The 72,089-nt window shown below is 41.3% G+C and overlaps 1 protein-coding gene and 1 long non-coding RNA gene across 12 annotated transcripts; one reads left to right on the top strand and one right to left on the bottom strand.

Moving 5' to 3' along the window:
• Positions 1 to 20,768: 20,768 nt before the first annotated feature.
• On the bottom strand, positions 20,769 to 26,225 carry LOC139075236 (uncharacterized). The gene is made up of 5 exons (XR_011525403.1): positions 26,085 to 26,225; positions 25,248 to 25,470; positions 23,241 to 23,431; positions 22,499 to 22,775; positions 20,769 to 22,382 (listed from the first exon to the last, which is right to left on the bottom strand). It is a non-coding gene; the product is annotated as an uncharacterized lncRNA (long non-coding RNA).
• Positions 26,226 to 26,242: 17 nt separating this feature from the next.
• On the top strand, positions 26,243 to 71,502 carry LOC103540164 (zinc finger protein 879). 11 transcript variants are annotated; one of them, XM_008506682.2, is made up of 6 exons: positions 26,507 to 26,628; positions 27,493 to 27,560; positions 29,723 to 29,849; positions 30,307 to 30,402; positions 35,004 to 36,449; positions 67,631 to 71,387. In XM_008506682.2, exons 1-6 carry the CDS (start codon positions 26,613 to 26,615, stop codon positions 68,629 to 68,631), a joined length of 2,754 nt encoding a protein of 917 aa, XP_008504904.2. In that variant the 5' UTR covers positions 26,507 to 26,612; the 3' UTR covers positions 68,632 to 71,387. The 11 variants fall into 11 exon arrangements, with proteins under 11 accessions (XP_008504905.1, XP_070426196.1, XP_008504904.2 ...); XM_008506683.2 differs by lacking the exons at positions 26,507 to 26,628; positions 67,631 to 71,387 and adding an exon at positions 26,243 to 26,420 and having other exon boundaries at positions 35,004 to 37,221; XM_070570095.1 differs by lacking the exons at positions 26,507 to 26,628; positions 67,631 to 71,387 and adding an exon at positions 26,296 to 26,420 and having other exon boundaries at positions 29,740 to 29,849; positions 35,004 to 37,221.
• The last annotated feature ends 587 nt before the right edge of the window (positions 71,503 to 72,089 follow it).

The raw sequence follows: 72,089 nt of genomic DNA, 5'->3' as shown, positions 1-72,089 counted from the left end.
AGACATTTTTCCAAAGAAGATATACAGATGGCCAACAGGCACATGAAAAGATGTTCAACGTCACTCATCATCAGAGAAATGCAAATCAAAACTACACTTAGATGTCACCTTACACCTGTTAGAATGGCTATAATCACCAAAACAAAAAATAACAAATGTTGGAGAGGATGTGGAGAAAAGGGAACCCTCATACACTGCTGGTGGGAATGCACTCTGGTGCAGCCACTATGGAAAACAGAATGGAGATTTCCAAAAAATTCAAAATAGAAACATCATACGGTCCAGCTATCCCACTACTGGGTATCTATCCAAAGAATTTGAAATCAACAATTCAAAGAGACTTATGCAGCCCTATGTTCATTGCAGCACTATTCACAATAGCCAAGACCTGGAAGCAACCCAAGTGCCCATCGACTGATGATTGGATAAAGAAGATGTGGTATGTATACACAGTGGGATACTACTCAGCCATTAAAAAGACAAAATCGTCCCATTGACAACAACAGGGATGGACCTTGAGGGTATTGTGTTAAGAGAAATGAGCCAGACAGAGAAAGACAAACACCATATGATTTCAGTCATATGTGGAAGATAAACAAATACATGGACAAAGAGAACAGTTTAGTGGTTACCAACTGGAAGGGGGTGAGGGGGTGGGCACAAGCGGTGAAGGGGCACATTTATATGGTGACTGACAAGTAATAATATATAACTGAAATTTCACAACGTTATAAACTATTTTGACTTCAATAAAAAAATTAAAAAACAAATTAAAGACATGGTAAGTTATCAGATACATACACACATATGAGAGAGAGAGAACTTCACTTATTAAGAAAGGTGAAAGAATCCTGGACAAAGAGGATGCGGTGAAGGGTTGATGCCACTGAGTTGTGAAGACCACACAGAAGTGTTTCCGATTGAGCACAGGTGCCACATTGAGCTAAGAGAGAGTGGGAGACTAGAAAAGTTATCAGGAACAAGTCCTATTTTCCCCAGTGGTTCTGCTCTCAGCTGTGTTGGTTTACCTGCATTCAGGTCCTCTTACTAGCAATGTAAAATATTAATGTGCTGGGGAAAAAAATCTCATATGAACCAAGAAATTTTCCACAGGACACCAAACTATAATATAGAAGTATGAGTTGCAGCAGAACATATTTCTTCACAAAAAATTTCAGAATAGAAAAAAGAAAACGTTTTACAATGCATTTTATGAGATTAATACATGGTTAGTACAAGAAATAAAATTTACAGCCAAACTAATGAGAAAAGATACCAAAATCCTAGTCAAAACATTTGCAAACTGAAATACACAAAAACGTCACCATCAAGCCTAGTTTGACCCAGAAATGCACTTTAGCAGATTAATGACTTAGAAAATTTATTAATGTAATTCACTGCATTAACAGATTAAAGGAAGAAACATGATTATCTAAATGGATGCAGAAAAAACATTTGATAACATCCAATATTCATTCATGATTTTAAAAACTTAGCAATCTGAGGATCTTCTTTACCCTGATAAAGTTATCTACCAACAGCCTACAGAAAATATTGCACTCGGTGATGAGACATTTCAAGTATTTATTTTCTTTAAAATCAGAACAAGACAATAATTCCAATTATCACTTCCTCTAGGGAGCACGAGTCAGTGTGAGAAAATAAGCATAAGGATGGAATTAGAAATGTACAACTCAGCGCTTGCAGGTGTGATTGCCTACTGTATTACTCAGGGTTCTCCAGAGAAACAGAATGTACATATTATAAGGAATTGGCTCATGTGAGTGTGGAGGCTGAGAAGTCCCAAGACCTGCAGTTGACAGTCTGGAGACCCAGGAGAGAGAACGGTGTAGTTCCAGTCTGAGTCCGAAGGCCTGAGAACCAGGAGAACTCCTGGTGTAAGTTCCAGAATAAAAGCCAGGAGGCTCAAGATCCAAAAAGAGTCAGTGTTTGAATTTGAGTCAGAAGGCAGGAAAAGACTGATGTCCCAGCTCAAGGCAGACAGGCAGAATTTCCTGTGGCTCCTGGGAGAGTCAGCCTTCGCACTCTGTTCAGGCCTCCAGTTCGTTGGATGAGGCCCAGTCACACGATGGAAGGCAATCTGCTGTACTCACTGCCAATTCAGGTGCTAGTCTCGCCTAGAAACACCTGCACAGACACACCCAGAATAATGTTTGACCAAATATCTGTGCCCCCGTGGCCTACTCAAGCTGAAACAATTAACCATCACAAGTCCACCCTTTGTCAACTCGGCTCTCATTTGCATCTCTTTTAACCATACTTAATCTCTAAATAAAGAAAGTAACAAGGTCACACTTTCACCTAAGATGATACAACTGTCCTTCTTACGACTGAAAACTCGCTCACCTCGTCCCCAGAAGAGGGGGTAAAGTCCTTGAGTGATGTTTACTCTTCTCCTTGATGTCCTGTAACTTAAATACTATGACGTAAAGCTGACAACACTTAGAGACCATGATATAAAATCAAGACCTCTTACGTTACATAATAAGAGAATAGGAGAAGGAAGAAGACAAAAATTATAAACAAATGTGTTCATACCAAGAAAATGAATTCATGACAATTACAGTCTTCGTTTCTGTAACTGGTCGCGTGGCTGTAGCTGGTATTTATAATCACCTTCTTCTGCTACCCCTTCTGTATTCCCTTTGCCTTCAGCAAGCATCTCCGCTGGTCACAGTTCTTAACCTGGTGGGGTGACCTAAACCTTCATTCCTGAAGGGTCTTGGCCATAATTCATCCTGCCTGGGTTGGGTGGTTGTAGTTTTCCTTTGACCTTAATCACAAGGCATGGTGATACTAAGAGATGTCCCAAGGGACCTTCTGTATTCCAGACGCACTCATCCTTGACCCCACTGGGGGTAGTAATCCAATTTCTCCTTGGTAGTCAGGATCAATCACCCGAGCCAGCACAGTAACTCCTTTCTTTGCCATTGATTCAGAGTCATGAGTAATCCAAAATGGCCAGGTGGCAGTCTTAACTTCTAGTTCAATGGAATCATTGTTATGTCTCCTGGTGGCAGCATTTCTCTCTCTGGAACTAAGACCTCTAGGCCAGTAGAATGTAAGGTTGCAGGAACAGGAAGCAAAAATTTTGCTAGTGGGTCACTAGGGGTAACAGTGTGTGGTGCCACCCCCATTTCCTCCTCTTGATTTCTGGACCTATGAATCCTGGCTATAGGAAACACAGAACCATGTATTGGATGCTGCTTCAGAGCATATACAGCCTTATGGAGAAACTTGCCCCAGCCCTGCAAGGCATTGCCCCCTAGTTGGCAATGTAACTAGCTCTTCAAAAGACCTTTCCACCGTTCTATCAAGTCAGTGGCTTCAGGATGGTGGGGAACAGGGTAAGACCAGTAATTCTACAAGCATGGGCCCATTGCCACACTTCATTTGCTGTGAAGGGAGTCCTTTGATCACAAGCAGTGCTGGGGAATACCATGATGGTGGAGAAGGCATTAACCTGTCACCATGCAGCTGCTGATCACTACGGGAATGGTGCCATATGGTGGACCCAATGTTGGCCTCTGCTGCTGGCAAATTGGGCACTTAGTGGTGGCCATAACCAGATCGGCCTTGGCGAGTGGAGTCCACGCTGCTGAGCCCCTGCATAAACCCCATCTTTGCTACCACGGCAACTTTGTTCGCGAGCGCCAAGGGCGATGATGGAGGTGGCGGGGGAAAGAGGCTGACTGGTAGCCACAGAATAGGTCATCTTATTCAGTTGGTTATTAAAATCCTCCTCTGCTGAGGTCACCCTTTGGTGAGCATTCACATGGAACACAAGTATCTTCGTGTTTTTGCCCATTCGGCGAAGTCTATCCATGTACCTCTCACCCAAATTTCCTTGTCATTAATTATCTGATCACGTTCCTTCCAATTCCTTAACCATCCAGCCAAACCATGGGCCACAGCCCATGAATAGGTATATAACTGCGCATCTGGCCGTTTCTCCTTCCAAGCGAACCACCAGGCGCACTACTTGAAGTTCTGCCCACTGGGAGGAGTTCCCTTCAGACTGTCCTTCAGGGGTGTCTCAGGGAGCGCTGCAGCTGTCCACTTCGAATGGTGCCTACATTTTGTGCAGAACCATCTGCAAACCAGGCCTAAGTTTTCTTTTCCTTTGTCCACTAATTGTAGGGAACTCCCCATGAGGCCATAGGTGCAGGCTGGGAGAGAAAAGGCAGTGTAGCAGGAGTGGGGACCATGGGCATTTGGGCCACTTCTCCATGTAACTTACTTACGGCTTCAGGACCTGCTCAGGCCCAGTCACACGTGTACCACTTCCATTTGATGACAGAGTGCTGCAGTGCATGCCCAAATTTATGACTTGGTGGGTCAGATAACACCCAGTTCGTGATGGGCAGCTCAGGTCATGTGGAAATTTAGTGGCCCACGGTTAAGCATTCGATCTCTCCTAAGGCCCAGTAGCAGGCCAAGAGCTGGTTCTCTAACGGGGAGTTGTTCTCCACGGGATAGCAGGCTTTGCTCCAAACCCTTTGCCTAAACTGCAATTCACCTTTAAGAGCCTGCCAACAGCTCCAAACGGAATCCCTGTCTGCCACTGACGCTTCGGACACCGTTGGATCTGCTGGGTCATCTGCCCAAGCGGCGTGGCAGCCTGGACCTCATGCAGAGCCTTCTCTTTTCTGGGCTCTAATCAGAACTAGTAACTTCTCAGGTCATTTGGTAAATGGGCCAGAATAACACACCCAAACGAGGAATATGTTGTCTCCAAAGTCCGAAGAGGCCCATTTTTGATTGTAGGAGGGGCCAAATGCAACAACTTATCCTTCACTTTAGAAGGGATATCTTGTCACACCCCCACACCACTGGACCCCTAGAAATTTCACTGAGGTAGGAGGTCCCTGAATTTTTGTCAGATTTATTTCCCACCCTCTGCCACACAAACGTCTTACCAGTAAGTTTAGAGGAGTTGCAACTTCATGCTCACTGGATCTAGTCAGCATAATGTCATCTGTGTAATGAACCGGTGACAGTCAATCAAGATCCCTGGGAACTAAATCATGGCATAGGGCTGGAGAGTTCATATATTCTCGAGGTGGGACAGTGGAGGTATGTTACTGGCCTTGCCAGCTGAAAGCAAACTGCTTCTGGTGGGCCTTATGGACAGAGATGGAGAAAAAAGCGTTTGCCAAATCAACAGCTGCAAACTAGGTACCAGGGTATGTGTTGATATGTTCAAGCAATGAAACCACATCTGGTGCAGAGGCTGCACTTAGAGTCACCACCTGGATAAGCCTACGATACACTGTCATTCTCCAAGATCCATCTGCATTCTGCACAGGCCAAATGGATGAGTTGCACGGGAATGTGGTGGGCATCACCACCCCTGTGCCCTTCAAGTCCTTGATGGTGGCACTAATCTCTGCACTCTCTCCAGGAGTGGGGTATTTCTTTGGTTTACTGCTTTCCAAGATGAAGGCAGGCCTGGTGGCTTCCATATGGCCTTTCTCACTAAAATAGCCCTTACTCCCCCAAAGTCGGGAAACCAATGTGGAGATTCTGCCCGTTCTGAGTGTGTCTGTTTTAATTATGCATTCCGGAATTTGGGAAATAATCACAGGATGAGTTCAGGGACCCACTGGGCCCACTGTGAGATGGGCCTGAGCTAGAACTCTGTTCTCACCTGGCCTCAATAAGCTCATTCTCCGCCTCTTAGGCCACAGGGATGTTTTGAGTATCCTGGAATTAGCATCAGTTCAGAGCCAGTGTCCAGCAGTCCCCCGGATCTGATGATTTCATTTTCCTCAGTGCGCACTTCCTTGGTAAAACGCCGTAGGTTAGGAAAAAGATTAACAGCATAAATTTTTGGTATTGTATTTGGGTCCTTCCTCAAGGGGACTCAACTTCCCCTTCATTCAAGGGCTTCTGGGCCTGTAAACCGACTCAAGTCTGGAAATTGTTTGAAGAGCTGTGACTCTGTTTTTATGATTTGGGGTAGACTTTTGTTCACCTGACCTAGAATTTTTCTGCTTATACAGATTAAGTAAGAATTAATTGGCTTCCTATCTATTTCACTTCTAGGAACATCATGGTCAGCTTGCCAACACTACACGTCTGTGTAAGTCAAACTATCATCATTGCCACTTAGACTCTGCTGTCGTTACGTCAACCAGGCCCACCCTGACTTTGGTGGTTGAATGCCACCACTTGGCGCCATCAACCCAGGAGCCAATTGCTCCCATTGCATTTAGGTTTCCTAGTTCAGTTCCCACTGTGAGGTCTGGACTTCAGAGAAGAGCAGTCACAGAGCTATTTGATGACTCTGGAGCTCCTCTCACAAATTTATTTCTCGCAGTATTGGTGAAAAATATATCTTTTGGACCTTCCCAGGGTGAATGAGTAGGTCTTAACGCCAAGTCCACTAAGCCGGTCAAGCTCCCTAAGACTTCGGGTCCCTTCCTCTACATCAAGGCAGGCCTGGTGTTTCCAGCTTGCTCACTGTGGACCACCTTTTCGTCCTCGTTTCAGCCAAACAACCAAACAAGCTACTAGAGCCTTTCTAACTCTCTGAACTGTAACACTGAGTGCAGGATCTCTGCTTAGTGAACTTGTGTCAATAAATTCAGCCTGACCCAAACTTACGTTCCTTCCGCCATTAGCCCACATCCTCAATATCCATCCCACACGTGTTCTCCAGATTTCTGTCTGCACAAATTAGAAAACACCAGTAGTTCCTTTGGAATGTAGCACCCTCCATGGGTCACACTTTATACCTCACCTTTAGGGGCTGCTGGGATTGGAATCTAGTTATAGGTCTAGGAGCAAAGGTAGGTGGCAGGGGTGAATCCCGAGGAAATTCAGTATAGTCTTTCAGGGAAATGGCCTCCCCGGCAGCCACTGCAGTCTTCTCACACAATGCAAGGTTAATCCCCTCAGGCTGGGGGTGGAGAGGCTGAGACCACCAGCAAAGAAGAGTCGTCTGAATTTAGGAGCCTAATGTCCTCAGCATCAACAAAGTCTTCCCACATGTCCCCACACCAGCTTTCAGGATCCCATTGCTTCCCAATCAATGCCCTCACTTTAACAGTAAACATACTATGAGGCTAGGACTTCGACTTGCCTTGTAATTCAGCGAGTTGTAGGATTGGAGTCTGGGTTTGATTTTCAGCCATCTCAGCCCTGTAGCTATAGGAGATGAGGGCCTCCTTCAGGGTGCTCACTGAGGCTTTCAGGACATTTATGTGACACTTGAGCTAGGGTGTCAAATCCCTGAGCTCATCCTTTGCTTTCACTACTTTGTCTAGTGACATTAGGAGCAGCCAGCCAATCTCATTATATTTGCCAGTTTGCCAAAATTGTTTGAAAGTGTCACATCCAGTCACCCAGATCCTTGCTTCTTATGAATAGTTGAGTAGGAGGAGTATCCAATGGTGGTATTTTCTATACCTCTGTTTCCAGGTCATCCCATGGATTATCAATGCTCCCTCTGCTACTAAAAATAGAGTCATTAGTATCTTTACATCTAATCAGTTTAGATAGTCAATTCCAGAAACCACAGAACCAGTTTAGAAAACTCATCATTAAAATTCTGTTTCTCTAGAACCACCCTCATAACCAAAATCTGTATCGGTCAGGATTATCCAGAGAAACAGAACCCACAGATGGGGGTGTGTGTGTGTGTGTGCATAAAGAGGTTTATTGTATGAATTGGCTCACATGATTATGGAGGCTGAGAAGTCCCGAGATCTGCAGTTGGCAAGCTGGAGGCCCGGCAGAGCTGATGGCGCAGTTCCTGTCTCATCCAAAGGCCTGAGAAGCAGGGAGAGCATGGTGTAGGTTCTGAAAACAGCAGGTTCAAGACTCCAGAAGAGCCAGTGTTTCAGTTCAAGTCTGAAGGCAGGAAAAGACTGACATCCCAGCTCAAGATAGTCAGGCAGGAGTAACTCTCCCCTTTTTGTGAGGGGTCAGCCTTTTCGTTTCATTTGGGCCTTCAATTGATTAGACAAGGCCCGCTCACAGTGGGGAGGGGAGTCTGCTTTACTCAGTCTATCAATTAAAATGTTAATCTCCTCCAGAAACACCCTCACAGACACACTCAGAATAATGTTTGACCAAATGTCTGAGCACCTCATGGCCCAGTGAAATTGGAATACAAAATTAACCATGACACCTACATAGACAATAATATATAAGGGCAATTCTAAAATCACTTGCCTTTCTGTACACTAGGCACAAAAAGCTGGGATATGTAACTTTAAAAGAGATACCATTATAATAGAAACAAAAATATATAGGATAACTAGAAATTATCTAACCAAAAGTGGGCAATATCTTTAAGTAGACTATTATGACACTTTATTGAAAAGACATAAAGGGGCCAGTCCAGGAGCGTAGTGGTTAAGTTCTCATGCTCCACTTTGGTGGCCAGGGTTCATGGGTTCAGATCCCAGGCGCAGACCTACACACCACTCATCAAGCCATGCTGTGGCGGCATCCCACATACAAAATAGAGGAAGACTGGCACAGATATTAGCTCAGGACCAATCTTCCTCACCAAAGAAAAAAAGAAGAAGAAAGGAAAGACATAAAGAAGAACTAAATAAATTGGGTGACATGAAATATTCATGGATAGGGAGATTCAACAATATAAAGATTTTAGCACTCCTGAAATTGATGTACAGATTCAATGTAATCTCAAACTATACTTCAAAGGGACTGACATGGACTTTAACACATGGATTCTAAAATTTGCGTAGAAAATCAAAAGGCTAAGGATAATCACATGCCCCTTTGAAGATAAAACAGGATGATATGTCAAGATAAATAAAAAACTACAATAATTAAGGAATGGTAATGGTAGATATAGATAAATAGATGAGCTATATAGAATAGAGAGTTCTTAAAATAAGGTACACATCTATGGAAAATCCACATAAGGAAATCCATATATATTTTCATACACGTGGAAAACTGACATTGCATATCACAGGAAAAAGGATAAACTTTGTATAATGGTTTAGGAAAAATTGGGTGACAGTAATGAAAAAGAAAGGAATTGGATCCTTAACTCGTGTCATACACAATATTAATTCCAGATGGATAAGGACAAATATTAAAATAAAACTTTAAAAAATGTTTTGCATGTAATGTATAAGAACAGTTTCTTTGAATTAAGTGTGGTGAAGGATTTGTTAAATATGATTAAAACAATAAAAGGCCTGATGATTCTGATTCCCTTTCCAATCTGTGGGTTCTTTCCCCACACCAAGCAATTCTTCAATTGTCCTACAATTCAACTCAATTTGGACACTGTCTACCTGAACATAGTGTAAGATCTTACAAGTTAAGGGCTCAGTCCTACAAGACTCCCCTCCTCCGCTTCAGATGCCAATCATAAGTCCACGTTGTTACCTATGCTTCTGACCAACTGGTTATAGATTGGATGCAGCAATTTTTGCGTGTCTTTGTATGTGTTGTAGTTATATGGTATTTCCTACCTCTAGATGTTATTGCCAAAATTAATTTTTAAAGAGCTCTATTTAGTTGGCTTAAAGAAATTAAGCACTTAAATTAAGCAAAACAAGTAAATTGAATAAATGTAAATGGAATCAAAGTTTTTAGGCAAACTTTTTAAATAGGTTCTCCAAATCTTTTTGGTAACCTGACAATCTTAAAGTTTTGCTAAGTAAAATTAAATGATGGATAGTCATTGAATATCCAGATCATTTCCAAATAAGATAAAATACTGAAATGTTAATTATTGAACATAGGTTTTTCCACTTTTGTTTTCCTTTTACTAAAGATATTTGGGCCTATTAGTAAACATGTTTTGTGGCATGATGAGAAATTTACTATGAGAAATCAAATGTTTCCAAAAATTATAAAAAGTATTTATAAATTTGCCAAGCCACAGAATGCTAAAATAAAAGACAGTTCATAATCTTCTACTTCTTAATTTTTGCTAGAAATTAAGGTTTCTTAAGGGTTAAGAATTCTAATATATGTAATTAAAGCTACTAAAAATAATAAGAGAAACATCTCCATCTGCAAGGAAAATAGGATTTGTGTTTTTCATAAAGGAAGGAATGAGAATGGAGATGCATTTTTGTGGAAAGAGAAAATTATTTTATCCTAAAGTAGCTAAAGAACTTTATTTTTTTAACAGTGGAAAAGGGTGTGGAGCTTGCATGTTCTTTCTGAGTGCCATTCTCCCCAAATCTCCACGTAATCACCAACCCAGAAGCTGGAACCCCATCCTTTTGGGATTTTGTGGAGGCTTCACTACGTGGGTGTGATTAATTAAATCATTGGCCATTAGTGATCAAATTCAATCTCCAGCCCTCTCCCCTCCCCAGAGGTCAAAACGTGAGGCTGAATGTTTCAACCCTCTAATCACATGGTTTGTTCCTCTAGCAATTAGCCCCATCCTCAGATGACCTAGGGTCTTTCCAAAAACCACTCATTAGCCAAACAAAAGACAGCTTTATAGCACTCATCCCTTAGGAAACTCTGAGGGTTTTAGGAGTTCTGTGCCAGGAAAGGGAACTAAGACCAAATATATGTTTGTCATTATAAATCACAGTATCACAAGCTCTAATCCAAAAAGAAAAGAATTATTAAATTGCCTATTAATACTACAAGACTTTGTTCATCAAAATACACCATGAAGTGGTGAAAATTATTGCCACAAACTGTGAAAAAATATTTACAATGTAGGTAACTGACAAAGAATCAATATAGAATAAATATAGATATGAATTAGTAGGAAAGAGACAAACAGCAAAAGAGAAACATTGTCAGAGTCTTGAAAGGCACTTTCACACAAGATGAAACTCAAATGGCCAGTAAATGTACGAGAAGTTCAACTTCCTTAGTAATCAATGAAATTAAAATTATAGCATCGATGAGTTGTCATTTAATTTTTGCCTATCTTACCTGATTGGCAAAATTTTAAATCTCTAATCAGATTGTGAGGAAGTCATATAAAACACTGCTGTTACTGTAAATTGGCATAATGACTTAATAGTTCTCCATTATATCATACAGTTAAAGAGGCACAAACCCTAAGTCCAGCGATTCCACTTCTGCAAATATCCCCTAAAAAGTTCTCATGTGTGAACACCAAGGTTCTTATTTAAGAATGTTTATAAAATCATTGTTTGTGGAAACAACCCGTATGACCGCTGACGGAATAATGGATAAATTCATTGTGGTATAGTCACACAAAGGCATACTAGAGAACAATGAAAACTAAGAACGTCAGCTGAATATACCAAGATAGATAAATCTTCCAAAGGTGATGATGAGCAAAACAGCAAGCTACAGGAGACCACGCGGATGTTTTAGGAATACATACTTGGAATATTTATTTTTTTAAAAAAGCAATGAAATAATAAAAATGAGTCTAGGAGAGTGGTTATTACCGGTGTGTAGGGGGTAGGGAGTGAATGGGGATAACATATAATAATGATAATAATAAAATAATAATGTCTAATACTTATATAGTGTTTACTATTTGCCATTGTGCCAAGTGTTTTTTATACTTTAGCTCATTTAATCCTCAAGCCCATAGGTAGGTAATAGTACTTTTTCTGTTCTACAAAGAAGGAAACTGAGTTATAGTTCCCAAGCATTATAATCAAATACTTCCTAATTAAGAAAATAATAAGAGCCTTGGGCAGGTGGTCACAGGACATAGCCCCTATATGGTAGCCAAAATTGTTACTGCACAAAATTGAGATTCTCTTGCCTGATGGGCATTAAAAAGGCGATTATTATGGCATCAGCTTTTGGGCAAAGAAATCAGCTTTATTGCTAGATCAATCTGCAAGGAGACGGGGTGTGTGCTCTCAGATCTGTCTCTCCAATCCATAGCTTGGGGCAAAATTCATGGGATGAAGGGCAGAGCGGTCTGAAGTGTGGAGATAGGTGATTGGAGGTGAAAAGAAGTGAGATAATTGATGATCAGTGCAAGCACAGTCAAGCTTCATGCCTCTTCATAGGACGGACACATGTTCACAAAATGGCAGCGTTATCGGGATCTGAGGGTGGAGTTTTTAGCTTCTTAATGTCAAAAAAGTCACTTATTGAGCATCTGCACAGACTCAGTTGATGGGTTGGTGGTCTCAACTGGCCTGGAGTAGACAAGGCGTCTCAGTTCCTGAAAAACCACTCTTGCTCACTCTGCTGATAAGATGGAGTCAGTTTCCAATAACCAAGATATGGTAACAACCTAAATGTCCACTAATGGATAAACGGATAAACAAAATGTGGTAGATATAGACAATGGACTATTATTCAGCCATAAAAAAGAAGGAAATTTTTCCATTTGTGACAGCATGGATAGACTTGAGGACATTATGGTGAGAGAAATAACTCAGACAGAGAAAGACAAATACTGTATGATCTCTCTTATATGTGAAATCTCAAAAAAAAACCCCAAAATAAACAAACAAAAAATTCCCCAAGCTCATAGATACAGAAAACAGACTGGTGGTTACAAGAGACTGGGGATGGGGGATTGGCAGTGTGGGCGAAATGGGTGAAGGGAGTTAAGTACCAACTTTTGGGGCTAGCCCGGTGGCACAGTGGTTAAGATCGTGAGCTCTGCTTCGGTGGCTCTGGGTTTGCCAGTTCAGATCCTGGGCGTGGACCTGTGTCCTGCTTACCAAGCCATGCTGTGGTGGCCTCCCACATATAAATGGAGGAAGATGGGCACAGATGTTAGTTAGCTCAGGGCCAATCTTCCTCAGCAAAAAAAGGAGGATTGGTGGCGGATGTTAGCTCAGGACTAATATTCCTTTAAAAAAAAACCCAGTACTAACTCTCAGCTAAAGTAAATGAGTCCTGGGGGTGTAATGCACAGCGTGGTAACTATAGTTAATAATACTGTGCTGTATATTTGAAAGTTGCTAGGAGAGTAAATCTTAAAAGTTTTCATCACAAGAAAAACAATTTGTAACTATGTGAGGTAATGAATGTTAACTAGACATTGTGGTGATCATCTCTCAATAATACAAATATAAAATCATTATATTGTACACCTGAAACTAACGTTACACATCAATTGTATCTACATAAAAAAGAAAAATATGTCAATATGTTAAAATAACCTAAGACCACAGAGAAAATATTGTCAATATTTAATATCTGAAAGTAGGAAAAATAGAAACACAAGTTTGTTTTTAGCTTTTTTAAAAATTTGGAAATATAGAGGTAAATTCCAGAAGAAATAAGTGAATTTGGAAGAGGTTTCTTCTAGATGTGGAACTCCATTTGGGGGAGGAGTGGTATAGGGTCTGTTGTTTGATGATGAAACTTCCCCTACCATTTGACATGTTTACTATGTGCATGCTTTTCTTTGACAAAAACGATTTACTGAAAAATACAACTAGAATAAAAATGTGTGCGATCAAGCTAGTCCCTGAAGGGGCAAGGTCTTCTTATGTTTTCCCTAATGGCATAAATGACACAGAACATATTGCTATATTTGAGTTATAGAAGCATTTTAAATGTACACGTGAAATTTATATAATGTTATAAACCAATGTAACCTCAATAAAATAAAAAATAAATTCCTGAATATCATGAGAGATTATAAGAAAAATTAAAAGACTAGCAAAATATTTGCAATAGAATACTTCAAAAGTTGAAAGAAAACACAAAGACCTTGTTAAAGAATAATTGAAAAAAGGTAAAATCAGGGGCTGGCCCCGTGGTGCAGCGAAGTTGGCACGTTCCACTTCTCAGTGGCCTGGAGTTTGCCGGTTCGAATCCCAGGTGCGGACATGGCACCGCTTGGAATGCCATGCTGTGGTAGGCGTCCCACATATAAAGTAGAGGAAGACGGGCACGGATGTTAGCTCAGGGCCAGGCTTCCTCAGCAAAAAAGAGGAGGACTGTCAGTAGTTAGCTCAGGGCTAATCTTCCTCAAAAAAAAAAAGAAAAGAAAAAAGAAAAAAGGTAAAATCATAGCTCTCATACAAATATAGTGTGAGCACATCAAAGATTTTATTTAACTCATTAGCTAATGAGAGAACTAGTAAGATTTTAAAATCAGTTCAAAGGAAAATTCAAAGAACCACACATATAGAGGGAAATAAAGAATGCTGAAATGAATTTGCAAATAGATGCACAAAGGTTCTATTCACAGGACAATAATCAATTGCCTTCCACCAGACACAATCAATTTGCATTTCTGTAAACAAGAACAATTTGCGTTATTAACAGTTTTCTACAACTTCGAGGACTGTAGCTGAAAGACAATGAAAGGCTGAGATAACCCAGAAGGGTGGGTAACCCAGGACACCCAGCACACTTTTTCATCTACTTCAAAGTCCATTCCAACTTTTTTCCTACAGCCTCCAGAGACAAGTGGGAACAGAAAGGACTAATAATCCTTTTTTTTTTTCTTTTCACAAAAAGGAAATGTAAATGAAAATAAGCATATGAGAAAACATTTAACAAATCAAAGAAATGTTAATTGTACTATGAAAATATTTAGACACACATGTATAATGCTCATTTGCTTGAAACTCCTCTGCCGGAGTCCAGCTCCAGCTGAGTCCAGGTTCCTGAGGGAGAGACGGAGTCGGCGCAGTGAAGGAAGAGACGGTGCAATCAAGTCTATCTTTACTGTGCACAAGTGTCATTTTTATATTTTTCAGGATTAGTACAGAAATAGCTCTACAAATATTCTCAGAGAGATAAGGAGATACAAAGCGAGCACAAGAATATTTATTAGCATTCCATTCTATAGAGCTTAAGGTTAATGATCGTCTTCTCCGCAATTGACTATTATTTATTGTCTCTAAGCTAAAAGAGATAGGTACCTTGACATCTGTTGTAATTCATGGTAAAGTTAAATCAAAGAGAGAAGGTCCAGACCCCCGGACAGGACAGCATTCCGTCTGTTCACGTCCTGGGGGAGCTACCCCTGCCTCCATCAATCATCTATGTCATTAGTGTAGATGTTTAATGGGAACAAAAGGCAACTCCCGGGTGCCTTATCCCCAGGACTACGTGCGTTCTCAGCGGATAGTGAAAAATCTTTACATTCCCGCACCCCTTAGGGGGTGAAAGCATTCCTTTGTCTTTCAGGGGGTAGGGCTAATTGTCCCTTGAGCACACTGCCCGGAGAAAATATCATTTTGCTAGTAAGGTATCAGGCTGAAAAGCTAAGTTAAACTATATATCTTCAAGAATAAAAAGCAGAAACAACTATAGTCATAACCTTGATAGAAAGCATGCATACATTTCAGAAAATATCAGGGGTGTTGGCCGGCCATTCTTCACCGAGGCGTGTCCCTGCGCCCCTCAGCCCTTCTCAGCCCAGACCCTGTCAGACAGCTGTATAGGCGTTGGTAGCACGGCTCCCGGCACTCCTCACATTGAGCCAGACCTCATTTTTAAAATAAACTTTTATGTTAGAATAGTTTAGATTCATAGAAAAGTTGTAAAAATAGTAGTTACCATACAACCCACACTCATATTATGAATATCTTACATAAATATAGTGCATTTCACACAATTAATGAACCAATATTGAAAAATTACCATTAACTAAAGTTCATACTTTTTTCACATTTCTTTAGTTTTTGCCTGATATCCTTTTTTCTGTTCCAGAATCCTATCCTTGATACACTACATTTAGTGGTCATGTCCTCCTTAGGCTCCTGTTGGCTGTGACCGTTTCTCAGACTTCCCTCATTTTTGATGACTTTGACAGTTTTGAGGAGCGCTGGCTGGGCATCTGCAGAACATCCTCTGTTGTGATTTGTCTGACGTTTTCTCGTTACTGGGCTATGGTTATGGGCTTGGGCGAGGAAGACAACAGAGGTCAAGTGTCATTCTCACCACATTATATCAAGGGTCTACTATCAACATGATTCGTGACATGATGTGGCCCTGAATCACAGGCTGAGATAGTGTCTGTCCTGTGTCTCCACTGCAGGGTCACTTTTTTTGTGTGCTTTCCCATACTGTGCTTTTTGGAAGGGAGTTGCCATGCACAGACCACCTTAAGAAGTGGAGAAGTACGTTGCATCTCCTTGAGGGCAGTGTCTACATTCATTATTTGGAATTCTTTTGCATGAGAGATTTGTCTTTTTATTCTCTCCCATTTGTTTATTATTTTGTCGATATAGACTCATAGAAATTTATTTTATACATTGAGTGATAATCCAATACTTTCTTTACTTAATTGCTCAAGTCGTTCTGATGCGGGGTCGGTGAGCCGAGGAGTCGAAAGAAAGATTTCTTGGACTCTCAAGGTCTGGCAGTAGTGCTCTTTTATTTAGAGAATAGTGTGGAATAGCATGGGGACAGGACCCATGGGCAGTCAGAGCTGCAGCTGCCAACATGGGTTGAGAGTAGGGCTAAATTTAAGGCACAGGTATGTGAGTTATCTCTTTACAAGACAAAAGAAAGAATATGTAAAAAAAGTTGTTAAAATGGTATCAGGGCAGGTGGGGTCTGGTTATTGGGTGGTCCTATAACTTTTAGATAAGAATCAAACCGGATTAAGTAAATGGCAGAAGCCACCATTTAAATATTATCTTTGGCTAGAGACAAAGGAGGATGTTGGGGGGTGGGGGGCCAGTTACATGAGTTTGCCAGACAGTAAACAACTTAAGTCCTTGCCTTCCCCATTAAGAGTTTCCAGAGATAAGGCAATCCCCCCTTCCTCCTGGCACAGAGAGGGAGGCGTGGAGACTTCCTTCACAAATGCAAATGTCTCTCATCAAAGGGCAAGCAAATTCCAGTCCTCGGAGTCTGCTTCTGCTTCTCAACTGCAGTTTTAAAATTAACCAGCCTAAAATCCTCATCAGTTCTACCTTTGGTCATTGGGAGATTTTTCACTTGGCTCCTGTGTCCCTTGACAGATCCCCATCTCTGTTTAGTTTTCTTTTTCTTCCTTTCTTCCTTCCCTTCTCTCTTTGTTCCTTTCTTTCTCCCTTTCTTTCTTTCTTCCTTCCTTCCCTCCTTTCTGTCTCTCTTTCTCCCCTTTCTTTCTTTTTTGAGTACTTCCTTACTTTCTGGAACTACCAGTTGCGCTAGGCTCATCTTGTATAGTGCCTGTCCCAATCTTAAATCCTCTATTTCTCCAAAAAGCACTGGTTCTTTTTTTTTGGACAATGGTATTTGACAACAAGATCTGTGCCCTACTGGTCCTAGTAGCTCATTGCTACTAAGATATCTTTGCTTTTAGACCCTCTCAGCTGACAGAGCAAGGAAATGTATGTGTATGCTAACCTATGTATATACACATACCTATGAATATTTCTATATATAACCATCTGTATCTATATTAAGCTAAACATGAGTTCACACTGATGTTTCCAACTCTAATCCATTACCATATAGATCATTCTGGACTCTTCCTCTTGCTTATCTATAAACTCTCACTCCAATAATGAGAAACCTGCCTCCCATCATCTTCCATTCATTTACTTACTGTTCAATTTCAGTAAACATGTATAGTGGTTTCAGAATTGTTGGCCCGTAACACCATGGGAAACAACTGTCTGAACAAGAGTACAGCGGTTATGTACAATTTCTTTTGCCTTTAGTATATCTTTTGGAGCATATTTTTTAGGAACTTTACAGTTTTGGGTTTTTTTTTAACTTTTTAAAAGCTTTTGTTATTGTCTTTTAAAAGCTTTATAGTTTTACTTTTCAGAGTAGCATTATAAGTCACTTGGAATTCGTTGCATGTGTGATGTGAGGTAGTGGCTTGTGGTAAAATATATCGTTACTACAAATATTCTCAGCCCTTCCCTGCAAGCCCCTTGCAATAGGGCCCCTACCTGTGGAAGGATTCCACGCACTGTTCCACTGACATCATTTGGCCACTTGACCTGCTTTGGTTAATTCACTGTGAATGAAATAGTGTGTGCCACTTTGAGTAGAAGCTTTAAAAACCATCTCTCTTTTCTCTCTACCTCTAACCTGGCATTTCCCTGATAGGCTGCTTTTTCAGCTTTGATCCCAGGTTAAGGATACTATAGAAGAGAGTTTCAGATGATCCCAAAAGGGCAAGTACTACTATAATTGAGAAATAAGGCTTTGGGTTGTAAGCCAGTGGTCCTCAAAGCATGGTCCCTGGACCAGCAGCATCAGCATCATGTGGGAATTTGTTAGAGATGCAAATTCTTAGGCTTCCCTCATACTACTGAATCAAAAACTCTGAGGCAAAGCCAAGAAATCTGTATTTCAACAGGTCCTCCAGGTGATTCTTATGAAAGCTGAAGTTTGAAAACCACTATTGCAAGCCACTGAGATACTGAGGTTGTTAATGAGAGCGTAACTTCATCTAAACAGACTAATACAGGATCCAATTTCATTGTTTTCTTTTCCATATGGTATCCAACTTTCCAAATTCCATTTATTGAATAATTCATGCTTTCCTCACCCATTTGCCATCCTATCAGTGGCATATATTAAGTGGCCAGTTACACACAGATATGTATTTGGGCTCTCCAACCCATTTCATCGATCTGTTTATTTAATCCTGCAACAACCAGACATGTCATAACTATAACATCTCTATAACAAGGCTTGGTAGCTTAGAGAACAATTCCTCCCATCTACTTCTATCTCATTGTTGTCTTAACTATTCAACCTGTTAACTTCACCAAGACAACCTGTTGGGATTTCTCTGAATTGATAAATCTTATTGGGGTAATTGAACATCCTTACAATATTTAGGTTTCCAATTCATGAACATGGTCTATCTCTCCATTTATTTAGATTTTTTTAATGTCTGCCAATATAGTTTTATAATTTTCCTCACTGAGGCCTTGCACACTTTGTTAGATTTATCTTAGGTACCACATGTTTTTCATGCTATTATAAATGGCATCTCTTTTTCATTTCACTTTTTGACTGTTTGTGGCTGATACATGCAAATACAAATTACATTAACTTTATAGATATCAATCTCACTATACTCTCTTATTCATTCTAATAAGTATCTGTTGAATATGGTGGACTTTCTGTGTATGGGAGCATGTCATCCACAAATAATGCACATTCCTTTTATTAAATCTTTATGCTTTTAAATTATTTTTTTTTGCCTCTCTTGATTGCTTAGGATCTCTAAAAAACTTGAACAGAAGGGATGATACCAAACCGTTGTCTTATTTATGGTCTCAAAAGGAAAATTTTTTCACTCTTTAACCACTTCGAATGGCGGTACATTGAAGTATCTGATAGAAATCCAGTATCGGAGTAAAGGAGTTCCCTTCTATTACTAATTTGCTGCAAAGTTTTATTTTGAATTTATATTGAATTTCATGAAACTTTTAGGAGAAATTGTTTGACTTTTTAATTTGGGTGGTAATATTAATTGCTTTCTTTTCAGGAATGCACTCATTTTTAAAGATTCAGGTTCACAGAAGCATAATTTACTTACAGGAAAATACACCCTTTTTAGATGTACAGTTTGTTGAATCTTGGCATACTGTCATGTAACCACCAGAAAAACTGAGACATGGAACATTTACATCACTGCAAAAAGTTCCTTTGTGCCCCTCGGGAGCTGATCCCTTCTCCCTCCCTCTACCCCCTGCACCAGGGAACCACTCATTTGACTTCTGTCCCTAAGGTTTTACCTTTTCTCACATGTTATATAAAGGAATCAGATAATATGTAGGCTTTTTTTGGTCTTGCTTGTTCCACTTAGCATAATGCTTTTGAGATTCATCCACGTTATTGCAAGATCAATAGTTCGTTTCTTTTTATTGCATGAATGTACCAAAATTTGTTTATTCATTTACCAGTGTCTGGACATTTGTGTTTCCAGCTACAGACTATTATTATTATTATTATTTTTATTGAAGTAAAATTGGTGTACAGCTAGTTACTGGCTGCTATGAATAAAGCTGCTGTAAACATTTTTATACGGGGGTTTGTGTGGACACGTTTTCATTTCTCTTGAGTAGATACCTGGAAGTGATATTGCTGGGTCACATGATAAGTATTTTCAATTTTATAAGAAACTGACAAGCTGTTTTCCAAAGTATGAGTTCCAATTGGTTCATGTTTTCACCAGCATTTTGTATTATCTTTTGAAAAAATTATTATTTAAATCATTTTAGTAGGAGTATTGCTGCTGTAACAAATTCAGTGGCTTAAAACACAACCTGTTTCTTTTCTTAGGGTTCTGGAGGCCAGAAGTCCAAAAAACTAAGTTTCACTGAGTCAAAGTCAACGTAATGGCAAGACTACTTTCTGGAGGCTCTGGGCAAGATCCATTTCCTTATCTGTTCCAAATTATACTGGCCACCTGCCTTCCTTGGCTTGTGGCCTTTTTCCTCCTTCTTCAAAGTGGGCAGCATAGCATCTTTAAATCTCTGTCTCTCTGTCTGTGCTTTCATCATCACGTCACCTTCATTCTGATTCTGTCTCCTCTGGCCCTTCTGTTCTAAGGATCAGTGTCATTATGTCAGGTACCTGGATACCCAGGGTAACCTATCTCGAGATCCTTAACTTCGTCACGTCGGCATAGTCCTTTTTGCCATATAAGGTACCAGCTGCACATTTGGGGGATGAGGATGTGGATATATTTGCAGGGTCACTGTCTAGCCTCCCGCAGTGGGTATGTAATGGTATCTCCCTGTAGTTTAAATTGCATTTCCCTAATGACTAATGTGGTTACGCAACATTTTATGAGTTTTATTTGCCATTCTTATATCTCTTTTAGAGAGGTATCTGATCAAACTTTTGTCTGTTTTTAAAATTAGGGTTTTTGTTGCAATACAATAGAGTTTTGAGAGTTCTTTTTTTTTTGCCAGTTAAATACAGAGTTTTAATTTTATAGGTTAACAATTAAGGGTCATAACTGAAGTCAATATGAAGTAAAGAGAGTTCTTTTATATATTCTGGATACAAATCCTTTATCAGATATATGCTTTCCCAATATTTTCTTCCAATATGAGGCTTGCCTTTTCATTCACCTAAAAATGTCATTTGATGAGCAGAAATTTTTCATTTTGATGAAGTCCAGTTATAATTTCTCCCTTTTGTGGATTGTGTTTTTGGTGTTGAATTTAAGAACTCTTTGCTTAACCCAACATCTTGAAGATTTTCTTCCATGTTTTGTTCTGGAAGTTTTAAAGGTTTAGCTTTTACACCTAGTTCTATGGTCCATTTTGAGTTTGTTTTTTATAATGTGAGGTATAAATCAAAGGTCAAATTTTTTTGCATTCGGCTAGCCAATTATTAAAAAGGATTATCCTTTCTCCACTGAATTGCCTTTACCTCTCTATCTAACATAAGTTGTTCATACATGTGTGGGTCTATTTTTGGATTCTTGATTCTTTTCCATTTATCTATTTCTCTTTCCTAATGCCAATACCACACTGTCTTGATTACTATAGATTTATAATAAGCCTTGAAATCAGGTAATGTTAGTTCTCCAACTTTGTTCTTTTTCAAAGAAATTTTGGCTATTCTATATCCTTTAAACTTTCATATGAATTTGAGACTGAGCTTGTCAAATTGCAAAAACAAGGCCAACCATGAAATTCATTTAGGGAGGATTAACATCTTAATAATATTGATTCTTAACATTTACCCATGAACAAGGTATGTATCTTCATTTATCTAGAGCTTTTAGAAGGTCTCTCAGCAATGTTTTGTAGTCTGTGGTGAACAAATCTTGCACATTTTTGTCATATTTATCCTTAAATATTAATATTTTTGACACTGTTGTAAATGGATTAGCTTTTTAAATTTTGATTTATGATTGTTCATTGCTAGTGATAAGAACAATTGATTTCTGAATATTAATCTTGCATCCTGAAACCTTGCTAAGCTTACTTTCTAGTTCTAGGAGCCTTTTTGTAGATTCCATCAGATTTTCCTATATAGAAGATTGTGTTTGTTGCAAATAAAGGTAGTTTTACTTTTGTCTTACCAATCTAGATGCCTTTTCTTTCTTTGTCTTGCCTATTGCACTGGCTAGAACTTCTGTTAAAATGATGAACAGAAGTGATGAGAGCTGACACCCCTGCATCTTCCTGATCTTATGGGGAAAGCCTTTCGTCTCTCATCATTGAGAATGATGTTGGCTGCAAAACCTACGGCTAACACTGCAGATGAGGAAGTGCCTTTCTCTTTCTACTTTGATGAGAGTTTTTAATCAGGAATGGATGTTGAATTTTGCAAGTGCTTTTCTGTGCCATGACCTGAAAACTCAGTCAGGACAGTCACTGGGAAGCTGTCCTGAGTTGGCAGATTGCTCCATAACTCATTGAACTAGTCTCTTAGTCCTGAGAATAGGTCAGTTCAGTTAAAGGGTTGTGTCTCATTTCAGGAGGTGGTGATGCAGGTGAGTTGCTCCAGTTAGGCCTCTATGACGCAGGTAATCAGGTATGTAATAAGAGGCATTTCTATGGAAACAAAAGAAAAAAGCCAAAGGTTAATGATTAGGGTAGATTATAATCCCAGTTTCTGAGTTCTGAAGGCAGCCAGTCAAGAAGATTTCTAGATGTCAGGACAGAAGTACCTTCAGAAGGAGTGAGGGCAGACAGTAGCAATCTGATAGATTTTTCTGGTTTGTGGTTTGAAGTCTCTGTTGATCTTTCTGACTGGCCTGCACAGCAACAGGCACAAAGATTGTCCATACATGAGCTGTTGTGGTGATTTCTCTGAAGTTTATATGCAGTTGTCCACCTTTAGTTTGCATAGCTTCAGAAAAAGGGCAGTTTTAGTTCTCAATGATTTTAAATCACAATGGTGGGAGAAAAATTGGAAACAACAGTTTGGAGAGTTGTAGCCAGATACTGGAGGAAACAAGAAGAATTTAGTATCCACACCAGTTTACAGGTAGAAAACAAAACCTCAAAGACAATTAACGGAACTAGAACTCACAAGTGTATATTACAGTTTCTACTGGAACTTAATTTTTTTCTCTACAATCACCCCCATTTCTATCAAAGATAATAGTAAGACCAGTTTGTTTGCAAATTAAGTCTAGTTTCAATAAACTTGGCCTGATTATTTATATAAGTGCAGCAGGAATAGTGATTGACCATATAGGCTCTCTTAAGTCTGCTTTGCTGCAACATGTCATAAGGAATCTCAGAATAAACTTTCAAAAGACTCTTCTAGCTAAGAATATAAGTCAAGAACTTGACATCAGACTTCACCTGCAATACCCACAGATTTGGATGAAATCTTCTCTTCTTGAGGTCCCCCTAAAATCCTGAGGTTCCTGGGCCTGCCAGGAAGTGATCTTCATTACTCACCTGATAAGGCTCCTGGGAACCCTGTAAGCAAGGTAGCAGGCCAATTTTTCCAAGGGGCTTTATTGGCTTCATAATGTCAATCCTAGTTCTTTAAAACTGTCTGGTCATAACTGTGTCTATGCATGTTTCTCTGAAGTATGACATTCCAGTCAAAGTGTTGGTAATATAACCAACGTTTCCTTTGTGTCCTGCTACAAAGAGAACAGATTCTTATTGAACCTATGTAAATAACAATATTGCCATGAAATATAAGAATACTTACTGACAGTTTCCAAATTCTGGAGGGATCAGGTAGGAAGAAAAGGTAATTGTTTCATCTTTGTTCACAAAGCTATATTTTGCCAAATTAATGTAAGTCTTAGCTAGCTTAGAAGAAAAACTTTCCTTAAATCTGGAAGACAAAGTTTAAAGAACCAAACAAAAATAATCATCCTCATCAGTTTAGTCAGTCCCATGTAATTAATTCTTGTTGATCTTAATCTTTTGTTAGCAGTGTCGAAGCCATCAGTTTCTCTCTTAGTGTTCTGTAAATTCTTGCCTAGTTCAGTGGTATGATCTGAAAGTTATCAGAAACCTCTATTCTAGAGTACTTATCAAAGTCCTGTCCATGAATCTCCTTGAAGATGAAGAACTTTTGCAAAGTATCAGAGTAAAACAGTAACTGTCTGTAAATGACAAAAGACTTAAAAATGCCCATGGTTAAAGATCTGATTAGAGCTCATTACTATACAATTGACAAGGAAATTTGGTTATTTCTGTATCATACACTATCTTAAGATAACAACTGGAATTATGATTGATAACATTATATTACAACATATCAGATTTCCAGGAATTTCACACTGAATCTGCTGTAGTTGGAGTCTGCCCCCAGTATTTCTTGTTATGTCTTCCTTTATCATTTACTCAATTGGAGCAGTTCCATCTTCTATCACTTGTAGCAAGTAACACACACGTAATCTTTTATTTCCTTCTTACATCCTAGTTGCTTTTAGGGTTTTCTGTTTCTCTTTAGAGTTCTAAATTTTCATCCAGGATATATTTTTGTTTGCCCTTTCCCCCACCAGTCATTATGCTCAACACCTTATGTTTTATTTAGTTTGAAGACCTAGGTCTTCTTCAGCTTGAACATGTTTTCTACTATATCTCTATCCATAACTCTGTATGTAATCTATTTGTAATTATTTTCTTATCTTCATTTTCTCTGTTTTCTTCTTCTGAATCTTTCTATTAGACAGATTTTAGATCTCAGAGCATATCTGCTGTGTGCTTTCCCAGATTTTCTCTCAATTTTTGGTGTTCTGATGGTATTTTTCTAGAGCTGTGTGGGGTTTATTCCTTTGAAAATTATATATGTATGGATTTTTGTTATTTTAAGGAATACTACAAGAAAAAGGGAGATAATGGTGTGTATTCAGTCTGCCACCTTATTTTTACTTTGTAAATTAAATGTTATGTTGTTTTGCCAATAACAGTTCATAATTATTATATATTTATTTTCTTTTGTTATTATTTTTATTGTGGTAAAATACATATAACATAAAATTTACCATTTTAACCATTTTTCAGTATACAGTTCAGTAGCATTAAATACATACACACTGTTATGCTATAATCACCAATCTGTTGTCTCTAGGACTTTTTCATTATCCCAAACTGAAACTCTATACCCATTAAACAATAAATCTTCATTCCTCTCTTCCCCCAGCCCCTGGTAACCACTCTTCTACTTTCTGTCTATGAATCTGACTATTCTAGATAGCTCACATAAGTGGAATCATACAATATTTGTCCTTTCTTGAGTTTGCCTTATTTCACTTAGTGTGTCTTCAACATTCATCTATGTTGTAGTATGTAACAGAATCCACTTCCTTTTTATGGCTGAATAATATTTCATTATATGTACATGCCACATTTTGTTTATCCATTCATCCATTCATTGACACTTGGGTTTCCACATTTTGGCTATTGTGAATAATACTCCTATGAACATTGATTTACAAATACCTGTTTGAGTCCTTGCTTTCAATTTTTTGGGGAATACACCCAAAAGCGGAATTGCTGGATCATATGGTAATTCTATTTTATTGAGGAATTGCCATACTATTTTCCACAGCGGCTGCACCATTTTACATTCCCACCAGCAATGCATAGGATTCCAATTTCTCCATGTCCTCATCAACATTTGTTGTTTTCTGTATTGTTTTGTTTTGTTTTGATAGCTGCCATCCTAATGGGTGTAAAGTGATATCTCATTGTGATTTTGATTTGCATTTCCCTAATTATTGGCAATGTCTATTATCTTTTATCAATACAAAACAACTCATTTTGTTCAATTATTTTTACTTTGAAATATTCTTTGTCTTACTGCAGGACGGTGAGCCCAGATTTCTTTTTCATATTATTTTCCTGGCATATCTTAGTTCATCTCTTTATTTCCTACCTTCAAACGCTTTTTGGTTTTAGGCCTGTTTTTGTAAACTGCAATGGCGGATATTTAAAAAATCATTTATTCAACACTTATTGAGCACATATTATTTGGTATGTACAGCGCCAGGCACTGAGGCTGCAGTTTGAAGAAGGGGATGAAAGGAGCCATTTTAAAAGAAATAAGGAGCGTCATGAAAAGGGAAACACTAGCTTTATGCTTTTGTTTTCACCCAATGTGAGTGTCAGTTAAAAATATATCTTTTACAGGTCACAAAATTTAGACATAATTTTCTTTAAATTCAATAATGTGTAAAATAGATTCTAACAGTTCTCCCACCAACCAAGAATAAGCAGCAGCGAGCGGCTAGTCTCCCACATTTTTCAGTACGCACTCCCTTTCCCTCTTATCATTACCCTTATAATTACGCGTACAAAGGTGCACCACAACACTCGTGGTTAGGTCTGACGCTGAAAGACACGGCTTCAGCCTGCTCGGGCTCCTGGCTAGACCGCTTTCTGTAGTCTTCCCGCCATTGGCTCTTCTCGGACGCCGTAGAGGGGCGTGCCGCGGCGACGTCTGGGAAATATAGTTCGAAAGGGAAAGTGCCGCGGTTCAGCCGGGGGACCCGCCGGGTCTCTCGTGCGCAGGCGCAGTTGCGCTGGCGGCCTGGCGGCGGCGGCGAAAAATGTCCCTGGGCTAGGCGCTCGCTCGCTCGCCTGGAGTGCGGCCGCCGCGGGGCCCGGGGGCCGGTGAGCGCGGGTCCGGGACGGGCGGCTCTTGCGGCGGCGCGAGTCCGGCGGAGTCCCGTTTCGGGGCGTCAGGAGGCGCGGGGCCCGGGCAGCTGACGGCAGCCGCGGAGGGGGGCGTTGCCGGGGGTCGCCACCCGCGGGGCCGAAGTCCGCGCCGCCGGGCTGCCCCCGCTCGGGCCGCGTCCTGGAGAAATGGCCCCGCGGCGAGGTGCGGGGAGCCGGGTCTTGTTTCGGGGTTCGCGAACCCGGGGCGGTGTTCGGGTTTATGGTTTGTTGGGTCCCCCTCGCCTCCCAGAGTTTAAACTTAGAATTATTTTGTGTTTATCCGTTTTTGCCAGCCTTGCTTGTTTGCCATTGAGTGAATCCTAGAGTGATTTAACTGTTTTCTTTTTTGTTTAGAGTAATTTTGTCTACTTGCTAAGTTACTTCTTTTTCCCCTGATTTTAAATTCATTTCTGGGCAGTGCCGCTGTTCCTTCCGAGTCCTGTATTTTGGAGAGGCTGGCGGAGGGGCGGGGGTAGGTCATGTTTCCTTGATCATTGAAGGAGCTTTGACAGCTCTTTCTTCATAAAAGAAGCACAACTTCCAAGAGGAAGAGCAGCGAGGACTGATTTTTTGGTTGGCTGTTCCTGAAAAGGACACCAGTTCTTCACACACTATTTGAAGAATTGTTATAATCATAATTATAATTATTATAGCTCATGATATCTAAGTGCAGAGGTGTGGAACCTTTATGCGCTTTCTCACTAACTGAGCATCTCCGTGAGCCTGCCGTGACCGTCCTTCACTGGGTTCACGCGCCTTAGGTGCTTCTGGTCCCTTCCTTGATTCTCTGTTCCTGAGCCGCCGGCTGCGGGTAGCCGCTCAGTGACCGGAGGTCAGCGTGCTGCCCACTCCTGGGCCTGGGGCGGCCCAGGGCTGCTGGAACAGGAGCGCCTCGGTTGCGCCGGGTCCGCTCTGGCTTCCTTCTGCAGGGTGCTCAGTGTGTGCAGGTTTCTAACCCGGTCTGGCCTAATGAGGGCCAGAGTGCAGGCGGGATGGGGAGCCCTTACAGCTGCTTTTTCCATTTCAGGCACCTTCTCCAAGAGGGGCAGCGGGGAAGGAGAGATGGCCGCAAGGTGGTTGCCGGCCCAGGTTCAGGTGAGTGAAGGCTTCCTCCTTGAACTGCCTTCCCGGTTCAGAGCTTCATCCATTGCTGAGCTTCTATAGGCCCTGGAGGCCATGGAGGGACCCTCAGAGGGCTTGGGAGGTGAGGAACTCTGGAAGGAAGGTGTTTCTCTTGTCTCAGGGCCAGTCTCTCTGTGAATTCTCCGCTTAACAGTTAAGCACTTGTTGGCTGGGAATTCGATGGACCCCCCAGCCCCTGGTCAGTGCCACAGCCAGAGCTTTGTGAGGGATCCTGGTCGTTTTTGCCCAATGGAGGGCGGAGACCTGGGGGAGTCAAATAATTCCTTCCATAACACTAGGAATTCAAAGACGAAAGGTATGCTGTTTCCCCTCAAGGAGCTGAGGACCAGTCAGCTAGAGTAGTACTGGTAAGGGTTTGGGGGGTTTTCTAGGACGATTCAAGAAAGAAGACCTCTGGTCAGCAGGTGTGGTCAGGGGTATTCCCTAGTACTGGGCGGCTGTGGACTTCCCAGCAGGACTCGGCTCATGTAGATGGTGCAAGGAGAGGAAGCTGCAGCCTGGGCAGTGGTTTGGGGGACAGACTCAGGGAAGTGAGCCTTCCCTGAGGTGGGAGCATCTGGGCAACAGTGATTTCTTCCCGTCTTTGCCTTTTCGTGGCACTTGGGGAAATATAATTAAAAACGTGATCTCCTCCCAACCCAGGAAACCTCCTCACAAGGTAAAAGAGAAGGAAAACAGTGTTGTTATTGAATGAGCTAAGCCTGAATGTAATGTGCATCACAAGCAGTCTGCCAAAGAGATCGCAGAGATGGAAAGCTCACTCTTGCATAGTTGAGTGGATGCAATCCAATTTTGCAACTTGGAAATTTTTCAGGTGCTAAGTTAGGCCCATCTCCTCGCAGGAGACTAGGAGATTGGCACAGTCAGAGATAGTTACTGTCCTTGAGGAAGTGTTCCTGCATTGTGAGGCTGGCAAGTGACTTATTTAGCCATTAAAGAGATTTACATATATTTGGAAAGGATAGAGAAAGAATTCAGAAAGAAGACAGAGGAGGGGAGTGGGAGTCTCCTGCCTTATTTCCAAGCCTCTTATTTTTAATTTGTGTTTGCTCTGCCACGTCAGAGAATATCCCTAGTGTTGTGAGCTCCTTTCTGGGTTTGGGGTATGATAAAGAGAAAGCAAGCTGTGCCCTTCCACTCCGGGAGCGTGTCCAATGGAAATGGGCTCTGCCTGCCTTCCTGACGACGCGCCGCACTGCCCGGTCCATTGTTGTTGGAGTTACAAAAGGGGCAGCAAGCGAAATGCTCACCAGTAGATAAGTAAACTGATTCATCTATATGATGAGATACTGGGCAGCAAATAAAACATGTTGAGTAGGGTACTGTTATCTGTATAATACTTCATTTTTGTTTAAATCTAGAGCCGTGTTAGCATGTAAAAAGTCTGAAAGGACATACAGCAAGAAGTTAACAAAACTTGTTTCTGGTGGTAGAAAGTTAGATTAACATTTCTTTTTTGTTTGCTTATTGGTCTTTTCTAATTTTTTTTTTTAAAAGATTCTTATAAGAAAAGGAAGGGGCCACTAGTTTAAAAGGGGTGACTTGTGATCAGGTGAAGCAGGAGAGAGGTAGAAGAGCAAAGGCTTCTGGGAGGAGAGGGAGAGCCCCAGCTGCAGCCTTCTCACCTGGCTCTTGTTGGCAAGTTATGCACCCACCACCCTGGGCCCTCTGCTGAGAAAGCCGCACGGGGGACATTCTCTCTTACTGTGAATGTCAGTGTCCTCTCGCCCAGGACACAGAGATGGCCCACGGTGCTGACAGAATCCAAGCATACCTCTTCCTCCCTGAGTGAGTGTGCTGGAGCCTCCTTCTAAAACCTGATTCTCGTGTCTCACCTGTAACATGAGAGTTTGGTCTAGGTGATTGTACGTTTTCATGTCTGAAGTTCTGTGTCTCCGTCATCCTGATTTTCTTCAATGCCTTCAGTTGCTTACCTTGTTTGGCTGCTGCGCCTCACTCACAGGAGGTGCGTGGTAAACATGTGCTTAGCAGCCAAGAGGGGTCGGGAGGGACTCGGCTTGGAATGCTCAGGGCCCTGAGTGGTGACAGATTGCTGCTCAGATATCCTGTTGGGGGGACGGTCCTGGGTGAGCAGGAATGGGTTTGCGTTACAGGCGTCTGTGACATTCAGGGATGTGGCTGTGCTCTTCAGCCGGGACGAGTGGCTGCACCTGGACTCTGCGCAGAGAACCTTGTACCGGGAGGTGATGCTGGAGAACTACAGCACCCTGGTCTCGCTGGGTAAGGACCTTTCCTCGTGATGCAGAATCTGCTGGGGGAGCATCTTGGTGCCCTCTACAAGGGGGACGTTTGCAGGGCTTGGCCAGGTTCAGCTCACAGGTGGGCTCAGAGAGTAGTGGTTGCTGTTCCCCTTGGCTGCTGGGAAAGGGCTTGGCTTGGTAGAGTTGGTGATGGACATCCTTTCTGTGCTTTGCCTGTGTCCTACCCCCCCCAAAGTTTGTCCCCCTGGGTCTCACAGGAGGTTCCAGAGTAGAGGAGTGTGCAGCCAGAGCCCTTTCTTCCTGAGGCCACCTCCTGACTGTCCTCCAGGAGCCCAATTTTAAGCCCCTCTCAGAATAAACCTTTCTCCTTCCTTCGACTGTCCCTCTGCCTCGGAGGCCCCGGGGCTGGATCTGTGTGCCATGTTGGCCACTCGTGTTTGCCACAGGCTCATTCTCTTTTTATTGTCCTTGAACAGGGATTCTGTTTTCCAAACCAAAGGTGATCTTCCAGTTGCAGCAAGGGGAAGACCCCTGGATGGTGGAAAATGGAGTTTCTCAAGGCGCATGTCTGGGTGAGTGGCGGTAACTGGGGACGGGCAGAGCATTTCCTAACTGCCTGGGCGCTGCTGGTCAGTGAGGAGCCTGCGCTCGGGGGGCGCTGCCCAGGGCTCTCCTTGGTGTTCCCCCAGGTGGGAGGTGCTGGGGAGGGCGTATCCTCTCTCTGCCTTCTTAGGTCCTTTGTGCAGCAGGTTCAGAGGGGGAGTTGAATTCTCCTAGGATAGGGTACACTTTTGTCCTGTGTCCTTTGTTTCTTGTGATGTAACACAATATATAATGTGTACAGTTTTATGATTCATATTTTCCCCTTTTTTCTTTTACTGGATTATTTTCTTAAATTATTTTCCTTTTGTGGTTTGAACAAACCTTTTAACACTATAGTAGACGTCTCATTGTCCATCTTGGGTTTTTGCCTTGTCTTTTTTGTCTACAACTTAGTACACATGATTCAGCTAAAAAGCAAAAGCAGAGGTACGTGTATGTACACACACACGAGAGAGAAAGCAGGGGTAGCAAAATGGTAGCAAATCGAATTTGGGCAGAAGGTTTGCAGATGTTCAATGCGCCGTTCTCCTAAGTCTCTTGTGTGAAAAATTTCAAAATATGTTCCAGACCCTGGCTGCTGGGACATTTCTTCAATTTCTAAAGCTCCTGTGGGTTGCTGCCTCAGTAAGCTCTCACTTTCTTTTCTACTCTGAATTTTGCTTTTGTTTCTAGCACCAGAGAATGGCACTCTCTTTTGAGATGCTGCTTATCCAGAGTTTCCTTTTCTTGATGGCAGGAGACAGGCTTTCTGTTTCAGCTCAGTCTTGTGCTTCCATTCATGAACTCTGTCTTCAGATTTTTCCCTTTGGTTTGACTAGAATGTTTTCTTGAATAATGTTTTCAGAAAGGTTCATTTGTGCTACATTTGTGCATGTCTAAAATCGATATTTTACCTTTCCTGTGGGAATTATGTTTTGGATCTAGAATTCGAGCATCAGTTTTTTTCCCCTTAGAATTGTTCGAACCTCACTTCACTGTCTTTGGGCACTGAGTGTTCATAAAAAAATCCTCCGTTAGCTTGATTCTTGTTGTTCTGTTTTCTGTTTAGAAAACCTTTTCTTCCTCTTTTTTTTTTTTTAAAGATTTTATTTTTTCCTTTTTCTCCCCAAAGTCCCCCGGTACATAGTTGTATATTCATCGTTGTGGGTCCTTCTAGTTGTGGCATGTGGGATGCCACCTCAGCATGGTTTGATGAGCAGTGCCATGTCCACACCCAGGATTCGAACTGACGAACCACTGGGCCGCCTGCAGCGGAGTGCGTGAACTTAACCACTCGGCCATGTGGCCGGCCCCTCTCCTCCTTTTTGTCTTCTGTCTAGAATATAATAGGATATCCTCTTTATCTTTGGAATTCAGAAGATTCATTAGGTTGTATCAAGGAGAAATTTTTTTTAAATATTGTTATTTGGCGTTCGCAGGGCCCTTTGCTTTGAAGAACCAAGTGTTTTTTCATTTCAGGAATCTTTTTTGTATTCCATACTAACATAGATCCTGCCACATTCCACCACCATTTTGAGGAAGCTGACTTCAAGAATAATGGTATCATAAAACAGAAATTCGGTCAGGACCTTAGAAAATAAATGTATCTGTTGTAAGCACCCAGAATGGTAGCCATGAATGAGTTTCAAATTTGGCTCTGAGCTTTCTCGTTGGCAAAGAAATCTTTGTCCAATTGACTGAGTTCTTCTTTTGCAAGCATTTAAGAAAATTAATTATTTTTTTTTGAATGGCCCGTTTTTTTTTTTCAAGATTTTGTTTTTCCTTTTTCTCCCCGAAGCCCCCTGGTACATAGTTGTATATTTTCAGTTGTGGGTCCTTCTAGTTGTGGCATGTGGGAAGCCACCTCAGCGTGGCTTGATGAGTGGTGTCATGTCTGTGCCCAGGATCCGAACCGGTGAAACCTAGGGCCACTGAAATGGAGCATGCAAACTTAAGCACTCTGCCATGGGGCTGGCCCCGAAAATTAATTATTTTTAATTTGTACAAGATATACATGGTATTATAAAAAGGAGACAGAAGAGCAAAAAAAAAGTGGATTCATCTGAAATTTTACTGACTACGATGAACCTTTGTTAATATTTTAATATTTATTCTTTCAAACTGTGTGAATATTTGTTTGAGTATGTTTGTATATGAGAGAGACAGACACACAAAGAATCAGAAACAGAGATGATTATATGTGTTGTTCTCGAGCCTGTTTTTAATTGTGAATGTCTTTCAGTTATTCAGCCCTCATTAAATAGAGGTCTACCTCATTGAAAGAACTCTATTTATTGTTAAGCAATTATTAAACAATCTTCCTTTTGGAAATTTTACTTTCTAGTTTTTCCTTATTAATATTGCTACAGTGGCTGTGGAATACAAAGGGAAATATAAAGAGAAAAAGGTCCAAAGAGTAAATAATTACAGCACAAAGGCATGAGTATTATGATTAGAAAAGCAAGGAATGTGAATTAAAAATTCACACAGGATTTTTTGAAAAACTATTCAACGTCTTTATAATCAGTGAAGGTCAAGCTAAGGCAATGAGATACTATTTTTTCCTTATTAAATTACCACAGGTTAAGAGAGACATATGCAGTGTTTTGCTCCTGCTCTGAGTGATAAGCAGTATCTTTAGTGGGATTTTGGCCAGTACCGTCTTTCTGGAGGGTAGTCTGGTTTTATTCTAGGTTGAGAAATTTATCTTAAAGAAAATAATTCCATGATTGTGCAAACTTGCAAAGACGGTTTAAGAGAATGTTTGTTATAACATGAGGCATTACTGGGGGGAAAGAAAGCTAAATGACTCTCAGAAGGGGATTTATTGAATTGTGGTATGTTCACGCATTGGAATATTGTGTAGCCATTAAAATGATGATGTCAACCTACATTTATTGACATGGAGAGAAGCCTACAATGTTTTTTTAACTGAAGTGGGGGCAGGGGAAGCTTAGTTTCAACCTATTTTTACTTTTTAAGTGAAAGTGTTTTTTTATATTCAGAAAAATTCTGGTGAGCTAAATTCCACATATAACAGTGATTATATTACATGATGTGTTTGTGGGTGAATTATATTTTCATTTTTATAGTTCTCTGTATTTTCTTAAAATGATTAAATATTTTCTTTTAGTTAAGAAAATAAAAGCTCTTTCATAAAATACATTTATTCCTTTTGAATCAGTGATTCCATTTCTTGCACTGTATCCTAAGTGATCAAAGCAAGGACAGAAGATTATTCTCTGAAGAATAATCAGAAGAATGTACTCTTCTCCCAGCATTCCCCATATTACTGTATGGCACCAGTCTCCATCAGGCTGCCCAAGCCAAAAGCTAGGTGTCATCCTTGAGTGCTCTCACCTCCTCTGTACAGCCTATGCATAGGTGAACATACCTGTCGTTTCCACCTCCAGAATACCCAGTGTGCCTGCTTCCTCTCCATGCCAGTGCAGACCACCACCACCTTCATCCAGGAAGAAGGTGGCAGCTCCTGATTGGCTGCTTTGCATGTGCCCTTGTTCTGTTTTCCTCCACCCCTAATTGCAGTCCATTTGTCACACAACCATAGTGATCCTTTTAAAACAAAACATCTTGTCCCTCCCAACCCACAGTGATCCTTGGAAGAAATTCCAGACGCCTTCCTGTATCTTATGAGACTCCACATGATAGGGCCCCTGCCTACCTCTTTCCCTCACCTCAAAACAGTCTTCCATTGTTCCCTCCCACTTGGGCCACTGGACTTCTTTATGTTCCTTGAACACACAAATCTTACTCCTGCCTTGGGGCCTTTGTGGAAGCTGTTCTTTCTGACTGGAGTCATCTTTACAGCCACGTTTTTGCATGGCCAGCTCTTGTTTAGATCTCATCTTTAATTTGATTTTCTTATCACCCAGTTTAAATATCAGCTTTTTCACTCTTATTACACGTCACTTTTGTTTGTTTGTTTCCTTAGTTCTCATCATCCCTAGCACTTCTGTGTTTATTTGGTCACTTGCTTATTGTCAGTATCCTGCTAACAGAATGTAAACCTTGTGAAAATTGGACTCCTGTCTGGCACGTTCCCACTGATCCTGAGTCTTGACCTTTGCACGGTGCCTGGTGGGCACTCAGTAAACACTGCTGGAATGAGTGAGTGAATGTCCACCACAACATTATTGTTAGCACTCAAGCAAGTCCCCAGACAGCACCAGTTGGCATCCTGTGTTGCAGAGAGCTTTTTAGTGCTCTTCTACTTTTTATTCACAGCTTCTCTGCAGTTTTCTTGGATTTACCTTGAGTGCACTGGTGGCTGACGTGAGAGTGGAAGCTGTACTCAGAAATGCCTTGCCTGCTGACTGTGCTTTGTTACTAGATCAGGCATGGCCCCTCCTCCTGGACCAGCCCCCCTCTGAGTTTCTCCACCCACCTACACATAGGTTTCTGCAGACCCTTCCCACCCAGGCATGTCTTCTGTCCTGCTCTCTCTCACCCGTCTCTTCCCCATCAATTCCTAAGTCTCCAATGATGTATTTGTTAGTTATCCTTGTATATTTTGATGTCACTTTTCTTTATTTCCCGTGCAAAGGAAGCTTACATGTTTTGTTTATTTTAGGTTGGGAGAGCTTGTTTGAAACCACAGTTTCCAAAGAAGAAAATCAGGAAATAATGAATAAACTCATAGATGATGGTCCTTCTGACTTCAAGTTGGGAAAAACCTACATAAATGAGGACAAGCTAGAGAAGCAACAAGGTAAAAAGAACAAACCTTTCAGGAAAGTCTTAGTTACCATCCAAAAACCCTACATGAAAGAGAGGAGCTTTACAGGTATTGAACTGGGGAAAAATCTTGAACTAAAAGCATCACTTATTAGAAGACCCAGAATCCTTTCTAGAGGAAGGAAACCCCATTCACAGCAGTATACAATTCTATTTAAACAACTGGGCATCAACACAGTGCGTAAATGTTACAAATGTAACATCTGTGGGAAAATCTTCCTCCACAGTTCTTCCCTGAGTAAACATCAGAGAATCCATACTGGAGAGAAGCTCTATAAATGCAAGGAATGTAGGAAAGCTTTCAGCCAAAGCTCATCTCTAACTCAGCACCTGAGAGTTCATACTGGAGAGAAACCTTATATATGTAGTGAATGTGGAAAAGCCTTCAGTTTCACTACATCTCTCATAGGACATCAGAGAATGCATACTGGAGAGAGACCCTATAAATGTAATGAGTGTGGAAAAACATTTAAAGGTAGTTCGTCTCTTAATAATCACCAGCGAATTCACACAGGAGAAAAGCCCTATAAGTGTAATGAATGTGGGAGAGCTTTTAGCCAGTGTTCATCTCTTATTCAACATCATAGAATTCATACTGGAGAGAAACCATATGAATGCAGTCAGTGTGGGAAAGCCTTTACTTCAATATCACGGCTAAGTAGACACCATAGAATTCATACTGGAGAGAAACCCTTTCATTGTAATGAGTGTGGAAAAGTGTTCAGTTACCACTCAGCCCTTATTATACATCAGAGAATTCACACTGGCGAGAAACCTTATGCATGTAAAGAATGTGGGAAAGCCTTCAGCCAAAGCTCAGCTCTTATACAACATCAAAGAATTCATACTGGAGAAAAACCCTACAAATGTAATGAGTGTGGGAAAGCTTTCTCTTGGATTTCACGGCTTAATATACACAACAGAATTCATACTGGGGAGAAACCATATAATTGTAAAGAATGTGGAAAAGCCTTCAGTTCCCACTCAGCAGTTAATACTCATCGAAAAATTCATACTGGAGAAAAACCTTATAAATGTAATGACTGTGAAAAAGCCTTCAACCAAAGCTCAGCTCTGATTCAGCACCAGAGAATTCACACTGGGGAAAAACCATTTAATTGTAAGGTATGTGGGAAAGCCTTCAGACAAAGTTCATCCCTAATGACACACATGAGAATTCATACAGGTGAAAAGCCTTATAAATGTAAAGAATGTGGGAAAGCTTTTAGTCAGAGCTCATCCCTAACTAATCATCAGAGGACTCATACTGGAGAAAAACTATAAATCAAATGCATGAGAGAAATCTTCCAAGTGAAGTTCATTCCATACTGAATATCAAAGAATTCATCCTGGGGAGAAAGTGATAAAAAATGGTTAATTGTGGGTTAAGCTTCAGAATTTAGACCTCATCAAGCATCCAGGATTTCATGATGCAGGACAACCTTAAGAATATTAGGAATGTCTCTATAAATGTTTTTTCATATGTTTTTAAGTTATTACTGACTATAAAATAGAGAATTTGTAAGATCAAAAGGTTAGTATTCTTTTGTCTTCTTTCTGGTGATGTCTGATAGTAGCCACCAGCTTTCCTAAGCATCGCTGGGAAACGTGGATTTATGTAAAAGTGTAGCCATAAAATCCTGACTTCAGAGTAATCTAGGAATCTGTTTTTTGAAACTACATTTAAGTGTTATGCAAGCCAGTTGTCCTAAGAATGTCTTGGAGAAGAAATGTAAGCAGGTGACCTGTAGCTACCTCACTGTCACTAAAGTTTGTGTAATAGTTTAAAAGCAGATTGTGTACTCAGTGGTGAAGACTTTTGGGTTGTTTCTCCTCTGTTTTCTAAGCCATTCACCTGAAAAGAAAATTGCTCTGTAAACTATGCAGGTGTAAGTCCTGTGAGTTTTCTCCCTGGCTACTTGTTCCAGACTCTGAATCAGATCTAAAGTCACTTTATTTTAAATCACGAAGTGCATGGTATTTCACTTGTTTTTCTCATAAAGTGATTACGTTTGCCTTTTTAGGTTGAGAATTAAAGGTTATTCAGACAACTACTGCTTTTGCAAGTTTATTTACTGATAAATATTGTTGAACATTATCTCATGGTGTTGCCATAGGGAGCATGACTCTTGGCTCCTAGACCATGCCTGCTTCCTTGAGCTCTCTGGGGACCAGCCACTGGAGGGCCCAGGAACAATACGGAACTCGGGTCATCCTCCCTGGAGGTCGAGTGAACAAGGTGACTCACCCTGATGGTCTACCTTCACCTCCATCGGGTGACGCTCACTCCCTCCGCACCCTCTGAAGGCCACAAGACAAAACTTCAGGCTCTAAGTTCAGATGCTTTTTCTCCAAAAAATGGACTGTTCTATCGTTTAACAAGTCATTTAGCCTATTTCAGCATTTATTAACTGAATAATAAGTTGAGCAAGCTGAAAATAGTTATCTCAGAAGTCACACTAAAATTTTGAACTTTACAGAGGCCACCATCTTCTAGTTTTGCCCAATTTATCAGGAATAGGCAAACACTTCACGACTGAAACACCTATTTCATTTTTTAAAGTTTTAGTTTCTTTCTCTTTGCCAAGATGCTTTAAAAAAAAAAAAACCCCTCAGAAATGGTGCTATAGGGAGGGGAACTAAGCAAAACAAAAATCATTGAATTCAACTTTTCCCTCCTGGATCTAACTGAGCTCGTTTCAGACTTGTGAGGAACAGACTTTTCTAGGTAATTTAATGCTCCATCTGCAGTGCCTCTCTCCCCACAGCTATTCTTTTAAATTCTCTAATTCCTGGGGAAATTCCTAGGAAAATATAACGTACATTTGGGCTGCTGTCACAAGATGTCACGGACTGGGTGGCTTATCAACAACACACATTTCCTTCTCACAGAGCAGAAGGCTGCAAGTCCAAGATCAAGGCACCAACATGGTCATGTCTCCTCTTCCTCGTTTGTAGCTGGAGCCTCCTTGCTGTGTCCTCACATGGTGCAAGGGGTGAGGGCACTCTCTGGGGCCTCTTATAAGGGCACGAATCTCACTCCTGAGGGCTCCACCTTCATGACTTAATCAGCTCCCAAAGGCCACACCTCCAAATACCATCACACTGTGGATTGTTTCAACGTGAATTTTGGAGGCACACAAACATTTAGAGCATAGCATTCTCCAAGTATCAGTAGTCCTAAAATCATCAAAAATGTTAAGTCTGAATAAAGTCACACAAAATATTAGGCCCAATTATTATTTTTTTTATTAATGTTATGATAGATTGCAACCTTATGAGATTTCAGTTGTACATTATTGTTAGTCATGTTGTGGGTACACCTATTCCCCCTTAGTGCCCTCCCCCCGCCCCCCCTTTTCCCTGGTAACCACCGATCAGATCTCCTTGTCAATATGTTAACTTCCGCCTATGAGTGGAGTCATATAGAGTTCGTCTTTCTCTGAGTGGCTTATTTCGCTGAACATAATACCCTCGAGGTCCATCCACGTTGCTGCGAATGGGCCAATTTTGTCTTTTTTTATGGCTGAGTAGTATTCCATTGTGTATATATACCATATCTTCTTTATCCAATCATCAGTTTCTGGGCATGTAGGTTGGTTCCACGTCTTGGCTATTGTAAATAATGCTGCGATGAACATAGGGGTGCAAGGGACTCTTGGGATTTCTGATTTCAGGTTCTTAGGATAGATACCCAGTAATGGGATGGCTGTAGGCCCAATTAATTTTAATGTGATATCTATCAAACTTGTACGTAATGGATCAGTTAAGTCTTATGTAAGAAGATAATGTATAAGCATAATGATTCTAATATAACCAGTACCAAAATCAGATAAGGAAAGTACAAGAAAGGAAAACTGCCAAAATCATCTATGAACAAGAATGTAGAAGTCCTGAGCAAGGTATTAGCAAACATAATCCAAAAGTACCAACACATAGTTAACATGTCATGAGTCAGTTTTTCATAGGATGTGTGGGTTATTTAACATTAGAAAACTTACAGATGTTATGTACCATCTTGACAGATTAATGGAGAGAAATCCATATGCTTATCTCAATAAAATGCAGAAACAGCAACCAAAATACTCCTCCCCCACTCACCATACAAACTCTCAGCCAAGCAGGAAGGAACACCCTAACCTGGTAAAAGGGTATTTACCAAAAACCCACTGCAAAAATGGAAGTGTTAGAAGTATTTGTGACAGACAAGTATCGGGGAGGACTAAGCTATTCAATAATGGCTCTAAGAAATAGAAATGTGTTCCTCCACATAGAAGAAAAGTGGATGCCTGCCCTTACCATAACAAGAATTACATGAAAGACAAAACTATGACTTTTGCAAGAAATATCTAGGGAATAACTTTACGACCTCAAGATAGGGAAAGATTTTCTAAACAAGATACAAATAAGCTATATAGAATTTTTTATATTATTTGCTCACATTAAAGAATTTGTGCTCATCAAAATATACCAAAAAGAAAGGGAAAAGACACAAAATAGAAGGAAATCTTTTCACAACATTCCCAACATGTTGTTATCTGGAAAATTTAAATAATTTGTACAAATCAATTATAAAAAGACAACAATCTCAAAAAGTGTTCTGAATACATGCCTACATTTTTTACAGAAGAGGAAATACAAATTTCCAAAAACATGAAAAGATGCTCAATTTAATTAGTAGTTTAAAAATGCAAATTAGGACCACAGGTCTGATTTTACAAGAACAGATGAACAAAAACCGTGATGTGTGACAATACTGAATTTTGGAATGTATGTGGAATAACTGGCATTCATATTCTACTAGTGGGCATATAAATAGATACAGACCATTGACATCTTGTAAAGCTGAACGTGTCCATGTTATAAAACACGGAAGTTCCACTCCTACATATATACGTCTATGTGCTAGATAAATGTTTGTATGTGAGCACCAAGAGTCATGTATAAAGACATCCTTAGCAGCACTGATCATAATAGCAAATATTTGGAAGTAGTCTGAATGTCCATTAATAGGAATGGATACATTTCATAATATTAACACAGTAGAAAATCAATGAAAAGGAATGAAGCAAAGCTATATGCCAACAGATGAATTTGAAACGTATTAATGTTTTAAAAAGTCAGGAAACTACATATGGTATGATACCATTTTTTGCGAAATTAAATTTACACTAAATGATACATACATGTGGTAAAGATAATAAAAAACAGTGATTGAATGAGAAGGTATTCTAGTTATCCATTGCTGTGTAACAGCTCATCCCAAAATTAGCGGCTTAAAACAACAATTTATTAATATCTGTCTTGGTTCCATGTTTGAGCTCAGCTGTGTAATTCTTACTTGGCGTCTCTAGTGCATTTGCAATCAAATGGCAGTTGGGGTGGAAGGCTCACCTGGGCTCCATGTCCAAGATTGCTGGCAGTTGATGCCCGCTGGCTGAAAGCTCGATTGGGCTTCTCATGTGGCTTGGGCTTGTCACAGAAGAGTGGCTGATTTCTGAGAGGGAGTGTCCCAAGAGTGAGCATTTTAAGAGACTTAGGTGGAAGTTGCAAATCTTATAACAGGTTTGGAAGTCACACAATATTAATTCTGCTGTACTGGTTAGAAATGATTCACAGATTTGGCCCAGATTCAAGGGGAGAAGATTATACAAGGCTGTGAATACCAGGGTGCATGGTTCATTGGGGGACCCTCTTTGGAGGGTAAAAGTTAATCAGGATAGTGATTATCTCTGGGTATGAGGCCAGGGAACAACTTGGGGAGGAGCATAGTGTTCCTCAGCTTGCTTGATGCCTGAAAGAGGCTCCTTGTCAGGAAGAGCCTGCCCAGGCCAGCCAGAAGGATGATCAGTATGTTGGCCAGTGTGTATATCAGAGAAAATAATTAAATAGAACTTTTTGGCCCAACTCACTGCTAGGTGATTTGAGGAAGAATAAAACAGAGATCTTAATGCTTGAGTACCCTGGATACAGTGAACATCAAGTTTAAGAGAGAATGACCTCAGAGTTTGTACCCAAGGGCCATCCCAAGGTCATAACATTCTTCAGGTCACTGTTGAATTTAAATGCGTCTCCTTAACAAAACTATCAACACCTCCCTCTCCTGTCTATACCTTTTCTTCTCATTCATCTATCTAGCCCACCGGATGAAAAGAATATTGGGTTCCTATCCCAAGTAAACACATATTTAACTAAAATATGCATATCATAAGAGAACTAGGCAAAGAAAGAATGAACAGTCATAATTGAGTTGTCAGCAGATTTTCTTTGCCTTGTTTTTAGTGCCATCAAGTCAATTAAGCTCCCCTGAAACCTGTCCACCATGGGTGACCCTGCTGGTATTTGTAATCCTGGTGGCAGAGCTTTCAGCATCACAGCAACACGCAGCTGCCACAGCGTGACCACTGACATGCAGGTAGTGTGGTTCTCAGACCGGAAATGAACATGGGCCTAGGCAGTGTGCACTGATTCTTAACCACTAGACCACGAGGGCTGGCTTTTCTTTGCCCAATTTCTTATTCTCAAAGAGACTTGTTCAGAATCTAGACAAAAGAGAAAAATGTCCATTTTCATAGTTTCTTAATAAGCCATTTTCAAAGCAACCTGAGAAAGCAAAATATGCTTTAACTTTTATCATATGGATGACAAGCTTGATAATATTGTATTTACAGTATTCAAAATAATTATTTAAAATGTCCATTTATCTTTTCAGGTGGTTTGGGCTGTTATCTCCTTGGCTGTTGCTTTATCAAACAAATGCTTTCTCATGAAGAGATCTGTGAAATGAATAGGTCGGGTTTTTTTCTAGACTCTTCCTCAGTTGGATGTGTCAGATGTTTCCTCATGATTAGATTTATGCTATTTGTTTTTGGTAAGAAAACCACTGAATGGTATTGTATTCTTCTCAGTTCATCATTTTTTCACATTACGAGCCTCGTGATGTTGACTTAGCCCATTGCTGGTCGTTTTAACTTTGCTCTCTTGGTTAAGATGGTATCTCCCTGATTTCCCACTGTAAAGTTACCATTTTTCTTTTTGTAATCTTTAGTATCTTAAGAGGAAATCCTATGAGTGTTTGCATATATTTTTACAAGTCAAACTCCCCTCCACTAGTTTTAGCATCTATTGATGACACTTGCTTTAATCAATTATTATTATAATGGTTTCCAAATGGAGATTTTATAATTCCATCATTTCTTCTGCACTTATTAGCTGGCTTCTACTCCGGGGAAGAGTTTTATCTTCTCTCTGTTTCTATGACTCTGGAAGCATGGTTTCTTATTTTATTCAATGGACTGTAATCTGCTAATACCATTATTTATTTTGATGCTGAAATTGTCCCAGACTTGGCCTCTGAGAACCCCTGCAAGCTAGTTTCTGTGTGCTTTCTGTCACAACAAGTTTGGGATTGTATCCAAGACGTGCAATTCCAGTATACATACTTCAGTCTGTGTAGCAAAGTATGATGTCTTGACTACCTGATTTGGGGGTTAGGGTGAAGAATTGTGGGGTTAAAGACATTTTGGGGGATTGTCTCTTTTTCTGCAGGATCTTGTATTTCCTCTTCTTGCTACTTTCCCTCGTGACACATGGTTTGTACACCTATACCTTTCTGTTAACAATCTTCTCCCCATGAAGCATTACCTTCCCATGGATGCCTCCTCGCAGCCTGCATGTACTTTTTTAAAAAAAAAATTGTGGTAAAATATATATAAGGTAAATTTTACTATTTCAACCATTTTTAAGTGCATAATTTAGTGGCATTGAGTATATCAGCACAATTTATTTCCAGAACTTTTTCATCATCTCAGTTTCTTTGAGGAACTCTGTACCCATTAATCAATAACTCCTCATTTTCCTCCCCCACCCCCGCCCCTGGGAACCTCTATTCTACTTTCCGTCTCTATGAATTTGACTACTCGAGGTACCTCGTATAAGTGGAATCATGTAATATTCATCCCTTTGTGTCTGTTTTATTCACTTAGCATAATGTCTTCAAGGTTATTCCATGTCGTGGCCTGTATCCGAATTTCCTTCCTTTTTAGGGCTGAATGATATTCCATTGTGTGGATGGACACGTTTTGTTTATCCCTTCCTCTGTTGATGGACGTTTGTGTTGTTTGCATCTTTTGGCTGTTGTGAATGATGCTGCTGTGAACACTGTGTACAAGTACGTGTTTGACTCCCTGCTTTCAATTACTGTCCCCACAGTTTGCCTCTTACAGAACGTCACATAAATGCAAGTATACGGTGTGTAGTGGGATTTTTTTTTGAGTCCGCCTTCTTTACCCAACATAGTGCCTCTGAGATTCACCCATGTTGTTGTGTGTATCAGTGGTTCGTTCCTTGTTATTGCTGAGTGATGCTCCATTGTACGGATGCACCACAGGTTGTTTATCCTTTCTCCATTTGAGGAACATTTGGGTCATCTGTAGTTTTTGGTAATTCTGAAAAATGCTGCTACAACATCTGCATACAGGCTTTCGTGTGAACATAAGATTTCATTCTTCTTGGGTAAATAGTTAAGAGTAGGACTGCATAGTCATATGAGAAGTGGATATTTAACTTTATAAGACACTGCCAGCCTCTTCCGCAGCAGCTGCACCATTTTACATTCGCATCAGCAATATATCAGGGCTCCAGTCTCAGTGTGGGTTTTTCTACGTCCTTGCCAACACTTATTATTTTCCTTTTTTTTTTTATAAGAGCCATTCTATTGTGGTTATGTTTTGCATTTCCCTGACTAGTGATGTCAAGCATCTTTTTATGTACTTATTGACCATTTGCATATCATTTTTGGAAAGATGTCTCTTCAAATCCTTTGCCCATCTTTGAGTTAGTGTTTTGTTGTTGTTGTTGATTTGCAGGAGTTGTTTATATATCCTGCATGTACTTTTAGGCACATACTTATAGTTCTCTTATAAACCAGTGCACTTTTGCATATTTTCGCACATAGGATGGACTTTCTGTTTCTGGTGGTGGTTTTATATCAATTTTAGGAATACCACTGTGTTTTCTCTTTTCTCTTCCATATCCTTTACTGTTTTTTTAAAGGATATGATAGGAGTTTTAGATTTATACCACCATCACTGCCTCAACCTATCAAAAATTACCTGAAGAAATATTTTTGTTATCCACTTAAACAACTCATCATTCCTACCCCATTTTTATTTTTCTTTATTCCAACAATATTCTTTAAGTGCTTACTAAGTGCCATATCCAAGAAATTGGTTGTACCTAAAACAGACAAACCCTTGTCATGCCTGTGGCAAGAGGAATAAAAGCTGCCAACCAGTTTTTCAACATTCGCTTTGTGATCTCTGCTTCAGTAGAAAGACAAGGGCGAAGGAAGACAAGCTAGCAAGACTTCAATTTCTTTTAAGCAAATAGATTTAAACATAGTAAAACAATTGTTTGTAGGTTTTCATGACTCATCCCATAAACTTATAGGGTTGTAATGGAAAGACCAGAGAATTACCCTCTGACACCTTTATTTCAGCAGCATCCTCTTCACACATCTCTTTATTTAGGTCAGTTGAGTGCTTTTTCCTAAAAATGTTTGCAATCACTCTTGATTGTGTTTGACAATTCTAATACCCTTTAAACTTCTACAAGACTTTATACAGGACAAGAAGATATAAATACCTTATTGCATATTTCTATCACAACACTCAGGTTTGCGGGAGTATCTGGATGGCATTTTAAATAGTACACCTTGTGCTCCCCAAATCCAACTCATCCGTCAGTCTCAATTCCACGTTTACACAGGGAGGATGCCATTAAGATCATCTGCTGATTAAGAGAATGAGATTGAAGAAGAACAGTAATCTGATTTTAAACACTATGCAAATACTTTGTTTAGTCTTTCAAGTCCTGAACAGTAGTTAGGAACAATTTCCATTTCTCCTTTTCTACACTTTTCCTTTTTATTTCCTCACTCTAAAGAGAAGGAAGGAAGGGAGGAAAGGATGAAGGGAGGGAGGGAGGGAGGGAAGGAAAACAGCCCATCTCATTACACCACACTGGACCCAAGGGGCCTGCTGGGTCAGAATAGTGGGTTGCTTATACATGGATGCTGTGTGCAGTGTAGACATTTTTTCAAATAAAGTAGATAGTCATTTCTTTTAAAGAATAAACAACATTAGAAAGAGTTGGAGAATAACCATTTTAGAAATTGGAATCTGTAAGCTTGAAAGATAAATTTGAAGAGACCTCCCAGAAAATAGAAGAAAGGACAGAGAATGAAAATGTAAGAGTGTCGGAGACATGAAAGCCAGACACCAAGAATGACAGCTTAATATGCTGCTAGCAAAGAAAGCAGAAAAAACAGAACAGAGCCTTGTCCTTTTTTGTGTCCCAGACAAAAATAATGGAAAAAAATTGATTGTTAGATATAGTGGGGAAATACTTAAAGATACAGGCAACAGGGGAAAATTTATGAAAATTTATTTCTCTACATGTCAGTGTAGAGAAATAAACAGCAACAAAACAAAGGTTACCTACAAGAGAAGAAAAGTCATATTGGCCTCAGATTTCTCCAGAAAACTAAGTACAAGAGGCCTGTGGAATAACAGAGGGCACTGATAAAAACTAGGCTATGCCATTCAGAAAAAGGAACAGAAATATCAAGACCAAAAGAAAAACAAAATTAGAGAAGCAGTGGTATAGACATGATCAATAAAGAAACAAGATAAACATAAATTATAAGTAAATATAAACTATACAACTCAGGGAAATTGCTAAAATTCATAGTTGAGAGAGAAAATGGAAGATGGAAGTATTAAAACTGAATACTACTGGTCATGGTCTATTAGCTCATATTAAAATCCTAGATGGAACAGAAAATAAAATAAATTTGCTTTTGATTAAATGTATAAAAGAAGAAGATAAGCTAATTCTTAATATTCATAATCAGAAAAATAGAGCATAAAGAATTTGTGTATGTGAGGAAGATTGGCCCTGAGCTAACATCTGTTGCCAATCTTCCTCTTTTGCTTGAGGAAGATTGCCACTGGGCTAACATCTGTGCCAGTCTTCCTCTGTTTAGTATGTGGGATGCTGCCACAGCATGGCTTATGAGTGGTACATAGGTCCACGCCTGGGATCCAAACCTGCGAACCCTGGGTGGCCAAAGCGGAGCACACAAACTTAACCACTACACCACTGGGCTGGCCCCTTAATGTAATATAATTACCAGGACTATTTAAAAAGAATAGATGTACTTCATACTTGAAAAACACTATATTCCAAATGTTGTTAACATCCTCATCTTTTCAATATTTTAATTTTGAACTTTTCCAACCATTTCTCATAATTTCTCCTCAGTCCAAACTGCTGTCTTCTCTCAGAGATGACTAGGGCAGCCTTCTGACTAGTCCTAGTCTTTTCGCTTCTTTCTGTGACCCTTTAGTTTATTCTCGGCACAGCAGTCAGAGTGATTACTTAACAATGGGCATCAGAGTTTGTCTGTCCACTGCCCAGAGTGTGCTCTTTCAGAGTAAAATCCAGTGACCTGAGGGCCACTAAGAGCCCACACATTCTAGTCCTCTCGCCTCTGATCTACTCCTCCCCTTTTCTTTCTGCTTCAGCAGCAGTGTTCTTATTTCCTTGGACAGGCCAGGCATGCTCCCGCCTCAGGGCATCTGCTTTTCAGTTGCCCAGGAAGCCTTCCCGCAGATATTTAACTTGGCTCCCTCCTCATCTCTGCAGGTCTTTCTTCAAGTGTCACTTTCTCCATCAAACGTTCCTTAACCACTTTATGTAAAATCGCAGCAGTCCCCTCCACCCCCACCTGGGTTGCTCGTCCCCTTTCTTGTTCTCGTGTAGCGCTCATCACTATCTAAAAATGTATCATTTCTTTTTCTTTATTGTCTTTCTTCTCTGTTCCCCAGGAGAACTTAAGCTACATGAATGCAGAGGTTTTGCCAGTTTTGTTCACTGGTCTATTTCTAGCATCTAGAACAATGCCAGGCACAAGATAGGTTTTGAATATATTTTTTGTTGTTGAATAAATGATTAATGGAATCTTACACAGCAGTGAAATTGAATGAACTTTACATGCATCAAGATAGACCAATCTAAAAGCTGTCAAAGACCAGACAACAGGCTCAAAATGGATTTGCTCATGCTAAGCCCCATGTCACCGAACCAAGACTTCATTACAGTTTCGGCTCTGGCAGAAATGCAATCATAAACCAGTCAATCAGGAATTGCCTGATCATCATTAGTTAGGTAATCTGTCTGATAAAACCCCTGCCATCTTCTACAGGGAGAGTAACTTTGCAATAACCAGTCGACGTTTTTGCCTAGTATAACTTCCTCTTTTCTGCTCCCTTCCACTTATAAGTCTTTCATTTATTTCCTTCGAGCTCCTTTCTATCTGTTAGATTGGATGCTGCCCAATGCATGAATCAGTGAATGAAGCCAAAGAGATCTTTAAAATTTACTCAGTTGAATTGTTTTTTTAACAAAGTGTTGCTGTTGAACATGTAAGCCATAGGCGACCATATAGCCAATTCTATTTAAATACAGATCAAAAACCTTGCAAAAGTACACACGTTGTTTTGGGACACATACATACGTAGTAGCCATCAAGCTAAGCAAGGGAATGCTTAACACAATTTAGAAAAATGACTGGGAAGCATTGTGGACAAGGCTTCAAAAATTCTGGTCAAGTTCTCTTGTGTAAGCAGTGTTGGGTATGTGAGTGTCGTTTGATTATTATTACGCTGTACCTATGCCTACATTATCTTGTGGGGATGGGACACATTAAAATAATTAAAAATAATCATAACTAGTTGATGAGAGCTATGGTGCACTGATCCTCCTACAGGCCTCTAAACGCCTCTAAACTCAGGTTTTGTTTTTTCAAATCATTTGGCGTGCCTAACAAAATAAGTCTCCCAACTGATTTAGGAAGCGAGCACTTGGAGGACTCCACCGCCTCCTTGTCGGAGGGCCCCGCTCGCACCGCGGCCCCCACGTGCACAGTACGGCCAGGGCTCGCGCTGGGCGAGAAGGTTCACCGCCGGGCAGTCGCCCCGCCGCGGCGCCCTCTGGGAAGTGTAGTCGGCGCGGGGCCCGGAGCATGCCGGGAGTCGTAGTTCTCCTGGGGTTGGGGGCTAAGGGGGCCGACTGGCCGCCGCCTTTCTCCGGCTCGGGGCGCGGGTGATCCTGGCTCGGTTAGGGCGGCCTGCCTACGGCTGAGAAGCTGCCGGTTGCATCTCCCGGGAGGCGGTCGGGGCCAGCGCCTGTCTCCATCTGGGTGGGGAGGTGCGGAGTCGGGCGGGGCCGTGCAGGCCCCGGGGAGACGTCGCGGCCGGGGGTCTGGAGGCCTGTCTGCGCCGTCTGGACGGCGGTGGCCGCGGGCGTCGCTGGCGCCGGAGCGCTGCGGGGACGAAGCGGCCCTGCCGGGTGAGCTGGGCGCGCCCGGGACTGCGGGGGGGCTGTGGAGGGCCTTTTCTGAGACTTGGAAGGGAAGCAGGCGGTGACAATGGCTGCTGCCTGTGCGGAGCGTACGTGCGCCACGCTCCGGTCCGGCGTCTCGGGCGGACTGACTCGGCTCGTCCTCCGAGAACGGGGAGGGTGGCGGTGCCCTGCCCTCAGTGTGCTCTGAGGAAAGCGAGGCGCGCGGTGGCCAGGGAGTTGGCCGCGTTTGGCTGGGCCTTGGGCTCGGACCAGGTGCCCCCGCCTCTGCCGCTTACCTCTCTGCGGTGGGCAGGCCGCTCCCCCGCTCTGCGTCGCGGACTTCTGGAGGGCGGGTCGCAGTGGGGCTGTAGAGAGCGCTGTGAGGACGGACGGTGACTCCGGAAAGGCTCTCGGGCCTCCTGCCGCCGAGCGTGCCGCGCCGCGCCCTGCGCTGACTTTGGCGGCGGCCGCCCTGCGGCGGGCGGGCTGCGCCAGCGCGAGGCTGCCGCGAGCGCGGGGCCGGGGCCCTGCCGTGCCGCCGCTCCCGCGGGCTCCGGGCCGGGGCGCGGGGGCCGCCCGCTGTGGGAGGCCGTGCCCGGGCCGAGGTGCCAGGCGGCCGCGGACCCCCGGGGACGGCGAGGCGGGGGGAGCGCGCGGGCTGCGGCGTCGCAGTTTGCGGGGAGGACACGGCGCTGCCGGCGAGGCCGCTCGGGGAGGCCGGGGTGGGCCTGAGGCAGACAGGGCGAGCCCCTTCGCTGCGGCCCCGACGCCAGGCGAGCGCGGCGGGGCGGCCTTCGGACTGGCCAGCTCGGTTTCAAAGGGGCTGCCGGCACGGTCGCGCTCGCTGCGACTTAGAGTGTATGGTTTCAAGCTGTCTGAGGACTGCGGGTACCTGTGGGCGACTTACGGTTTGCATAGACCAAGCTGATAGACCTTAGGTGCATGTGAAGCGTCGGCCTCTAGAAACGAAGTGTAGTGAACGCAAGGAAGAGAGGGAGATTGGCACAATGGCTCAGAGCTGCAGTGGCTTGGGGAGCACACTCTGCCAGTCGCGTGCCCCATGATTATAATGGAGCTGAAAATTGCTCTTTCCCGGTGGCGGCCGTGGTGGCTGTGCCAACGTCATAGTGCAGCGCGTTGCTCGTGAGTGTGGTGATGCTGGTGTGCACACACCTGCAGGTCCTGGAGGAGGTGTTCCAGAAAGGGCACTGCTGTCGGGGCAGATGGCAGCCCCACGCCTCTTACTGCCCTGGAGACCTTCCAGTGGGACAGCGATATTGATGATAATGTGTGTTTGTGTCTTAGTTTTTAGCAAAAAAAGGTTCAAAAAGTAAAAAATTTTTTAAAGTTTAAAATAGAAAAAGCTTATAGAATAAGGGTATTAAGAAGGAAAATGTGTTTGTACAGCTGGATAGTGTGTTCGTGTTTTAAGCTATGTGTTATTACAAAACAGTCAGAAAGGTAAAAAAAATTAGGGGCCGGCCCGGTGGCGCAGCGGTTAAGTGCACACGTTATGCTTCAGTGGACCCAGGTTCCCCAGTTTGGATCCCGGGTGCGGACATGGCACCACTTGGCACACCATGCTGTGGCAGGCGTCCCACATATAAAGTAGAGGAAGATGGGCACGGATGTTAGCTCAGGGCCAGTCTTCCTCAGCAAAAAGAGGAGGATTGGCAGCAGTTAGCTCAGGGCTAATCTTCCTCAAAAAAAAAAAATTTAAAAGTTTGTAAAGTAGAAACGTTACAGTAAGCTAAGGTTAACTTATTACTGAAGAAAGAAAAATATTGTCTATAAATTTAGTGCAGCCCAAGTTACGGTGTTTGTAGTCTTCAGTAGTGTCCAGCGACGTCCGAGGCCTCCACATTCACTCACCACTCACTCACTGACTCGCCCAGAGCGACTTCCAGTCCTGCAGCTCCATTCACTCAGTGCCTGTACAGTGTGCCCCTTTTATCTTTTATCCCGTATTTTTACTATGCCTTTCTGTATTGCCCATGGTGTTCAGCACAGTAACAGTCTGCCCAGGTTTGTAGCCGAGGAGCAGTAGGCTGTCCCATGTGGGTTTGTGTAAGTGCACTACGATGTTCGCACAGTGAGGAAGTCTCTGATGACACATTCCTTGTCACGTATCCCCATTGTTAATCGACGCACAACTGTACTTGGTTTGCATCATTTATGTGGGGCGGCTTTGTTGGGACCTGATGGACATTATGACGGACCATAACTTCCTCTCTCCAAGCCGTCCCTTGACACTAGAGGTCCTCATGACACCTTTTTTCTCTCCAGACCTACCTCGTCAGCACTCTGCTCTCCCTTGGCAGGAAGACTAAGAGGGAAAGAATGGCGGTGGATTTGCTGCCCACTGAGGTGACAGTAAGTGAGGTTTGTCTTTTTCATAAGTTGCCTTCTGGGTTCAGAGATGATGGACGTGTTTCCTTTCCTCATCCGGGTACTTTTCTTTCCAAGAAAAGCTAAGGAGAATCCAGAGCCTTGTGAGTTTTCTCCAGGATCCGGGATTTCCTGAGGGACTGCTGCGGAATGTGCCTCCTCTGTCCCCAGGTCACTCTTAATTCACGCCAAACTCACTTCATGATTAAGATTGTCAGCTCTGAACATATGCTTCCGACTACAGGAAGTGCTTGGTGAGGAGTTTGGGTATTAGAAAGTGTTTGTCTTCAAGGAGGATGTAGTCTCACTTGGCTCAAAGACATGGAAGGGCCAGAGATGCTCTCAGCAAACATTTACTGAGCACCAACTGTGTACAGGATGCTATGCAGAGCACTGGGGATACGAAGAAGAAAGATGTGATTTCTGTCTTCATGGGGTTCGTGGTACTGATGTTAGGAAATGATTAAACATCCAAGAAGAGTCAGGGAGGAGATCCCAGAAGTGGGGTCATTTCGAGCTGGTGGTGAAGGTCAGGACTGTACTGGTGGCCATCCTAGAAGGAGTTCGGCCTGGCGTGGGTGCTGGGCCTGGTGCTGGTGAGGGCAGAGGGCTGGGACTTTCCATCCTTGTCAGGAGTTCCTCTGCACGGTGCGACTGCGATGTCAGGCTGTCCAGATGTGCCTCTTATCTGTCTGACTGGTGCCTCTCTTCTGCAGTTCTTTTTTCCCTGCTGCTTCAGACTCCCCGTCCTTGGCCCTTTTTTCTTGCTCTTTCCTCTGTTGAGATCCATTTTCATTACTTTAACTCTTGCCTTTCTGAAGATCTTTGCCAAATTGCTGTCCTCGGGCCTGAACTTTTCCCTAGAGTTCTAGTCTGCCATTCCTAAATTCTTAGAAAATATTTCCACATGGGAGTCCCGTCTTTCCCCCAACACGCCTACCTTTCTTGGGACTCTTCTAGTCTGCCCTACCCAAAGCCTCCGTTTTTCATTGGGTGCTTTTCCAAAAAGTGATGGTAGCTCACAGGGAGTTCATGATTTCGTGAGTTCACATCCAAGCTAGGGATGTGACTTGGGCAAGTTATTTAGTCTCTCTCTGCCTCATTTCCTCATTTGTAAGTGGGGTTTATTGTGTACATACTTTCTTGAATAGACATTTTTCCAAAAAAGACATAGAGATGGCCAACAGGCACATGAAAAGACACTCAGTATCACTAATCATTAGGGAAATGCAAATCAAAACCACAATGAGATACACCTCCCACCTGTCACAATGGCTGTTATCAAAAAGACAAAAATTAACAATTGTTGGCAAGGATGTGGAAAATATGGAACTCTCGTACGCTGTTGGTGATAATATAAATTGGTCAGCCACTATGGAAAACAGTATGGAGGTTCCTCAAGTTAAAAATAGGGGCTGGCCCAGTGGCATATTGGTTAAGTTCGGATGCTCCACTTCAGTGCCCCGGGGTTCATGGGTTCAGATCCCAGGTGCGGACCTACACACCACTCATCAAGCCATGCTCTGGTGACATCCCACATATAAAATAGTGGAAGATTGGCACAGATGTTAGCTCAAGGCCAATCTTCCTCAAGCAAAAAGAGGAAGATTGGCAACAGATGTTAGCTCAGGGCCAATCTTCCTCACCAAAAAATAAATGAATAAATAAAGTAAAAATAGGTATGCCATATAATCCAGCAATTCCACTTCTGGATATTTATCTAAAGAAAACAAAAACACTAATTTGAAGAAATACATGAACCCCTATGTTTGTTGCAGCATTATTTACAATAGCCAAGATATGGAAGCAACCTAAGTGTCCATCAATAGATGAATGGATAAAGAAGATGTGGAATATACACACAATGGAATATTACTCAACTATGAAAAAGAATGAAAGTTTGCCATTTCTGACAACATGGATGGACCTAGAGGATATTATGCTAAGTGAAATAAGTCAGAGAAAGACAGATACCATATGACCTCACTCATATGTGGAATCTCAAAAGCAAAAGAAATGAACAAACAAAACTAAACAGAAACAGACTCATAGATACAGGAAACAAACTAGTGGATACCAGAGTGGGGAGGGGCTGGGGGAGCAGTGGGCAAAATAGGTGAAGGGGACTGGGTGTACAAACGTTCAGTTATAAAGTAAATAAGTCCTGGAGATGTAATGTACAGCATAGGGGATATAGTGGATCAGATTGTGATAACTTTGTCTGGTGACAGATGGTTACTAGACTTATTGTGGTGACCGTTCCATAATGTATATAAGTATTGAATTACTATGATGCACACCTGAAACTAATGGGGTGTTCTGTGTTAGTTATACCTTGATTGAAAAAATGAATTGAAAAAAAATGTACATTCTTCATTTAACCCTTACATGAGGACTGGTAATATCTGCATTTTACAGATGAGGAAACTGAGGCACAGAGAAGTAAATAACTTGATGAAGGTTTCACAGCTGGCTTTTGAACCCAGACAAGACAATCTATCTAGTTAGCATTATGCTCTGAGAAAGAATATGTAAAGTGCTGAGAACAGTGCATGGTACATGTTAAATTTCAATAAATCCTAGCTGTTTCTACTGTTCGTATCATCATCAGCAGCAGCAGCAGCATTATTTTAGGACCTGTCAAATTTGGTATGTCTCTTCTCACTAGGCTAGACTTTACTTTGATTTCTTAATTATAAGGAGATGGGTGTTTCAGGAAATCAAGATATAAAGACCACAAAATGCATCAAAGCAATACCCAGCTATTACCTGGATTAGCTTGTGCCCGGAGGTGGGACTGCGCTGTCTGAACTTTCCCACGCCCGCATGCTGGAGAGACAGAGTGGATTTTAGCTAAGGGAAGCTGTGGAGGAGTATGTTTGCAAATCAAAGCCAGTTTTATGGGAAGCTAATTCAGTATCTAACCCTTTTGATTATTAAGTCTCCTAGGGACCCGAGGTGACCCAACCACAGGTCACATTACCCCATTTGAGTGAGTTCAATGATATATCCAGTCTCAACTTTTTTCCTCACTTAGGGAACTTAAAGGTAAATTTCTCTCGCTCTTTTGGAAAAATCAGACAGCAAACAAGCATAATTTTTGGGAAAAGTAGGATCTTTGTGGATTTTACAAATATTCCTTGTTCTGTTCTATTTCCATGTAATATATGATTTATCTTATGGGAAAAAGACACATTGAACTTGTTGTTTATTGCTTAATAGTCATAGTTTATCAATTACATCTCTTTTTTGTAATAAATTGGTACTTGTTTTTGGTATTGTCACTATTTTTTTAATAGTTTTATTTTTTTAGAACAATTTTAGTTTTAGAGAAAAATTGTAGGGGTTACCAGAGTTGCCATATACTGTACACCCAATTTCCCTTATTATTAACATCTTAGATTAGTATAGTACATTTGTTATAATCAGTGAACCAATATTGATGGATTATTAACTAAAGTCCATTCTTTATTCAGATTTCTTTAGTTTTTACTTTATGTCCTTTTTCTGTTCCAGAATTCCATCCAAGACACATTACATTTACTTGTCATGTCTCCTTAGGCTCCTCCTAGGTCTTCGTTTCTCACACTTTCCTTGTTTTTGATGACCACGATAGTTTGGAGGAGTACTGGTTAGGTGTTTTGTAGAGTGTCTCTGTATTGTGATTTGTCTGATGTTTTTCTCATTGTTAGCCTGAGGTTGTGGATTTTTGGGAGGAGGAGCACGGAGGTAAAGTGTCATTCTCATCATATCATGCAGATTACATGCTACTAACATGACTTATCACTGTTGACATTGACCTTGGTCAGCTGGCTGAAGTGTGTTTGCCAGGGTTCTCCTCTGTACAGTGACTGTCTTTTTCTGCTGTCCTGTGCTGTCCTCTTTGGAAGGAAGACACTGTATGTGGCCCACACATATGGGGTCGGGAGTTACGTTCCACCTGCTTGAGGACAGCGCATCTACAGAAATTATTTGGAATTCTGCATGGAGAATTATCACTTCTCCCCCACTTGTTTAGATCAGTATCACACAATACCTATTTGATACTTTGGGTTATAATTCAATACTACTTTATATTTTGCTCAAATTATTCCATCTTTGGACATTGGGAGCTCTTTCAGTTTGCTCCTCTGTCCCTTTGATATACTGCCATCGATGTGTCTTTTTTTTCTTTTGTTTTTAGAAAACTTCATCACTTTTGGCACTACAAGATGCCTTAGGCGCATTTTGTATATTTCCTCGCCCAGTCCTATAATCCGCCATTTCTCCCAAGTAGCCCTGGTTTCTTTTCTTGGAAATAGTATTAGAAAACAAGATCTGCGCCCTAAGTTTACTCATTGCTACTGGGATATCTTTGCTTTGAGACTCTCTAAGCTGACAGAGCAAGGAAATATATGTGTATACTAACCTGTGTGTGTGTATAAATACTTCTATATGTAATCATCTGTGTATGTGTGTGTCTGTGTGCGTGTATGTAAAACCTTTTATAGGTGTGCATGCGTATATATTTCTGTGTGTAACGATCTGTGTTTGTATTAAGCTCAATATAAGCTCACACTGATGTCTCCAACTCTAATCCATCACATGGGTGGCTGTAGCCTCCTCCCGTTCCTTCCCTCCTCCCGCCCGCTCCAGCAGTGAGAAGCCTGGCTCCTGCCATCTGCCATCCATTGACTTTAGCCCTTTAGTTCCAGTACACATGTACGGCAGTCTCGGAGTTGTTAGCCCACACTCCCACGGAAACCTGCTTTACCGACCTGAGGTCATTGCTTATGTGCCGTGCCTTTATCTTACAGACTCCACTTGTTTCCAGAGTTTCTTAGGTCAGCACCTTTTGTAACCACCTCCTTTGTGAGCTTGCATCATACATTTGTATTATATTTAGCTTGTTTTCTCACATTCTGCATTTCATTCTGGTATCTACTGGCATTCCAAATGATTCTTTAAAAATTTGCATACATTGAGTTTCACTCTTTGTGTTGTAAATTTCTGTGGGTTTTGAAAAATGCATAGTGTCATGTATCCACTATTATAGTATCATTCAGAATAGTGTCACCACCCTAAAAATTCCCCTTCGCTTTACCTATTCAACCATCTCGCCCCCCACTCCAAACCCCTGGCAGTCACAAATCTTTCCACTCTTTCTACATATTAATTATGCTTCTTTTAAAAAAAATTTTTAATGATTGCCCTGAAGTTTGCAATATAAATTTACAGCTAATCTAAGTCCACTTTTAAGTAACACTATACTACTTCTTGGGTAGCGCAGATGCCTTATAATGGAGTAATCCCAATGCCTCCCCCCCCATCCCTTATCCCCATTTCACTCATCGTATGCTATAATCACCCAGTTCACTGTTGTTATTACTTTATGCAAACAGTTATCTTTTCGGTCAATTAAGAATAAGAAAAATAAAAGATTTTATTTTGTTTTCACTTATCCCTGCCTTGTCACTCTTCCTTTCTTTATGTAGATTCAGGATTCAAGTTTCTGACCTATTATTTCCCTCTCACTAGAGAACTTCTTTTCCATTTCTTGCAGGGCAGGTCTGCTAATAATGAATTTTTTGTTTGTCTGAGAAGTCTTTATGTGTGACAGTGAAAAACAGAAAGCATCTAAATACTCATCAATGAGGGAAATGATAAGTAAGTTATGGTATTTATACAGTAGCATATATCATACAGTTGTTAAAAAGAATGAGGTTTGTATGTGCAGATGTGGCAAGATCTGTAAGGTGTAAGTAAAACAGGATTTAGGGGCCAGCTCCGTGGCCGATTGTTTAAGTTCACGCGCTCCGCTGCGGCGGCCCAGGGTTCGGATCCTGGGCGCGGACATGGCACCCCTCGTCAGGCGACGTTGAGGCGGCATCCCACATCCCACAACTAGAAGGACCAGCAACTAAGATATACAACTGTGTACAGGGCGGGTTTGGGGAGATAAAGCAGGAAAAAAAAAAAAGATTGGCAACAGTTGTTAGCCCAGGTGGCAATCCTGAAAAAAACAAAGAGGAAGATTGGCAGCAGTTGTTAGCCCAGGTGCCAATCTTTAATTTAAAAAAAAAAAAAGATAAAACAGAATTCAGAATTTTCCATTGAAAAAGGATACACATACGTATGTATGTATTTGCACAAAACATTTCTGGAAAGAAACTTTATACGTTACTCTTGAGATGGAACTGGGATAGGAGGGGACACTTAACACAGTGCCATCTGCTCTTTTGTACTCTTCTTATTCTTGTCCCCATGTTCTTTTGTTCAAAAAATGATCAGAAGAACACATGGATGTGCAATAGGCTATGAATTCTGGAATATGTTCTTAAAACACAAACAAAACTCATCTGTGAATAATAGGATTTAGTGTGATGTATTTTTGTGTTGTTTTCAGTTTTTTCCTGATTTTTGTGAAGTGATTATGTTTAATTTGTGCACTTCTTAAAAAGCTAATGAAATTTAAAAGCAAAAATGCCATTTTGCTGGCAGTGTTCCAAGGCCCGGGGAGCTGGGACTGGAAGAGAAGCTAGACTGTGGGGCTGCTGTGAGCGCTCTGCTGCCAGCAGCGAGAATCTGTCTGAGTCTGCTCAGGCTGCTGTGACCACCTGCCACAGACTGGGGGACTTGAACAATAGGAATTTATTTTCTCACAGTCCTAGAGGCCAGAAGTCCAGGATCGAGGTGTCCGCAGGTTTGCTTACTCCTGAGGCCTCTCCCCTTGGCCTGTGGAGGGCTGCCTTCTCTGTGTCCTCACGTGGTCTTCCCTGTGCCTGTTTGTCCTCCTCTCCTCTTGTAAGGACCCCAGTCAGACTGGATTAGGGCCAATTTAAAGACCTCATTTTAACTTAAGGACTTCTTTAAAGACCTTATCTCCAAATAATGGTTACATTACTAGAACTTAAACATATGAATTTGGGGAGGTGGGGGACAACACACAATTAAGCCCAAAGAAAGTCCTTTCAGCTTGTTCCTGTTGAAAGATTACTCTAACTGCTATCTCCTCCATTCTTTCAATTCAGACGTGTGTGACGTGGTTCCAAGGCCTCTCCCTGAAGGCTGTCTTTCCTGTGGTCTCTGGATTGTAGAGGAGGGGTGCTTCCTCAGCCGAAGCAAGCCTGGGCTGGGGCAGGATCGCTGAGCCCATGGCTGGGCCCGGCTCCATCGCCCGGGCCCCTGTTCCCGTCCCAGTGGAGCTAAGCAGCTCTTCTCAGAGGCCACAGCCCACAGCTAGATTAAGTAAATATGGAGCTGCCATACAGCATTTTTTGACAGTTTAACATCTAAGCCACATTCCTTTGGGGAATCTCCCTCTTTTTGAGTCTCAATAGGAAACAGCCCACCTCACGTTATAGAAGCTAAAATTGCCAGGTTCCTGTTTCTCCAGCTTCTCTTACGGATAAGGGACAGGTATGTGACCCGAGCTTGGTCCAGCAGTCGCACGTGCCCCAGACATTGAGTCAGTGGTCAGGGGTGTAAAGGAGCGGGAACGGTGCAGAGCGCGCTCTAGGGGGGATCGTGGCGGCGGGAGGAGCGAGTGTGCAGGGCAAGGAGGAGGGGCACACGGCAGAAGCCGCGTCTGTCTAGTGGGCACGCGGGTGGTCAGGATGTTCCGTCTACCTTTCCCTGACAACAGCAATCGTATTCTCACAGTGTGGTTTTCCAGTGTGATCCTGGCTGTGGTCCAGACTGTAGCTGGCCGCCCTGGTTTCTGCTCATTTCCAGGCCTGGCTCTGTGACTCTCGATGATCTTGCAGCTACCAAGTCCTTTTTCTGTGTAAATGGGCCAAAGTCAGTTTCTGTTGCTTGAAGTCCAACTGGTATACTTCTACTTCTCGTATCTATATAAGAAGTATATATATGTATGTATATACGCACACAGTAGGAAATATGTATATATACTTCTTAGAAATAAGAAATGTATGCTTCTTATAAAATCACTGACTGAAACCTAGATTCTCCTTTTACATCTTTAAAATGCAGCTTATACTACCAGTGTTTCTAAATGGGGTCACTCTAGCATTTTGAGTGGAGCAGTCTTTCACTGTGCAAGATTTTCTTGCACATTGTCAGAGGATTAGCAGCCTTGATCCCTTCCTTTAAATGCCAGTAGCACCTGCCTTAGTCATTGTGAGAAACAAAACACCCTCGCACATTTGCACCTTTGCCCTGGGGATGAGAGAAGGGTCCTGGACACCCACGAGAACAGCTGGCCCAGACGATCGACCCGGCTTTCAGGTCTGCAGTTCTAGGGTTCTGTCATTTTGTTATTTCCTAATACTTCATGAGCTTGCCTAGACCCGCTGAGTGTTTTGTTTTATATTTAGAAAGCAATACATGGGCTTTCAGCTTCTGGAAATATAAGAATAGCTCCTGTCAGACCAGTTCATCTGTGGATAACAGCTAAACTCTGGACACCATATGAGGAACAGCTACCTGAAGGCATTGGAGGGAAACGAAATCAGACAGCTGCTGGACAACTGTCTACATTTGGAAGAAGGGACTGTCACAGTGTAAATATTCCAGGTTTTACAGCTTTTTGCCTAGGGACAGGCCACTGTCAGCACCAACAGAATGGTTAAAACTTGGTAAGAAGTCTAGTCTTCCCAGTGTCGAGAACCACAGGACAGAGTCTGGGCCAACCTTAGCGTCCGGAGAGGTGGGAGGACACTGGAACGCAGAGAGCCAGAGAGGGGGAGCCCCAGATTCTCTGCGTAAACTCCGCCCAGATCTCTAGCTGACCCTGAACCGCACGTGCGCAGAACAGACTCAAAGTAACCCAACTAAGAACTGAACAGAGGGGGCTGGCCCCGGGGCGGAGTGGTTAAGTTCATGCATTCCACTGCGGTGGCCCAGGGTTTTGCTGGGTCGGATCCTGGGCGCGGACATGGCACCGCTCGTCAGGCCACGTTGAAGTGGCCAAGTTAACCACCCACGTAGATGAGCTAGAATGACCTACACCTAGGGTATACAACTAGGTACCGGGGCTTTGGGAAGGAGAAAAAAAAAAAGAGGAAGATTGGCAACAGATGTTAGCTCAGAGCCAATCTGCCTCAAAAAAAATTATTAAAATAGATAAACAGAAGTAGATAAATTAATTATATTTTATTTAACCCAGTATATCCAAAGTATTATTTCAACATATAATTAATATAAAATTATTGAGGTATCATGTATATATGTGTGTGTATTTATATATTTTCTAGTAAATCATTCAGTGTGTATTTTACACATACTAGCAATCACCATTTAGATGGACTCCGGTGCGTCCCCGCACTCTGTCTCTGCGGCACTGCCCCCTTCGCCTTCCCTGAGTGTGCTCGGTGCAGTCTTTGGAGTCCTGTCAACTGTCTGAACTGGGAAAGTCTTTGATAACAACTGGAGCGTGAAGAAGGGTGGTGGTGGTCCCATATAGCTTGCAAGGTTCTTGCAGTCTATGTGAAATCATATATTAGCTCTACATAGTCTATAAATAACCAAGAATGCATATTATAATTCTCAGAGTAACCACTAAAAGTGCAAAGAAGTATAGCTAATAAGTCAATATAACAATCAAAATGGAATCTAAAAAAATTCAAAGCACACACACACACTAAAAGATGTAAGCCTAGTGAGTATAAAGTAAGTGAGAGTTTGCCCTCTCCACAAATCTCAAAGAATATTCAGGGTGGGCACCTTGTTGTATTCTTTCAGACATTTTTGCACATATGTACATATGGATAAAGAGTTTTTCAACAAATACAGATTGTTTTGTAGCTTGCTTTTTCATCCAAGTCACCAGTATGTCAAGGCGAAGTTCCAGTGTCGGGCATACAGACCTACCTCATCTGATTTTATGGCTGTATAACATTTCATGAAATCAATGCACTATATTGCTTATCCATTCCCTTATGGATAGATATGATTGATCTCTTCAGTTTTTCCACCATTGTATTCGTTTCCTATTGTTGCTGTAACCAATTACCACAAACTCAGTGGCTTAAAACAACAAAAATTTCTTCAGATCAGAAGTCCGAAATCAGTTTCACTGGCTTAAGGTCAGGCTCTCAGCAAGGCTGGTTCTTTCTGGAGGCTCCGAGGGGAAAATCTATTTCTTGGCCTTGTTTTCACCTTCTAGTGGCTGCCTGTGTTCTTGGCTTGGGGCCTTTTTGTCCACCTTCACGGCACATCATTTCAGTGTGCTGCCACCATCACAGCGCCTTCTCTTCTGACTCTCACTCCTCTTGGGTCCTTCTTATGAGGACTGTTGTGATTACATGGGATCCGCCTGGATAATAATTCAGAATACTCTCACCGTCTCAAAATTCTTAATTTAGACAGATCTTCAAAGTCCCTTTTGACATATATGTCACATTCACAGGTTCCTTATTTAGCCTACTACAATCATTCACTTATACGTAACGTTTCAGTGAACATCCTTGAATGAGTATCCCTACCCAGCTGTGTGATTATTTCTTGTAGCGGAATCCTAGAGGTAGGACTACAAGGTCAAGATGATGCACCTACTCCATTTGGGTGGATTCGCAACAAAGTCCCCACCAAAAGCTCTGTGCCGTTTTTCACTCCCTTCACCTCTTTCTTACAAGAATTGCTGTCTTCCCAACCTCTGCTTTCTCACATTTTGGGGTTTAACTGGGGTTCTTTTGGAAGAAACTTACTTTCTCAACAGTTCCTTCGTGCACCTGCAGTGTCTTGTAGAGTCCTTTGGTTCTTTTAATTTTCAGTCAGTGGAAACCCACCTGCCAATATAGCTTAGAGATCTGCCTCCCTGAATTCAGATCCGAGCTCCACTGCTTTCTAACCGCATCACCTTGGGAAGGTTACTTAACCTTTCTGAACTCTTTCTCCATCTGGAAAATCATTTAATCACAGTACCTTCCTCTGAAACTTAGAGGCTGTATGCAAATTTCTTTTCACAGTCCCTAATATGATTTTAATTATGTCTCAGAAATCCTTTTATGTTTCTGTTCCGCTGATGGTATTTCCCCGTTTTCTAGCACTGCTCTAAATGTTTTGATTTTTTTCCTTTCATATAATTTGGGTTTTGAGTGGGAGGGAGGAGGTAAGTGTATGTGCTCAGTTACTTTGAAAGACCCCAGGCTGGGGTTTTAATTCCCTCTTGGTGGGGACTTTGCCTTTTTCTCCCATACCCTCACAGCAGGTGACATGTGTCTTTGCTCCAGTGGATAGTTAATAAATATTTGTTTAATCGTTGATGGGTGATTCCAAAAATAACATAAATAGTTGATCTGAAATACTTAGAATCCTGAGACATTTTCAGAATTGATTGCTGTACATCCCAGTGTCACCTTCTTACCGAGCCTTCCAGTGGCGAAGACGGTCCTGGGTGAGCAGGAATGGGTTTGCGTTACAGGCGTCTGTGACATTCAGGGATGTGGCTGTGCTCTTCAGCCGGGACGAGTGGCTGCACCTGGACTCTGCACAGAGAACCTTGTACCGGGAGGTGATGCTGGAGAACTACAGCACCCTGGTCTCGCTGGGTAAGGACCTTTCCTCGTGATGCAGAATCTGCTGGGGGACCATCTTTAGAGGTCCCTCTTTGGGTTCAGAGTCTGCAGGTTTGTACCCTGCTGTGCCCCTGGGAAAGGACGAATCTCTGTAAAGTTGGAAGTGTACATTTTTGTTGTGCGAGTCATGCTATTCCTTTCTCCTTCCTGTGCCTTCCTCCCACCCCACCTCCCAAAGTTTCCTCCTACTCCAATGACTAGATCCCAGTTTAGATTCTGGAAAACACATAGAGCTCCTCTCTCAGAGGCAACGTGGCCAGCCTCTCTATTGTTTCTGGATGGAGCCCTGCCTCCTAAGCCATCCACTGAAAGCCCAGGCCTGTGAGAGGAGCTTGTGCTGCCTGCTCTGCCTCCGAGGCTTGCCTTCTCTGCCCTGTAGCTTCTGGTTTGTGAGCGCTGGGATTGCTCCTCCCACCATGTGTTCAAACTCCATTTCCTTTCTCACGAGCAGGGATTCCATTCTCAACACCAAAGGTGATCTGCCAGTTGCAACAAGGAGAAGATCCTTGCATGATGGAAAGAGAAATCCCTCAAGACACCTGCCGAGGTGAGTGAGTGCTGGGAAATGGGCCCAGGCTGTCTTTATGCGTGAGCAGGCCCCAGGGGGCGGTGCTCCGGAGACTTTCCTGGAGATTCCCAGCCCCGCTGAGGGGCTCAGGGCCGCCAATAGAAGCCTCCTTGCTTGTAATGGCTTCCTCTGCATCTAGAAGGTCCTTGTCCCAACATCCGTCTTATCTTGCAGCTCCCTGCATTCTCCATCCCTCTCCTCTTTGTGCAGCCTCACTCACTTCTGCCATCTTGTTCTGCCTCTTTTCATGGTTTTCTTTTCATCTGTATTCACATATGTTCATGTCGACAGATTCTAAATACTTTCCACCTTCTGCTGCCATATTTTGAATTCTTTATAATTTGTTTTTCATTTCTTTTGCCAATGACATATTTCAAAGTATTATCAACTCTTCTTTGTCTCTGGCCTCGCAAGTCATATTTCCCATTCATCTCCTTGGAGACTGGGCGATCTCCTGTTCTCATTAACATCACCACTGTAGCCTTTCTAGTCCAGGGGTCTGCACACTTTTTCTTTAAAGGGCCAGATAGCAAGTATTTTGGCTTTGGGGCCACATGTTCTCTATTGCTGCCACTTAACTGTGCTGTTGTAGTGCAAAACCAGCTGGAGACAACCCTTCAACAAACACGGCTGGCTGCTTTCTCCTAGAACCTTACAAAAGCAGGTGGCAGCTCGATTTGGTCCAGAGACCCGTAGTTTGCTGACTGCTCTTGTAGCCTATTCTAATCTAGTTGGTCTTTATCATAAAACTGTAGGTTGTTGGAGGATCACTTAAAGGTGATCAAATTTAGATACCTCTTTTTATGTCTGAAGAAACAGAGCATCAGAGATTTTTAAATACTTTGGTCACAACTAGAAAGCTGAAATGCAGTGACAAACACTTAGACCACCAGTGTCATTTCTGTTCACCAAGCAACATAGATTTTCCAATATTTTGCTTTTATCTTTGTGATTTGACCTTTATTCTGTGACTCTTGCATTCATTGACATCTTGCTTGTTCTTTCCACAGATACTTTTGATCTTTATTAAAATACAATTTTCTCCAAACATAGAGTTGGTAGGCAGTGCAGTATAGTGTTTAAGATCATGGTTTGCATTAGACATTCCTAATTTCAGTTTACCCCTGCCACTACTGACAAGCCTGATGAGCTACAGGAATGTTACCTACCCTCTCTGAGCCTTGTTTTCCTCACCCACCTTCCTTGCCACCAGCAGAGTGATCTTTTTGAACCTCAAGTATTTATCCTGTACCTCAAGAGACTTCATTGTTTCCCCATTATCCGTGAAGTAAGGTAAAATTTCTTAATGTAACATTAAACCTGCTTCATAGCCGTCTCCATGTTCCTTTCCAGTCTCGTCAGTGGCCACTTCCACTTCATGTTCTGGGCAAACCCACATGCTCATGAACCTGGTCCCTTCAACTTGAGTTACCTCTTCTGTCTTGTCCACTGGAAAACTACTTACCTTTCAAGACCCGTTTGTCTGCCTAAAATGCCACCCTAATCTGTAGTTTTTCCTTATCTTTCCTACTTCCGACTCAGCATTAATTTTTAAATCATTTGTGTTGATATAGCACTTGCTACATACCTTGAACACATCTATTACAGTATCTGTTGTAAAGAATTATAGTTATTTTGTTATTATTTATTTTCCTAATTAGATTGTGTATATTTAAGGGAGAGACCAGGTCTTTGAATTCTGTGCCTCTAGCATCTAATATATTGCATTTAGTTATTTTTTTTAATTTAATTGAATTGCCTCTATGATTAGCTCAAAGCTGATGAGAGTCACAATCAAGTACTCAGTCCAGCCAGACTATTGCAACTTCGTCATTTTTCATATTCCATTTTGTCCTTCGTCTGATCCAAGCTCCCCCTAAAAATGACCATTTTTTCCTTATCATTATCTGCCTAAGATCTTACAACACCTTCTGCTGTCTACATTATTATCTAAATTCCTCTGCCAATTGTTCAGGAACTCTGTGTTTGGCCTCACCTTGCTTAACCAAATTTTTAACTAGTTCCAGCCTGGATTTCCTTCCCTGGCTGCTCAGCCTGCCGTACACAGGTGCACCTCTCCCCGCAGAGACTTTGGTCAGGCTTCTTTCTGACTCACAGAGTCCTCTGTTTCTGTTGAAATCTATCTCATCTTTATTGTCCAACTTCCTTCATAAAACCATTCTTCACTAATACAGTTGATTTTGGTGTCTTCATTCTCTGGACTTCAAGCCTGAATTACAGTCAAGGCTTCCGACATCGTGGAGAAATGAGCTATTACTGTTTGGTCATTTATTCATTTCATACTCTTGTTGCTGATTATTCACTATTTGTTCAGTAAATAACTGATTGAGTCTCAGGAGTCCAGTATGAGAGGAGAGAATCTGTTTTGATTTTTCAGGTCACTTGCCATTCATAATAATTTTTCCAACTAACTTATTCTTCCCATTCATTCATTATTTTTTTACTTAAGATATTCTAATTATGTACTTGTCTTGTGCATAATAAGGAATTAACAAATAATCATAAGACATATCCCTTGTTCTTTTTGAACAAATACTTGAATTATTTTCACAAACTTATATATGTAAGTTAAGTGATAGAATGTGTAAGGAAAACATGTTTTGAAATTCTAAGAATGATATAGTCAGGGCCAGCCCAGTGGTGTAGTGGTTAAGTTCGCACATTCCGCTTTGGTGGCCCAGGATTCCTGGTTCAGATTCCAGGTGTGGACCTATGTACCACTTGGCACACCGTGTTGTGGCAGGTGTCCCACATATAAAGTAGAGGAAGATGGGCATGGATGTTAACTCAGGGCCAGTCTTCCTCCAAAAGAAAAAAAAAGGCGGCTATGGTCAACTTAGGCTTAAATAATTTCTGTAGAGAAGTGGGCTCAGAGCACTAGGGTAAGTTTCTGGATGGCCCGGGAAGGTCATACTTTAGGAAAGGATAAAACGAGAGAAGGTACCCTGGTTAATCCTTGAGAACCCAAATGCTAGTTCCTCAATATATCATTAACCAAGAAAAATCTGTTTTTTCCTACAGATTTATAACTTGTATTTCTTGTTCCTCTTATTAATTTCAATAAATTGGATGGATTTTTTAAACATAATCCAGTTATATTTTATTTAAGTTGTATAGTTTACTTAAGTACATACACTTACTTAATTATAATGATCTAATTTTAATCTATTTTCAATCATGGATTGATTAAAGAAAACCAAGTTTTAACCCAGAACTCCTTAGAATCCACTCAAGCTCAGTCTTTTCACTTAGAATCAGGTCTGAGCTGGGGCTTGGGTGTTTTTCAGGACTTCAGAACATATTGACTTCAAGTCTCTTGTAGACTTTCATTAGTCTCAAAAGATTCCCACAAAGAGAGTTCAGTCTTCTGGGTGCAGCTTATTAGAAGAAATGAATGTGTCTATTTTCTCCTCCTGATCAAATGGAAAAGGGAAAAGTGGTGGCAGGGTAGTATGGAAAAATTGTCATTCTTCCAATCACAAGGGGGTAGATGGTTGCACATGGCTGATGTACTCCATGTTTCCTCTTCTTTATAATTAGCATGTTGAACTTAGATCAAATATCATCAACACAGTCATGCTTCAGGGCTGCAGTAAGTTTTAAAACCTGAATTTCCTCTTTTTAGCAGACTGTTTACCCTTGCACAGGCTTAGGATATGAAATCATAGTCACGAACAAAATCAAAAAATTTAAGAAAAACATTGCAGCTATTTAGAAATTATTGTTTATAGCATTTCAGTGAGGGCATGGGGAAAAATGTAATAAAAGCAGCACAATGAGTAGAAAGAAAAAATAAAGACAAGTTACCTCCTTCATGTATACTCAGGGTAGGAAATGAAGATAACTAGGGTGTCAGCTTGAGCCTGTCAGCTGACATTTTCCTGCACCTTCATACCTTCTGCTCAGCCAGGTCTTCATCCACCTTTACTCCTCTCAAGTTGCAGTCTCTTCGTTTTCAGTGTTAATTTGTCTAGTGTATTCTCCTACACCACTCCTTAGCCTATTACCTCTCTTTCCATTCCATCTTGTTTTTCTCCAGATTCATCTATATTTAAGATCAGATGGTCTCAAACCTCTTTTACATGTATTTTTGCCAATTTTATCGGACCACTGATGCATGTTTGTGTCTTCCAGCAAAGGAGGCATTAATTTTCTGATTCATTCCAGGTTTCAAGACTTGGCCTGAAATAGAAGCATTCCCTCCCAGACAGGACGCTTTTATAGAAGAAACAGCTCGGGGAATAATGAAGAAAAAAGCCATTAAGTTTGGCCATTGGGACATCAAGTTAGGAGAAACTTTGGAATTTGAGAGCAGGACAGGACAGGAGCAAGAGAAGAAACCTCTCAGGCAAACAGTAGGCTCAAACAAGAAGACCGTTAGTGGAGATGGTGACCACACAGGTCTCGAATTGGGGAGGGGCTTCTTTATAAATACAGTTCTTGTAGCACAACAGAGTATTCCTGTAGAAAGGATACCCAATATATATTATACTTTTGGGAAAGATGTTAGACAGGATTTTGATCTAATGAGATGCTTCCAAATTTATCCAAGAGAAAAACATCATATTTGTAATGAGTGCGGGAAAAGCTTCAGTCAGAGTCTTTACCTTATTGAACACCAGAGAATTCATACGGGCGAGAAACCCTACAAATGTAATGAGTGTGGGAAAAGCTTTAGCCACCGATCATCCCTTCTTGCCCACCAGAGAATTCATACTGGAGAGAAACCTTACAAATGTAATGAGTGTGAGAAAGCATTCAGCAGCAGTTCAACCCTTATCAAACATCTGAGAGTGCATACTGGAGAGAAACCGTATCGGTGTAAGGAATGTGGGAAAGCCTTTAGCCAGTGCTCAACCCTCACTGTCCATCAGAGGATTCATACTGGAGAGAAGCTCTATAAATGTGGTGAGTGTGAAAAGGCCTTCAGTTGTAGAGCAAAACTTCACAGACACCAAAGAACCCATACTGGTGAGAAACCCTATAAATGTGTTGACTGTGGGAAAGGCTACAGCCAGTGTACATCCCTGGCTGAGCACCAGAGGCTTCACACTGGAGAACAAGTGTGTAAATGCTTGGAATGTGGGAGAACTTTCACACGCATCTCAACCCTTTTTGAACATCAGCGAATTCATACTGGACAGAAACCCTATCAATGTAATGAGTGTGGGAAAACCTTCAACCAGTATTCGTCTTTTAATGAACATCGGAAAATGCATACTGGGGAGAAACTTTATACATGTGGACAGTGTGGGAAAGCCTTTGGTTGCAAATCCAACCTTTATAGGCATCAGAGGATTCACACTGGAGAGAAACCCTATCAGTGTAATCAGTGTGGAAAAGCTTTCAGTCAGTATTCATTTCTGACGGAACATGAGAGAATCCATACTGGAGAGAAACTCTATAAATGTATGGAATGTGGGAAAGCCTACAGTTACAGATCAAACCTTTGTAGACACAAAAAAGTTCACAATAAAGAAAAACTCTATAAATGGAAGGAATATGGGATCAGAGATTTCTTAGAGGAGATAAGCCATGTGAGGTTTAATTCGTCTCTCAAATAATTCAAGACTTCTCATTGGAGAATAATCAGGAGAATAGTAAATAGGGCACAGACTCCTGATAGATTGTCTTTTTTTATTTCTCCTGGAGAAAATATGCTAGTTACCACTAAGTAGTGGTGAAATTGATCAGTGAAAATATGAAGAGCACTGATCCCAAATTTTATAAGAACTATTAAATTCTAAGGTTTCTAAAAACAAAGATTTCTAAATTCATAGAAAAAAGTAACAGGCCTAACTTTTAAAAAAAACGTGAAAGTAATGGAATATGTTTTGTTTCTTTCATTAGACTTTATTCCCTTTCTAAGAGTAAGCTTCAATATGAATTTTCTTTTAAAAACAGTCATTGAGTTATTAATAAGGTGAATAAGTGTGGGGCCTTATTTTCTAAAGTGGCAGGCAGACATGACATACTTTTTTGTAAAGAGAAGTTAAAGATAAAAGGCATTTTTTAAATGCAGATTTTCACATGGAAATTATTAAGCTCAGTTTTTGTGAACTGCCTCACCAGCAAGTTATATATAAATATACATATGTACACATGTATGTGTGTATACATATATACATGCAGTTTTGGAATATATGTATGTTTTTTCCAAAAGTCTTTGATGATTAAAAAATGTGGTTCTATGATTTAGAATTTAGTTTTGAAAGTTAAAATTTGCCCAAATGGAGTCTCTCTTCCTTTTCCTTTCCTACATTATTTTTTAATTTGATGGGATTCTACATACTGAACAGAGTCTTGTTATGGTGTTCTGGAAGGTGCGGTAAACTGAAGCACTCACTGCAAGTGCTCTGTTCTCTGCTGCAGGAGGCCCATCTGCAGAAGCTGACTGTGCGCCTGGTGGCTCAGAGCCAGGAGAGATTTTAGTAGCCTTTCATTTTACTACTGGGGAAATTGAGCTTCTTGGGCAGAGTCAAGACTGGAATCTAGGTCTTCACCTTTGGTTTTCTGTAATAATTATAGGTTCATTTCCAACCTCGGGTCCCAAGAGTACTATTGTTTTGTAAACTGGTTAGGCACAATTGCAGTAATTTAATCAGTTTATTTTTATGTGTGGCATGTTCCCCCCTCACTTTAATCTTAATCATTGACTTATAATCACGTTCTTCCTTTTTCTGATGTGTCCCTAATTATACCTACTTTTGTAATAACTGTACATAAATCCTCCAACCCAGCCGAAGTCCAGATGCTGAAATTGCTTTAGGGGGTTTCACATACAGCATTACTTTTTTATTTGTTTTCATTACACATCTTTTAGGAATTCTTTTGTGTAAAGTATATATAAATATCATTATTAAACATTCTAGCCATCAGTTTAAATTGGTTATCCAAACATTTTCCATGTTTTCATGAAAGATTTCATTTTCCCCCTGGGCCTACTTCCTCCAGTTTTATATTTCATTTTCATGATTGGTATCCTTTAGAAAATTGTCCTAATAAGCTTGAACCTTCTACCAGAGAAAGGTTTTAGAATTAAGTATTCAGCATGGTATATCTCTTGCCTTGTCTTAGCTCATTAGCAAGTATCTTTTAAATATATTTAAGTATATTTACAAGGACAACGAAGCTTTGAAACATCTCAATATTTAACATTGTCCAGAGCCATTTGCAAGATATTCTGGATAAAAACATGTTTGGTTACCCAACAGCAGTGACCACGCTTAGACCCAGATTTTGGTTTCTAAATGCCATTCCCCACTAAAGGGAACAAGGACTCCTGGGAGAAGTGGCTGATTCCATATTTGAAGCAGGGAATGTGTGAGGTGTGCCTGGAATACCTTTTTATGAAACAAAACAAAAAAAGATAGCACTTGAAGACTAAAAGGAAAACGTCAGAAGGACAGGAGAGCCAACTTGAAGGTGCTCCGACTGGTCAAATTTGGGACAATTAAACATCAAAAAGAATAATTAGTAATTGGTTATAACATGGTAAGTAAAAATAAAATAAACAAACGCATAATGAAAAAATAGAGAAAAAAGGAAAGCTCTTTATAAACTTCTTTGAAGACTGCCATCTTTTAACTGTACATGGAATGGTAGATTTAGAAAAATCACCATTTTACAACCCTTAATGTAATTAAATCAGGCACATTCAATGGATGGTAAAACCCATTAGGTGAAAAAAAATTAAGGATCAGCATTTACATGGTGTCAAAACATCAGAGATACTGACTGCAAAGGAGAGATGTGCCTTTGTGGTGGGGCAACCCTGACATGTGATTCCTGATGAGATGCAATATGAAGTGCACGATTGCCTGGGATGTATTCTTGCCAAAAATGTTCAACGAAAATCTAATGAAATCTCTTATCTGGACTTATCTTCCTGTTACAAAAAACACATGGAATAGAGGAACAAGTTGAATTATACGGTGAGGAAATAGACAAACCCAGAGTTTGAAACATTGGACATGACAACTGTTCTGGACTTTTCAAAAAGCCAGTTGTAATAAAACAAGTGGAGTCTTGTAGATTGAGACACTCGAGAGACATTACCAAATCCAAGGGGTGATCCTTAATTGGCTTCTGATTGAGAAAAGTTAAAACAACTATAAAATACATTTTGGGGGACACTTGGGGGAATATGAGGATGGAAGGGGTATTAGATAATGTGGTATGTTTAATTTTCTTAGCAGTGATAATGGTATGGAGCTATATAGGGCAATGCCTTTATTCTTAGGAGGTGCATGCAAAAGTTTTCAAGTTTGAAAAGTGATGATATTTGCAGCATATTTTCAAATAAAAATGTAAAAACTTAGTCAACTGTTGAATCTTTGTGGAGGATATAGAGATGTTCATTGGTCATCCTTTAAACTGTAAGCTTTTCTGTATGTTTAAAATTTTAATAATAAAAAAATTGAGGCAAAATGTGATTGGATAAAGTGATGAATATGAAGCTTCCAGTCAGGATTCTTCCTTTATACTCTCATAAATTTCCTGTTTGAGACTTTATCCTCTAGGGTTGTAATCATTGGAAATAAAATAACTTTGGTTGGTTCTGGTTCCCCTTTAAATGGAGTAAGCACACACCACCTTACCTCTCCCACTAAACAGAACTAAAAACCCTGGAGAGAATGTAGGGGCAGCTGTGTGAGGGCCTCGAAAGTAATGGTAGCAGGCAGCTTTGGGAAGGAAACCAGAATTTGAAATAAGACCAGTCTAGCAGCCCACACATTCCTGTGGTGAGGACAGTGGTGGTTGAGCAGGCATGTAAACCTCCAAGAGAGAGAAACCCTTATCTCTGGTCAGAGGAACGGTGGGCCAAAAGGTTGGGAAAATTCCCCTGGCTTTTCTTCTCTCACTGTCTTCCTGCTTCTTGGGCCTGGAGGTAGATATCTGAGGTGTATAGCAGAGAGGAGAACCTAAAGCCTTGTTTTTTTTTTTTTAAAGATTGGCACCTGAGCTAACCTGTTGCCAATCTTTCCCGCCCCCCTGCTTTTTCTTCCCAACTCTCCCAGTA

This window comes from Equus przewalskii, chromosome 13 (assembly GCF_037783145.1).
Source record: "Equus przewalskii isolate Varuska chromosome 13, EquPr2, whole genome shotgun sequence".
Taxonomy (NCBI): Eukaryota; Metazoa; Chordata; class Mammalia; order Perissodactyla; family Equidae; genus Equus; species Equus przewalskii.
The sequence above is the reverse complement of the archived record's forward strand: the minus strand, read 5'-3'. Positions and strand labels throughout refer to the sequence as shown.

Bases quoted from the DNA above. Each gene is read 5' to 3' on its own strand.
- LOC103540164 (XM_008506682.2), top strand. The intron at 27,561-29,722 runs GTGAGTGAAGGC...TTTGCGTTACAG, and splicing joins GGTTGCCGGCCCAGGTTCAG to GCGTCTGTGACATTCAGGGA. The intron at 36,450-67,630 runs AAATCAAATGCA...GAGAAAAACATC, and splicing joins TCATACTGGAGAAAAACTAT to ATATTTGTAATGAGTGCGGG.